The sequence below is a fragment of the Ylistrum balloti genome, unplaced genomic scaffold (assembly GCF_031769215.1).
Source record: "Ylistrum balloti isolate Yb309-2 unplaced genomic scaffold, AGI_CSIRO_Ybal_v1 Utg369916, whole genome shotgun sequence".
NCBI lineage: Eukaryota > Metazoa > Mollusca > Bivalvia > Pectinida > Pectinidae > Ylistrum > Ylistrum balloti.
The window spans coordinates 2,077,501-2,136,787 of record NW_026782036.1 but is presented as its reverse complement, the minus strand read 5'-3'; the positions used below and the strand labels follow the sequence as shown (position 1 = coordinate 2,136,787).

Here is a 59,287-nt window from a genome sequence, read left to right as displayed (position 1 = left end):
TTTAGTGTATCCCAAAACGTCACACAGACAAGAGGAGGAATCAACACTGATTTCGCATGCGCTCACGTCACATGAAACACCTTGCAGTGTGCAACACTCTGGCGCTGATCATCAACACGACAATACGATTCAGTCTGGGACGATCTGCTCTTAAATCTCGAAGTGGGTCACATGTGACAAATGTTGACTTTACGGTAGAAGAATGTGGAAACAGCGGAATTCCGTCAAGCTCTTCTACCTGTGGCGGTACATCGTATCTAAATGTTAGGCTACAATCATATCCGAATCTGTAGTAGCTCTACATATCATATGAAGCACTTGTCCGGTTTATTTATATGCTGACAATATTTCATAATAAATCAACAAGAAGACTCGACATTTGACAGTTATGCAGTATGCACGTAACAAGGCCTGCGGATTATGTAGTCAACTGTCACGTGATCTTATACGTCTGATGACTTGATGAAGTTTGATTAAAACTAGACGTGCATGATACAAAATCGACCTGATAAAGATGCGTTATCAGTGATAAAGAGATAAAATAGGTATAGTAATCTTAATTAAAACATGTCGTAGTTTACAAATAATCTGATGGGTCAACAACCGAATTTTAAACTTTGTTTTGATAGTATTGTATTTAATACTCCGTTAGCAATCAACGATCAATCGATCCCAAAAAAGTAATTATTATATGTTGAAATTTGTTTCCTTTTTTCCAATAAGGAGAATATATACATTAATGGATTTTTAAGGACGTTTATTATCCCCCGCTTTTACCGAAACGGGGTATATTAATTTGGGTTCGTCCGTCTGTCACACTTTCGTTTCCGTGTGCTAACTTCCCCAAATATCCAATTTGGATGAAACTTGGTCAGCAGATGCATCTTGGGGTCATTAAGATTGAGTTTGACTACCAGTGTCTTCTGTTAATATCTTTGCATACTAATTAGGTATCCTTTCATTTCATTGGTCGATCAGTTTTTTTTTTTTTTTTTTTGCTTTTTACTTACAATATGGTTGGAAAGCGGGGGATATAAATTCCATGAATTTGCTTGTTTATTTTTTATTTATTACTTCGTTATTCATCAATTTATTTTGTTTTTGCTTTTGTTCATTTATGATTTCAATCGATGTTTTTGCTTTTTGTTCGTGTGAAAGTGTTATAGCTTTACTGATGAGTCTGGACGTTTTACAAAGATCACTTTCTCCCCGACGTTATTAGAGAACAGTTTATTTACTTATCTACTTTTTATTTGTCTGTTTGTGTGAACGTGTCGTGATTTTACTTTTTAATCTTGACTAGTTTATTTCTAAGACCACTCTCTGTCCTGTATTAAAGACAACAGTGATCTTGAATTTTTAATTTCTAATTAATGTAGAAACATATCGACAGATTTAAGTATACAAGGCACTTCCTACCCCATAAACATTACCAATTACATTAATATGCTAATCAAGGGTAGCCATTTGATGTTGACTTATCGAATTCTATCTACCGATGAATTTACAAGTCGATCATTTCTTACTATTTACTAAAGTATGCATGGTCATGTCAAACAACGTCCTGAATAAGAGAGTAATTTCTGTTCCTCATTTTTTACGATGTGTTATTACTGAGAGGCGACAAAGATTTTCTCGGCCTTTCGTTTTATTTAAGAGGCCATATTGGATTTCAGAACGACTCGGGAAAAATATCAGGAGCTGGTCATAGCCACCACAGAATCATTTCAGGCAAGTTTCAGCTCAATGACACTTGTGGAACATGACGATAAGTTTTTAAAAAAAGGTGTTTTTCTGCAATATAGCTTACTATAACGACAGGTTCATCCGTTCTATAACCAACCACATCCTACCAGACACCTTACTATAACGATAGGTTCATCCGTTCTATAACCAACAACATCCTACCGGTCACCTTACTATAACGACAGGTTCATCCGTTCTATAACCAACCACATCCTACCGGTCACCTTACTATAACGACAGGTTCATCCGTTCTATAACCAACAACATCCTACCGGTCACCTTACATATAACGAAAGGTGCATCCGTTCTATAACCAACCACATCCTACCGGTCACCTTACTATAACGACAGGTTCATCCGTTCTATAACCAACCACATCCTACCGGTCACCTTACTATAACGACAGGTTCATCCGTTCTATAACCAACCACATCCTACCGGTCACCTTACTATAACGACAGGTTCATCCGTTCTATAACCAACCACATCCTACCCGAACACCTTACTATAACGACAGGTTCATCCGTTCTATAACCAACCACATCCTACCGGTCACCTTACTATAACGACAGGTTCATCCGTTCTATAACCAACCACATCCTACCGGACACCTTACTATAAAGACAGGTCCATTCGTTCCATAACCAACCACATCCTACCAGACACCTTACTATAACGACAGGTTCATCCGTTCTATAACCAACCACATCCTACCGGTCACCTTACTATAACGACAGGTTCATCCGTTCTATAACCAACCACATCCAACCCGGACACCTTACTATACCGACAGGTTCATCCGTTCTATAACCAACCACATCCTACCGGTCACCTTACTATAACGACAGGTTCATCCGTTCTATAACCAACCACATCCTACCGGTCACCTTACTATAACGACAGGCTCATCCGTTCTATAACCAACCACATATAACGACAGGTTCATCCGTTCTATAACCAACCACATCCTACCCGAACACCTTACTATAACGACAGGTTCATCCGTTCTATAACCAACAACATCCTACCAGACACCTTACTATAACGACAGATTCATCCGTTCTATAACCAACCACATCCTACCCGAACACCTTACTATAACGACAGGTTCATCCGTTCTATAACCAACCACATCCTACCGGTCACCTTACTATAACGACAGGTTCATCCGTTCTATAACCAACCACATCCTACCGGTCACCTTACTATAACGACAGGTTCATCCGTTCTATAACCAACCACATCCTACCGGTCACCTTACTATAACGACAGGTTCATCCGTTCTATAACCAACCACATCCTACCGGTAACCAACCACATCCTACCGGTCACCTTACTATAACGACAGGTTCATCCGTTTAATAACCAACCACATCCTACCGGTCACCTTACTATAACGACAGGTTCATCCGTTCTATAACCAACCACATCCTACCGGTCACCTTACTATAACGACAGGTTCATCCGTTCTATAACCAACCACATCCTACCGGTCACCTTACTATAACGACAGGTTCATCCGTTCTATAACCAACCACATCCTACCGGTCACCTTACTATAACGACAGGTTTATCCGTTCTTTAACCAACCACATCCTACCAGACACCTTACTATAACGATAGGTTCATCCGTTCTATAACCAACAACCAAACGACAGGTTCATCCGTTCTATAACCAACCACCTACCGGTCACCTTACTATAACGACAGGTTCATTCGTTCTATAACCAACCACATCCTACCGGTCACCTTACTATAACGACAGGTTCATCCGTTCTATAACCAACCACATCCTACCCGAACACTTTACTATAACGACAGGTTCATCCGTTCTATAACCAACCACATCCTACCGGTCACCTTACTATAACGACAGGTTCATCCGTTCTATAACCAACCACATCCTACCCGGACACCTTACTATAACGACAGGTTCATCCGTTCTATAACCAACCACATCCTACCCGACACCTTACTATAACGACAGGTTCATCCGTTCTATAACCAACCACATCCTACCGGTCACCTTACTATAACGACAGGTTCATCCGTTCTATAACCAACCACATCCTACCGGACACCTTACTATAACGACAGGTTCATCCGTTCTATAACCAACCACATCCTACCGGTCACCTTACTATAACGACAGGTTCATCCGTTCTATAACCAACCACATCCTACCGGTCACCTTACTATAACGACAGGTTCATCCGTTCTATAACCAACCACATCCTACCGGTCACCTTACTATAACGACAGGTTCATCTGTTCTATAACCAACCACATCCTACCGGTCACCTTACTATAACGACAGGTTCATCCGTTCTATAACCAACAACATCCCACCCGGACACCTTACTATAACGACATGTTCATCCGTTCTATAACCAACAACATCCTACCAGACACCTTACTATAACGACAGGTTCATCCGTTCTATAACCAACCACATCCTACCCGGACACCTTACTATAACGACAGGTTCATCCGTTCTATAACCAACCACATCCTACCGGTCACCTTACTATAACGACAGGTTCATCCGTTCTATAACCAACCACATCCTACCGGTCACCTTACTATAACGACAGGTTCATCCGTTCTATAACCAACCACATCCTACCGGTCACCTTACTATAACGACAGGTTCATCCGTTCTATAACCAACCACATCCTACCGGTCACCTTACTTCATCCGTATAACCAACCAACATCCTACCGACCTTACACAGGTTCATCCGTTCTATAACCAACCACATAACCAAACCAACCACATCCTCCCGGTCACCTTACTATAACGACAGGTTCATCCGTTCTATAACCAACCACATCCTACCGGTCACCTTACTATAACGACAGGTTCATCCGTTCTATAACCAACCACATCCTACCGGTCACCTTACTATAACGACAGGTTCATCCGTTCTATAACCAACCACATCCTACCGGTCACCTTACTATAACGACATGTTCATCTGTTCTGTAACCAACCACATCCTACCGGTCACCTTACTATAACGACAGGTTCATCCGTTCTATAACCAACCACATCCTACCGGTCACCTTACTATAACGACAGGTTCATCCGTTCTATAACCAACCACATCCTACCGGTCACCTTACTATAACGACAGGTTCATCCGTTCTATAACCAACCACATCCTACCGGTCACCTTACTATAACGACAGGTTCATCCGTTCTATAACCAACCACAACATACCGGTCACCTTACTATAACGACAGGTTCATCCGTTTAATAACCAACCACATCCTACCGGTCACCTTACTATAACGACAGGTTCATCCGTTCTATAACCAACAACATCCTACCGGTCACCTTACTATAACGACAGGTTCATCCGTTCTATAACCAACCACATCCTACCGTTCACCTTACTATAACGACAGGTTCATCCGTTCTATAACCAACCACATCCTACCGGTCACCTTACTATAACGACAGGTTCATCCGTTCTATAACCAACCACATCCTACCGGTCACCTTACTATAACGACAGGTTCATCCGTTCTATAACCAACCACATCCTACCAGTCACCTTGCTATAACGACAAGTTCATCCGTTCTATAACCAACCACATCCTACCCGGACACCTTACTATAACGACAGGTTCATCCGTTCTATAACCAACAACATCCTACCGGTCACCTTACTATAACGACAGGTTCATCCGTTCTATAACCAACCACATCCTACCGGTCACCTTACTATAACGACAGGTTCATCCGTTCTATAACCAACAACATCCTACCGGTCACCTTACTATAACGACAGGTTCATCCGTTCTATAACCAACAACATCCTACCCGGACACCTTACTATAACGACAGGTTCATCCGTTCTATAACCAACAACATCCTCATCCGACAGGTTCATCCGTTCTATAACCAACAACATCCCACCCGGACACCTTACTATAACGACAGGTTCATCCGTTCTATAACCAACAACATCCTACCCGGACACCTTACTATAACGACAGGTTCATCCGTTCTATAACCAACAACATCCTACCGGTCACCTTACTATAACGACAGGTTCATCCGTTCTATAACCAACAACATCCTACCCGGACACCTTACTATAACGACAGGTTCATCCGTTCTATAACCAACAACATCCTACCCGGACACCTTACTATAACGACAGGTTCATCCGTTCTATAACCAACAACATCCTACCCGGACACCTTACTATAACGACAGGTTCATCCGTTCTATAACCAACAACATCCTACCAGACACCTTACTATAACGATAGGTTCATCCGTTCTATAACCAACAACATCCTACCGGTAACCAGGTTCATCCGTATAACGACAGGTTCATCCAGTTCATCCGTTCTATAACCAACCTTAACATCCTACCGGTCATGCGATATCAATCTAAAGGTAAGGAGGGGCATTCACCGGTGTCTTAGACTTTGCTTTTCTCGCTCAGGAGACAAATTTATTGCCTTCCATATTTAGAGGTTTGATTTTTAATTAAAACAAATTTTAGGCCATAACTAACTTGGTATGAATTACGGTAACCAGACAACCAAACACACGTACGCCTTCAACACTCCGCCAAAATGAATATTTTACCATTCGTGTGTTATATTGTAAACAACTCCCATGTTTCATGTTATCTCATCATGGTACCTGAAGAGACATCGATACAGAGGAATTATTCCACAAAATCGATAAAATATTTTTTAAGAGTATTTATATCCTAGAATACCAGGTATGTTATAGTCGAAAAGAAATCCCTATCTGAAATGAATTGAATAAACATTATCTCGCGACATTTTGCAGAAAAGAAATGCTTGATCTGGCAAAACCTAGATATATCACTGATCCCAATATGTGTGATAAATTGAAATAAAAAATATAAAAAAAGATAAAAAAAATATAAAAAAAGACAATATTTTAAACTGCACCAAATTAAAAGTAGCCTGGATATCAATCGATGTTCTTCTCAACGTGTGCAAATAAATGTAGGTTACAAAGGTCTATTTTCTGATATATTTACAATTGGCGCTGCTTGTACTAGATAACCTTTGCGGTGCATCACGGTCATCTTTTAATAAATAAGTCTACCACGTGACACTGTCTCGACATTTCGCGTGATATAAACCATTAAAGTCTATATAAAAAAACAGCCTTCATTTTTAATTGGAGACGGGAAAATTATTTTATTTTCATTAAAATTTCATATTTCAATAGAGTTAATTGCTATGGTGTTTACATATGCGAAAAATTTAATCAATCAATTGAAACTAGCGAACTACTTTTTTCACTCTCTTCGAAAAATGTCAATAGATTATCCATATAAAACTGCATATATAAATTACAACATAAAACATTGTCAGTGAAAGGATTACGGGACTTCAAGTTATGTAATCTACCTTTTCAGGTAAGGCAGACACTGGTATTATACCATGATAAGGATCTTGACCCTTCGTCACCTGGACGACTCGAGTCTCCCAAAGATCAGATCATGGATGAGTAGTTCATTTGATGAAAATAATGTAATTAATGAAAATATTAATAATGGAATAGCGTTCAGTGAAGCATTAATTCTGACCGTAATGAAACAAAAGCAACATATGAGAAAAATACTTACAGTAAATAAACAGGTATATAAGAGCATTGACGCATTTGCTTGTCCACAATTACTATAGCAACTGTGGAAAAGACTACAATTTGCACAAGCATAGTTTAGCTCCACACTTTCAGCGTGTAAAACGCTGAAATGATATTACCGCTTAAATATATATATGTTTACAGTATCGAAAGGGTATGATAAAAAAGTAACAAAAAAAAAGACACTTGTGTTTATTACTATCAAGGGCTTTATTTTGTATCCTCTATATTAAATGGGATTTCAAGTTAAAAAGCAGAAATTGTGTCATTAATTTGTGCAATGGAAATTCACAAATTACACTTTGTTGAATGACGGAACATCTCATAAGTGACACTGACTCTTTCGGTTTCTAAGCCATATATTTACAGGAATAAGCATTGTCTCTTTCATTTAAAAGACAGCTTAGTATTTATAAACCATCCCTTTTCTTTACCTAGTTTATTTGTAGGACACTTTCAAAATTACCCACTGTCCAGTTACACACTCTGTCTAGTTACATAGTCTAGTTCATTGTAGAGATATGACGTTATAAGTAACATATTATCGTTAGCACTTGTCACACAGTATTCTGTAATATGAACGTTGCCCCTAGAAATAAACACATATAAATGTAGGAAGTTTTAAATCAGATGTGAACCATCACAACAAAATAGGCTAGAACATGAAAAATGAGACATTGTAAAAATAAGATATTTTGTCTTAGCAGAGTATAAATATAAAATAAGTCTATTTTACAAAAATTGCGAAACAAGTTCATTTTAATCACTCTTGTTGCCCTGGTATTGACCTGCGAGGAGCCTCATTGTAGAAGGAAACCGGAGTGCTCCTCCAGTCTCCAATTTTTCAGTAAACATAACCTGTCTTTAAACACGCATCGTTTTAACATTGTTTGTCTTCTTCAATGTATCATCTTTAATTTTTCGTCGTAGAATTTTCCCGCTGGGTAATTTTGGAATTTCTGTTACGAATTCGAGGCCACCACGCAGTCTTTTAAATGGCGACACTCGATCTGAAAACCAAAAAGAATTTAAATTCATTTCCTGTGTGCTTTCCGTCACATTTTCCAACAGAAATCGGAAATGCAGCTTGTATAGTACTACAAGTGAATGATATTGGAAACTAATAGGTCATTAGGAGGGATTTCCATGACCATGATTGGATCACGCGATCACCATAAGAGAACCACAGAGACAGCAATGATGAGGATAATGATGCAAGGTTTCCACGGAATCCAAACTTAAATTCAATGAAACAGTAGGGCAAAGTATGAACAAAAGAAAGATTTACACGGACACTCCTGAAATGGTACAATGATAATAACCCCAGGTGTTCCGTAACAGTAAGCGTCTTCTGCTTCATCGAATTAACTACACACCATTGAAAATTACCATCTTGGACATCGCTGATCTTCTATTATAAAAAAAAAAAATCGGATGGAATTTGGTCCAAGAAATAATTTCTTTCATGCCTTACTGATTTGGTTTCGCTGAAACACCTCCAAAACTGAAGTATGTTTTATCATAGGATGTATATCTTTGTACCTGCTTGATTTGAACGAAATATTTACGTGGTTGAAATTCATACCATTTACATATTTGATGAGTTCTTCAGCAGAAATACGTGACCTGGAAACGACGTGCGCCCGAGGCACCTCGCCCATCTCATCACACGGTATTCCAACGATTGCCGCCTCCATAACAGCCGGATGTGACGTAAGAATTGATTCTAGATAGGTCGGCGAGATCTGAACAAACAAAGGCACATGAATTAATATATGGATCACATTTATGAAAAATGCTTTATTATAGTTAAGAGGATAGAAGAATTTTCTCATAAAAGAAACCTGTTGATTTCAATCGCGTCCTAATAACTTCCACTCACTGATATTGGTAACTATCTCAACGATGGGAGATAACTCTGTGTGTAAGAGTTTCCCGTCGATTTTCACAAGCCTACCTGGTAGCCTTTGTATTTGATGATGTCCTTCAATCTGTCAACCACGAAGTAGTGACCATCTTTGTCGAAATATCCAATGTCACCTAATGTCACAAATATGGACAAGGGAATCACAAATAAAGCAATGACGTCATTGAAGAAATGAAACAATAGACACAGAACTTAATATTGACGAGTTTGAATAAGCACCCGATGTTTCCTCTTCAGAAAAATAAACCAAACAGTATGTTATCAAGGAATGAACGTCAATATAGAGGATCTCGATACTGTTTACAGATGTTTGAATAAGCAATGAAGATCTCACAAGGCTGTCAATGCAAAACAGGTTGTATTTTTATAATATATATTGTCAAAGATGTTAAAAATATAAAAACTAACCTGTTTTTATCCAACCGTCAGCTGTTACGGTTTCCATGGTAGCATCTTCGTTGTTAAGATAACCTTTCATCACTTGTGGCCCCTTACACACGATCTCTCCAAATTCGTCAGCTCCCTTAATGTCACCCGTGTCCACACATACTATCTATAGAAATAGGCCCACTCGTATATCATTAATATCTTATTATTTCATGGCAATGCTGCCATATTTCGTCATTTGAGGTCAAAATCAGAATATTTTTTTAAACTACATATTATATTTTCGCCATTTTAGAGCAGGGACTAAAATATCATGAAAGTAGCAAGTCCTCAATTTTAATATTGACCACTTCAAATCTTGTAATTTCACCTCACGACGAAATCTACGGTAAATAGAAACTGCATGACTAGATATACCAGTCATATACATACTATATATTGAAATATATTTCTGACATTGAAATATTAGACAAAATCATCAACATACGTATTGAACTGAAACTTTTCGCATTATCGATCAATTTTCCTTTGTACACATATTTTTTGCGCAGAAGAATGGTAAAAAGAAGTTATTGGATTCTGAAAACTTCATGCGTTTGAAGAATCGCTAGATTTATCGAATTATGATAACCTTACTGTGGAGAATGTCCATACCTTGCATTGTGTGTTAGGGACGGGTTTTCCGATGGAACCATATTTCCAGCCATCCAGTGGATCTGTATGGGTTGCCCCCGTTGTTTCAGACATACCGTAACCTAAAATGTTATTCATAAGTACACTTTGTCTTGAAGAAAGTAAAACCTAATGACAGATGTGAAAATCAATTCATTTACATCAAGGTATGATAGTGATTGTGGTTTGTAGACAAACTACTAACTTTTCTCATATTACCCGCCTGTGAATTCGCCCGCGTACTACTTATGGAATGTGCCACGAGCTTTTTTCATTGGCTGCGCCAGTCAGAGATTGATTGTGAAGCAATAAGATGAACTGTAGTTGGCCCTGGTGGAATACCAGAAACCCAAAAATCCAAAGTATCCGAGAAAAACCCAAATTGTCCGACAGGTGACCCCCTTACTGTTTCAATATATTATTTTTTACATTGGAGCTGCACGTACCGAATGTACAGGGTCCAAGATTCAAATAAAGGCGGGAATACAGGCCATTTTCTTGTGATGGCAGAACATTTGTTACATTGCTGAAAACGGATGTTACCAACCATCCAACTAACCACCAACAAAGTATATTGATTCCACTTACATAGGTGAACAGCCAGTGGATCATCACTGACCAACTTTTATTTTAGGATTCCCCTATACATTCTATAGATGCCATATCTTATGATAACACACACTTTAAAACATTCAGCGACATATAAACGAAGATTGCTAGGTTCCAGATCGGCCACTTATACAGCGAACAACACATTCACCTTGTCTGATGCTCGTGACTTGGAGTCGCTCCGCCATTTGTTCCGTGAGAGCTCGTGACAGTGTGGCCGCTCCTGAATACGGGGTTTGGAGACTCGATAGATCGAACTTATCCACCAACGGATGCTTGGCAAAGAAGTTTACTAAAGGAGGCGCTATTAGAGAAAATGTTCCCTAAAAAGCATGATAATACTTTAAGATTCAGACTCTGTATTAAAATAATACTCACACTTTAGTGTTTCAGATGCATTTCAAAAATAACGGAAGAGAGTCACGTTGTAATGACGAACCGAAAAAAATAGAACGAGAAAAGCATTCCGGGACAGCAATATAACTTACACTGTAAAAACAAGTTATAAAGATTCAATTTTGTTTTAAAATGTGCATTTCCTTTTCGTTCTCCTACCCTGTAAGTCTCTATAGCTGATAAATAAGGCTCGGGTTCGAACCTCGGTAAAGTCACCACGCATGCGCCTTGCGACAGAGGATTCAGTAATCCTATCATCATCCCAGCTATGTGTACCATGGGTAACGGATTTATAGATACGTCACTTCCTGCAGTGAACGGAAGTATGGATTTGTGTCTGAAAAGAAAAGATCCTGATGGTATATTCGTTTGGAATAGTGACTTGAAAATATTTGGGTCTATGCAAAGAATTCTAAGTTTGAATTCTATTAGCTATTGGTGATATATGTTATAAAATAATGAAAAATTAGACTTCCGTAATTTTTATATCATTCTGTCAAACAAACTATACTACTGAATACAAACAATACAGCGACCACATGATGAAAGGACTGATAACTAATTTGCTAGTTTATCATAGCGATCAATAATTGTTGTAAACAATACAAAACAACTAAGGAACATTTCGACCGTTTGTTTCCGAAAAGTAAGGCACCTTAGTTGTGAGAGTTGAGACACCAGGTTATGGTGGGTGAGTTGCACTCCCTTGGGAAGACCTGTAGTCCCGCTAGAGTAAGGCATCAACGCTATATCTTGTTTTACGTTCACAGTCACTCTCTTCACCTGGTCGCCGACTGTCTGAAGTGTACTGAAAGGGCGACAACCCTCGGCGTTACCTATTACTATTATTTCCTGAAATTGAGATCGTATCATATTTAGTTTTAAAGCGCAATAAGAGAATATATCGTGAATCATTCTAATAAGTTGCTGGCAAGATATTTCAACATGATGTCTTATAAGTGAAACAAAGTGTCCGACCGGCCGCCATCTGAAACCAGCCACCCTACGATACAATCACTATATAGTCTTATAGTGTGTGTTGTCCGAGTGTTCATCGTAGACACGATGGAAAGCAACCGCTTCTTGGGTGATAAACAATGCACGCAATTGTTAAAAATGATAATTTTATAATTACTTTCAGATTATTTAGATTGCGTGGTGGAAAAAAATAGATAAAGTGGTAAGGCAATAAGCATGGGTCAACTTAACTAACTTATATATGACGTAACGAATAAAAAGGGAAGAAAAAAAAGAACAGAAAATTACAAATAAACAAATAAATCTATGAAAGACAATGAAAGGATGGAATAAACCGCTACATAAAATCTAAATAAAAAATACTTACATAAATATGTATACACAAAAATATAAATACCAGAGAATAAAATAAGTATATTCACTCGGATGTTAGGACAGAGTGTAGCAGCTCCTCTAGCTCTAGGTGCACAGTCGGGAGTTGTAACAATATAGCTTGTGTCAGTCTCCAACAGCTGGTGTGACAGTTCCACTGCAACATAAAGCTTCTTGTTAGTGAGGTCACATTATCCCGACAACTAATTATAAATTCTAAATAAAAGTTAATGTTTTGTAACGGTTAAAGTAACATTTAAACATTATTTTGCTATGCATCTTTATCCAAAAAAAAGATTTTATATTGTGACGTACCGGAAGTGAGTTGTGAGTTGGCAATGGTCAGGATTCCTCCCGCTGACGTAACACCACATAAGGTATGAATGAACTCTACTGCATTCGTGCCAAACAGACAAACGACCTCTGATTTGGTCAGTCCGATGCTTTGAAACCCTGTAGTAGTTCTAGATATTTGATCTTCAAGTTCACCAAAGGAGGTTTTACTTCCGGTTTTTCCATCGATCTGTATCATTAATTACGAGCAGAAAGGAACTTGATGAGTTTTTTCAGCATTTATGCAATTGAAAAGGTTTCAAAGGGAGGCCTTCTCTACCTACGTATTCGTTCCTTTTTAAAAATCCTTTTAAAACTATGCCATACATGTGTCAGTGCACTGTTAACGTATTCAAGGATTAAATCTTTCCGGTAGCTTTATTTAAGTATAAAATTCAGCATGGTATCGACAAAAAATCAACAGAAATACCGACATCTCAACAGAATCTTGATTCAAATTGGAATGAAAGATTGCTAGAAAGAAAAAAAACCTAAAAACACAAAACTGAACAAAATATTTACACGAACACTTATAAAAGTACAAAGAATGCAAGTTTTCATGTCTCTTTTAAAACTATTTACACTTTTATAACTTTCCTATAGTAGAAAATAATTCGAAGGACAAAACTATTATAGCATTAACCTTTCTGATACACTGTATCCTTAATAGAAAAAGAAAATGAAAAAAAAAACGAATAAATCAATAAAAAAGAAAAGAAAATGTTTCGAGAAATTCGACGAAGAATTGAATATAATATCTACATTACTAAACAATCGAAAACAATTTCTTAAAGAAAACAACTACAAGGTGCAAACTATTAAGGTGTATCAATATCACAGGAGCTACTGAATAGGTAGATTATTATAATATTGATTTAACATTTTTCTCCTTATACTCTAACATTTAATATACATGTAGTATTTGTTTGATAATTTCAATTTTCAAAAATACTTACAAGAGCTGTAAATTTTCCAAAATTGTGAAATCCTTGTATCAGGAATTCCGACACGGAGCAGTCGGGAATATCCACAAAGTATGGAGACTGATGAAAAAGTCTGATGTTATTTTTCAGCACAGAAACCCCAACAATACGAGAATTGCTAATTAATCTTCGCACAAAAGACGTCATATTTAGAGTCTTAATGCCCTGAAAAAATGACTTCAGAACTTAAAACTGGCAGGTGTCATCCATGTTGATTGTAGTCCTCATTTTAAGTTCATGACAAGTTTAACTTCTATAATGATATAATGATAAGACTGTATACGGTGACACATGCGAAGAGACGATTTTGCATTCTTATCGTTACATAATAATCCTTGGAGGACATCGGAGATAGCTTCGAGATTCTTAACTTATACAGAATAATATAATAGTCTTCACACCTGTGGTATAGCACTTAAGTCACACATGAGAGTTCAAGGCATGATTACTGACAGTTAACATTTCAGAGAATGCTTGATTATAGATAACAAGGGCTATAATTCCGACGGTTCAATTTCAGTATGTAACATGTTCCTCCAAATAGTGTATATGACCTTTCGTAATTGGATCTAATCCATCTGTGTATTAAATTGCTTTATAACATAAAGATAATGCAAATCAAATCTACTATTAATGAAGAGTTTAACAGTTAACTGAAATATTAGGTAGTCGGTGGAGAGCGTCAATGAAAGCTAACATTTTGTGGTATTATAGAAAAGCTACATTCAGGTGACGCTTGAACGTAAGAAGTGTTTAAAAAATGAATAATTGTGGTTACCAAGAACGAAGTTTATAACAACATCACCACTGGTCATACAGACAAATATCAAGCACATCTACTTCATATCGTGTAAGGAAAAGGAGTATTTCCAAATGAGATCATTATGGCCACTAAGATCTTGGAATCTCTCCCCGAAACCCGTGACTTCATGACACGGAAACTTAAAGGATCAATTTCTTCAATGTTCTAGGAGATTTTTTTTATTTACTTACTTATTTATTTCATCGGTGGCACTTTTCTTTTTTTAAGAAAATTTTTTACTTTACTGCAGACCTAAAACCTGTACGTGTTCTATTAAAAACAGAATATGTCGACATTAAAATATCATGCTCGTGTGTGTGACGTACTAATGTCACTATCTGAACAATATTTTTGTATGTTTTGAGGGTATGTCCTTATACCCTGGTACAATACAAGCCGCATTATACCACTCGCTTAGAAAAATAAGCTTTTTAGTTTTAATATAACCTTTTAAGATTTTTAGCATTTGCCTTTTATCTTTTAGTTTGTTTGATGTTATGTCCTTTTTGGTGTTTCAACAGTTGATGACCCTTATGACCTTTTTATGTTGATGGGCTGTTTAGATTGTAATAATAGTAATAATTTTACTTCTATAAGTTAAAGTGTACCCTGAGAGTAATTTTATATTTAGATATAATGTTAAGAATGCCGTAAAAATAATAATAACGAAAATCCCGTCAAAATCCGTCGCCCCAGTGTCGAGTTATTAAAGCTCAAAGTTGTCGATTTTCACCTGTCCGCCAAGACCTAATCAGCCGAATCGTCATTTCCGCGGAATCGAGGCTCTTCTACTCGTGACGTCATAAGTTCAACAGAAATGGCAGCCAACATGACCGACAGTGACAACGACACCGCATCTGATAGCGATTTAAACATGAGTTTTGAGGAGTCTGATTATAGTGTGGATGATATTTCTGAAGACGGAATCCAGCCCTACGGATTTGAACTGGAATTACAAGACGATGTATCCAGTGAGGAGGAAAATGACCCTTCGAAAAGTGACGATCGCTTGGGCAACATAGATTGGCACGTACTTCACTGGGTCTTAAAAGTAGTCGTGAAAGTAGTCGAACAGTGAATCGTCGTTTCAAATAAACAAAATAAAATCAGGTTTGGTTTTGGACTAATTTTACTATCTTCAAGTCTCGATCAACAATTTCTGACGTCGGGAAATCGCGTTTGTGCAAGACTATGCATACATTCACGAGGTGTCGGGAATTTTCGTACCGAAGAAGTTTCGTCCGAGGGGAATTTTCTTTCCAGGGAATTTTCGTAGCACTATGGATATATATAGATAGGGTGTCAACAACCAATTATAACACCCTCCGCTGTGTTGACAATAAAAATTTGATGTTTTAGAAGTTTATACAATTAATTGACTGGTTTTTACCCTAGCACTGGTACGCGTCTGTTGTTAGCCGACAGGCGTGTCGCCTCACAGGTGTCACAGTTGTTTTTTCCAGCTACAGAGGTGCTAATTACCTAACCTGGCACAGGTGTGATTATGAGTTTAGATGACATCTCTACACTGTGAACTGTGTTTAAAAATCAAGATTGGTGATCTTATTGTTATTGTTACGATCGCAAAATGGCTAACTAAACAACATCGTCTGCTGGAAGATCTAAAAACCAAGTAAACCTTATACAAACAACATTCACACATAACCTATTCTATAAATTCTAGTAATTCTATTCTATACTATATAGTAGTAGTATGAAAATTCTCGGGATGAAAATTCCCGTGACCCATTCACGACTAGGCCTTCTCCGTGTATTAGGCGTTCACGATTACGAAGGAATAATATTCCAAAGACCGCCCAAGTCATAGGCTAGCCTATCAATTTAAAATGTTTAGTTGTAGAATTAATAACAAAATATCAACCTAACAAATATACTTTTATTTAATCAACAATCAGTTTTATTTATCGACGTCATGCATCGACACCCCATCTGTGTTAGTGTTAGGACAACCATACACACTGCTTCCCTCCTCGATAGGAAGCCATTTTAGCGGATTTAAGCGCTAATTCACCGACCCCTCGTTCACTACCTTAGATATTGCGAAGATGTGAAGTACTTTCACGTAAATAAACAAAGAAATTACCACGGAAAATCCCAAAATAGATCACAATCACATGTAGCACAGTAAAGACAATATGGCTGCATCAACAAAAGCGTTGAACTTATGACGTCACAGGTTTGGGTGCCCGAAAACGAGGTAAACGCCTCTCAGCCAAAGGTGTGTTTTTCAGAAAAGTCGCAATTTCTCAGTAACGGAACATTCCACGGCATTCGCGTTTTCGGCATAGTGTATTTTATGTGCAGAACTATTTTGCAAGGTCAACATAGCTGACCTCTCAGGGTACACTTTAAGACCAGTAAGCCAGATATTCCCGGGTTCGAGTCCTGGCGGAGGTGATGAAATGGATACTTACATCTGTTACATAAAGATGACGTAAACGATGAATAATTTATTGATTAGTAAAGAGCATGTGAATGCATTTTCAATACCTCTAAAACAGATTGTTCTCAAATCACGAAATTTTATCGACGGTCACTTCATTACAACAACTCTACCTTTGATGTTAAACCGATCACACATCTGGTGCACAAACTTCATCTATTTACAGAATGAGAACATATTGATCTAATTATAGCTCTCACGTTGCAGTTTGCTGCTCTGGTAACTCACCCGCGAGGAAGATACGTTATGTTATATAGGGACAGTGATAACAATTTACAATATGTGATTGATGAATTTCAGCAACCCATCCCGTCTGCTTCTTTAATCAAGCTTGTTAACATGATTGCACTTCCGGTTAAGACAAAAAACAACAACAACAACAACAACAACAACAACAACAACAACAACAACAACAACAACAACAACAACAACAACAACAACCAAACAAACAAAAAATAACTCCATCTATAGTATAGGGACCTAGGTACATGTAATTCAGTCTAAATGTCGATGATTGTTGTGGCATGTAACTGCTAAAATGTAAGGCTAGAGGTTAATGAAACAGCTTTGTAAAAAACCAAAACAAGAAGATAAAGATATTGTTTTAAACAGTAAAATATTTGTGCTTAGACGTAAAAGAAGAATAAGACAAAGTGGTAATAAAGAGTAAGCGTCACCTAAACCATCGACGACACCCGCCATGTAAGTTTGGTCAATCCAAATAAGAAATGTCACTTTACCAAACGTTTACGTCATCCTTTATATTTAAATTGTATAAAAGACTCCTAGATACTCTTCACGATCAGTATATATGTCCGGTCTACTTGGTATAGTATATTTAGAAGGCCTTCAGCAATCTTTTACAGCATGCTGTTTTTTAGCGATATTTCCAATGTAGAACCAAAGACATTTTATTTCAAATATACTGGCCATATGTTTGTGCAATTTCCGAGACAATTTCAGCGGAGACACAGAAAGTCCATTCAAGTTGACATGCATTCATATTAGAACATTATATTATTTCTATTAAAAAAAATACAGACTAACAAAACATCCGTGCATCACATATGTTATCCCGTGAACCTGATTTAACAGTACTGCAATGGCAAAAGTATTTACAATGAAAAGTGTAAATAGCGACAAGTGTCCTTAGACTTGACCTACACCAAGGGTAAAGCGAAGACTGGCGATTGAGCAAACTTGGGGTTATCCAAGTACAGTTCCATTTGTCTCTCTTTAAGATCAAACAGGGCGGTAGCTACAGTCTTCCCAATGTCCGTGGCACTAGGTGTGCGGTAAATGGGATATTCGGCATTCTGTGTGTCTCCTAAGATTGTTTTCACTTCCTGTGCTGTAGAGGGCGCTTTAAACTCTAAGATACGTTTCATACGGGCTATGGTGGATGAAAGGTTATCCATTTCTTCGACATGCAGGTGTTTGTAGTTGTTGGTATGTACATAACTAGGCGAATCACATTCATTGGTTTGTTCATGGAAAGTATGCAGATGGACCATGCTTTCATTTTTGCCGGGCCCTATTTCCAGCCCCCACATATCTTGAGGGTTTTTCCAGTTCCCGATATTCAGGTTGAACCCAACAGCACATCCGCCACCCACGTTCTTGCCAATTTCCAGTGCATGGTCAGCAGTCGTGGCAGCCATCATACATCTGTTCAAGAAATATCTGGGAGTCGCTCCTAATAGAGCAGTTTTAGGATAAAGTCCGTTACAGGCAAAAATCATACCATGCTTATTAAAAGCGAAAGTATTGCCTGGCAAACTGCCAGGATACGAGAATGCTGTAAACTTTTCTTCAGTAGAGTCTTCTATGATATGAGCACTGACCATGAAGCCGAAGTTTTTTGACTCTGGGTCGCAATCTTCATTATGCGCTATCAGTTTTACTGCCGGAGTGTTGACCATAATGTCAGAACATCCCAGGTTATCAGATTCAGGGGGCCAACTTTTCATTTCATTAAAGTGACAATTATAAACTTCTTTTGCAATATTAAGTATGAAAATATCTTCAAATGACATTCCCACTCCATCGGCCAGTCCTTGTATCTCACGGATCAGCTTGGGAAAGTTGTCACGTGCCCCTCGTAGGTAAACTTCTGCTATTTCTCGTCCTCGCCTCTGCGAGTAAAACGGAAGTAATTTTTCCTGTACAAGCAGCGACCTTTGATAAAATGACTTTATCCTGTTTTGAAACGTTGAACCAGTATGGTATCCGACATCGTAGTAATTCCCTCGAACGTGTAGAATCGGCAAGGAAACAGCAGATGAGCTCGCCATGTTATCAGATCTTCTGGTAAAGAAATATATATATGTATATGATTTCAAAATTTCTCTGTAAAACATCACTCGATCTATTATGTATATTTGCTAGTTTTATCTTCAAAGATTAATTTTAACAATGTGTTTCATATTATTGAAAGTAACACAAATTGTGCTCTGGATAAACTCCAAAAGTATAAACCATTTTCATGTTATGCATCAACAATATACAAAATTATGAAATATTTTAATAATTTAGTCACAGGCTGCAATATTTTTGATTAATATATTTAATATCACAATTGCAATATTTTTGATATCTATAATTAGCTCTTATTCTTCAAATAAGTTCATACAATGCCGCATTGGCCAATCAAATGTAATGTTAAAAAAATGACTTCGATTTTTTGTTTATGTTATGGGGAGATAACATGAAAAAGGCCAATGGAAATTTTCGTGGAGGATTAAATCATGAAATTTATTAACACGTGCCTACATTTCAATTAACAGTGACTGATCTTATATTCGAAATGCATGAAGTAGAAGTCCATATTTGAAATAATACATTAATCTTTAATGTTCTCTTCACAACATTTGTGCAGTTGGCTTTTTTTTATACAGTATGATTTAAAACCGTTGATTGGAAATTTATCCTATCATCTCATTTTCTTTTATAAAATAGAAAATTCATGATCGCCTTTCCATACGTTCTGATTTTGCATCGTTTGTTCTACAATATTATTGAAATGGAATTAATGCGACATCAGTAGCAAAATGTAGATAAATGTTTCTATTGCACATTCATGTTGAATATGTCCCTATTTGATTTTAAAATGGTGTTATTCATATCCTAAATGGATAAAAATTGCGACCGCCATCGCGAAATATGTCTTACAGAAAATAAATACGTCCTAAAACAGTATATAGAATATACATGTCAATAGAAGATTAATTCAAACTCAAAATTGGTGATACCAGATAAATATAAGCACCAGGATAAGATCATTCTGAAGGGAATGTACCTTTTGCCTGACCGAAAACACCCATAATATAAATCATTGGTCGACTATGTACATGTGTAAAGTTTCGCCTAGGTATGAAACTTTATGTACTTTAAAGGAATGCGTTCACCGAGAAATATCTAGTGTGTCTTGTAACACATTTATAGCTAACACCTTTTACACATCATATAGCAAGATATGTACGTACCTTATCAAATAATAGGTAAGTAGTAAGTACACACGAGATAAATACCATTATCTCTGTTCTAGCACACAACACAATATATCCGATACAGGTATAAATAAGAGAGACATCTCGAACTCATTCAAACAAATACCACAAGAAATCAAAAATGAGAGACAAAACAAACATTTAAGTGTACCTAACTGGATTGTCTATAAAGGATATCGATTTTTAAGGACAGCCTGTGTCGGAAAGTGCAATTAAGAGATCAATGTCTCCTGAAGATAATGACTTTAATGGGCCAACATAGTAATAGTACATAGACTGAAAAATAATGAAATATATCAATAAAATAAAAACCTCTTGTGGTGAAATATTTCTAATAATAAATGTTCTTACCTGAAGAAATGAGCAGACACTAGTTAGCTGTTAGTAACACACCTTACATTTGTGTAAGTGTGAACAACTTTATGGATAATCACGTAGGAATGCATGCTGCAGGACGGATTAACTGATGATAATTTACAACAAGTGCGACGTTGTATGAATGTTATACTTACTATGTCTCGATTATTTCCGATGTAAACATATAAACAACTTCTTCTTACTGCTGTTCTATGTTGCAGGTTATCTAGATGGCGTTCAATCAGTAGAAATAGACATACGTATCACTGTGCTGTCTTAAAACTCTATTTTTTCCTGTTTATTATCAGGGGTTTGTAGACTGAGGAAAGATTCTGAGTTAATGTCGTCTTACAGCTGGTGTAGTTTATCTGATTGACCTAGTTCGGTAAATGTTATGTAATACATATGTGTACGTCTTCGGTCAGTTAATGAACCTACTATTCTACCGTCGGTATACCTCCAGCAGAATGTTGACAGAGCTTTATCTATTAACGATTTTTTAGGATTCATTGAAAGACTTTGTTTAAGATTTGTGAAAAGAATTATCTTTTATTTTCTACGTCAAAGTGTATTAACTTGCATATTGCTTCGAAGCACGTGTGGAAAATGAATAAAATATATTTCTATGTGATAAACACAGATTTCCATAATATTGTAATGATCAAGTTACATCTTTAGGACAGTTGTTAGTTCAAATGATCCATGAGATCAACTGAGATAGTACTTTATCGAAAAATACGAAAATTGAGCCCAACAAAAATGCAAGTTTTTTTAAAAGAAGAATCTGAAATATATTATTTTTTAGAACCTGATTATAGCTCTAAAAAGGCAAACTCCGTGATATATTTTGAAAATCAATTGAGGTGTTTAAATTAAAAACGCATTACAAACCTTCGTAAATGATAACTAATACCGACATAATTTTCTTAATATTCTTAGTAAATAATATTTCGTGCTCTGTATTATTTTTGATCGATAATCTACCTATACAAACTGATAAACATAATTACACACGTGGTACGGTTCTGTGACTCCTCATCCCTTAGGTCCTCAGGCTTGGCTTTGTAGGTACGGCACCATTTCTCAGAGGGTCCCTTTTTATATTAAACGAATATTTCTTTCATATTCCTTCCATTTCAATTATTTTAAGAATATACGTTCTCAGGTAGTGTCTGATGGAAAGGTTCAGGAATTGTCATGTATTTATAATACTCTCATATTCCGATAGCAATCTTTATGGTCCTGAGATTTACAATTAATTTTTCCTCTAGTGATGTGATCGATAATTGCATATCTAGGCATACCATATATAGCTTTTGATGACGCCAGATGTCTCTTAATATTGACCCGATGGCCGATAGTCATGTGAGATATATCGTGTTTGGCACAAACATATGTTGAGCTAATTACAACAATTGTAGTAAAAATGCAATGTGCAAACTTAAAATATTTCACAGTTAACTCTAGGTAAAAAAGTTACCCCGATCAACCCAAGATATTAGGGCTGGCGCAGCTTAGTTTCAACTGATAAAAAGCATAAGTGATAAAATGAAAAATAATTTAAAACCAAGGTTGTTGTTTTCCGCTTGTATTTTTTAAACAATTATGAGTAATATGTAATACTGAAGATACTTGGACACAACGATCATTTAATAGTTTCCCCCTAAAATTTTTGGACATATTTCATACCAATTTAAAGCTCTTCACCTTGATATTTCAAAATAATATATTTCGATGTTTCAAAATATCCTAATATTAAAAAGAATATAGCTTGAACAAAAGAACGAAATGTTATTCCATGAAAGGGTAATCGCAAAAAGAATATCTACAGGAGATGAATCACACAGTACACTTGACAGACGGTATGTAGATCGATCAGTACCGGAAACTGCTTTGAGAATAAAAAGAAACTGCCAAATTGTCAACAGCATCTTCATTCACATTCTAATTAGATGAAAATAAGATAGGTTACAAATATTTGTTTTACAGAAAACCCGGGAAGGTAAGGCCGCTCCTGCCTTCTTATGCGTTCTATCGAACATCAAGAACGCCAAACTTCATATCGTAGAAGGAAGTGGATATTTGATAGAATCGTTAGCTCATCAGAGGAAATCCATTAATCCAATAGAAAAATGCATCTATAAAGTCCTCTTGATAATGGTATTCTAATTTTGTTAAGGACATTTTACGTGAAATATATCATATTGGTGTTGAGAACAATTATTTATCTCTGGATCTGTTGGGAAAATTATTAACGGAAAATTACTCGATGTCTGTCTGGCTAAGGTGATTCGATTCGAGAAAAAGTTAGATAACATCTTTTGTGATGTGATATTATCAATTAAATTTTGTATGGGTGTTACATATCGTCTTTATTTCGTTCCGGATCGATATCTGCGCCATTGTGCAGGCTGATAAGTTGATAGACTATAAGGATGCTGATGGATGTAAATAACATCTCTAACTATTTATTTTAAAGATGATAAAATTATATATAATATCTAAAAAGATAATAAATATTTATAAACAAACAAACTACAAAAAGAAAACTACATGAGGAAATGTGAGCATTTAATTCAAATCAATTATAGAAATATTTAATTTTTACCCTTGCCAAAATTTCTGTATAAATAGTCTCATAAAGGTATTTCTCCTCATTCATTGAAACAGGACCACAAGACAGAACCATGGTAAGTTCACAATAACACCATACACATTCGGACACATAAAAAGTTGACTCGATTGTACTTTCGAATAATTATATTAATTATCATAATATGGAACTGTACGAGGGCTTTAAGTCATCTATGTTCTGATAATATCAATACAATTTGAAGAACGCTAAGTTGATCATGTCATTAACTTCGATACATTTTAATGGATCAATGATGGAACATTGCAAAGTACGTGAGATAGATAATCAAGGAGTGTAAGAACTTGGCTGGTCAAGCTTGCGGAGTACTGAGATAGATAATCAAGGAGTGTAAGAACTTGGCTGGTCAAGCTTGCGGAGCACGTGTGATAGATAATCAAGGAGTGTAAGAACTTGGCTGGTCAAGCTTGCGGAGTACTGACCAGCCAAACTCTTAATCGAGGGTTGAGATATCCTTGTCAATGGACCAGACCAATGCAAGATTCTATTCATCTGTAACCCTCTTAAATTGTTCGTATGGTTAAACATATTAGCTAATCCCGATTCTAACCTTTCACAACCAACGTAATGGACATTCTGATTCATCACGGTTTAGCGACATAATTCGCATTTTCGAATCAATAAATCATAAAACAGACGTAAGAAATTTCTCTCGTCCAGCACAAATCTTGGTCAACAATTTATAATTCTATTGACACTTAAATATTCTTAGAGCAACCATCTTAACTCTCCATATGCAAATTTATTCTAAAAAAGTCACATTTATACATTAATATCAATATTGAAAAAGAAATTTTATATTTCAATGCACTGCCTTCAGACTTGAGTAGAAAAAAGTATAAATATGTATGTAGATATGTATATATAGATATATAACTTTGGTTTTTTGTTTTACAGCAGAAAATATTAACAGGAAAGGGATTTAGAGTTATGTTGTCATTTATGGCTTTAGGAACTCTATGGGCAGCACCAACTCTTTTGAAAAGAGACACTACGATTCCATTGAATGACAACAAAATCTCCAATCACAGCTTAAAACATTTCAATCAAATCAGTACAACAGCAGCTTCACCAATTATTGACAGATACACCAATCCGAAGAGAGGATCCGCTTCCATTATCTTGAGTAGCGTTACTATACCTACATCAACAGCGACAACAATAGTCAAGACTTCATACAAGGAGGATGCTAAGAAGATCAGAATTGTGTCCTGTAATCCTCGGGATGTCGCAGAAAGATCTGTTTGTCCATGGCGTCTTCACTTCACTGAAATACCAGAACGTTCACCTTCTGTTTTGTATGAAGCACGTTGTCTCAGTAGTACACCAAAGAATATGTCTGGTAATAATATCCGGTGTGTTCCAGTTATAGTCTCCTTGAATGTGTCCTATACAAACAGCAGCAAGGTAGTAACTAAACAAGAACCTCATGCTGTTGGTTGTACGCCAGTCTTTCCATGTTGATGTAACTGACCTGGAAATATTTCCCCATGTGATATACTTCATCGATTGCAATGTTTGAAAATGATACTCACAATGTACCAATAATCAAACAATTATAGTATGACTTTAACTGTGGTGTGTACCATAATACGGCAGGGCTTACTGGTTCAAAAATGGATCACTTTGTATATTCATTCATTTAACAATGATATATGTTAATGACATCTAATGAATAAATGCACATAAACACCAAATGGGTTGATGTTTTCTTTTGTATTTTTTTTGTATTTTGTACTACAATGTCATATAACTGACAAAATTAGTGAAAAAATAACCTATCGAATCACAATACACAAGAATGAAAACTAAAACTCAGTGACAAAATACAAATTGAGCTAAAGTCCAAAAGTTAAGGGGAGCTATCGCGAACACTGACACTGAGAATAACTGAGTGTTATTGAGACAATATATATATATATATATACTGGCAAGTGTCATTGAATCGATTGATATAAGGCAAAGTCCCACTGAGCTGCTACAAGACCATGTTTCATTGAATCAATTGATATAAGACCAATAATCTCTAACTAACGTTACGTCGAGAATGAGTCAGTGAGATAAATTTCAATTTCTACTCATGTTATACTCATTGGAAATACCACTTTGATACTATGTCATTTTTCCATGTATTTGGCCTGATTAACATTGATCTGAATGTATGAGTACACCTTTTACATGTTCTATAAAGGGAGATAACCCTTACACTTTTATCAGATGCTAAACTTTAAATTAAAAGGTAATCAAATTTTGCCCCAGATTTGCAGAATATATATTGATATAGATACATGATATGTACAATAATCATCGAATAAATAATAATGTGACATTGTTAATTTACAAGACATACTTGTTTTCCGTATATTGATGTCTGCATGAGACATTACAAATGTCGTCGTCTGCTACAAAAGGGCAAACAATTATTTTTAATCTTCCACTGCCTGGAAATGACAATCTACTGAGCGATTCTGATACAGAACAACGTCTTATTTATGTTCTTGATGCCATGGACACCTACAGAGAAAGATGGTTTCGACCGCAAAAATCATAATGTTATAGAGTCATACGATTTTAATTCATCGCGATAAAAAGATACGACATGCTGACATTCAATGGCAGTTTTGATCTGACAAAATAGTCAATTATTGAAGACGTCAATGTTCATATTAATCTCCATCACGATTCATGCGTGAAAAGCAGAATTGTCCTGATACTACCAATCTATTGCACTGCAAAGGCATTTAAACATCTTCTGTCATCGTCTTTCAACAACCTCCTAAATTATGTTGAAGGTAAAGGATTCGTGTTAAAATGAACATGAACCTAAAGGAAAGTTTCAGTTGCCTTGCTTGTTTATTTTCGTGTCTTGCTCAAACGCGGTATCACATGGACTTGTCGACTGATTATTTGTAGTAAAAAAGTCCTGCACATGCCTACATCAACAGCGTGGTATGTACAGGACCTCTGTCGCTTCTATTCGTGTTAGTGTTCATCCAAGAAAACTAGCCGTGAGATCACAAGGTAGGGGTATTGTTATATTGATTAAAGATTATATTACAAAATATAGTTGACTTGGTGATGTAATGATGGTGGGTGATTTTAACAGTCGAACTGGTAATCAATCCGATAATCAAATGATGTAGTTCATTGTAGTATCCATAAGCATTTGTTAGATATTTTTAATTATGAATCCAATGAAGTATTTAATGCAAGAAATAACCCGGATGTTGGCATTAAAACCTTTGATAATCATCTAATCGAATTATATAAATCATTTTATATCCGTAGATGTAACGGACGAGACACACATGGGTTTTCAAATGATTTAACTTATTTTGGTCATAATGGTATGAGTACTATTGACTAGTGTATATTGAATAATGCACTGCTTAATGTCATGGCAAAAATTATGACTTCAGCTTCAACGTCTTTGATCATGCCCCGTTGCACATTCAACTGAAGTCCAGATTGACTCGTCAAAATGTTTTGCTTAATGATAACCTTACTGTGAGTAGCCAGCGAAAGCTTGTCTATAAGTGGAAAGATGAATTTAATGAAACCTTTTTGAATATATTGTCTGTACATGGAAATGATTATCAGAATGCTATTATGGTACCAGAATCTTCTGTTACTCAAGGCGATATTAATATTAGTGTATGTAACTTAACTGATGCATTACTACGTAAGAATACAACTACAGTTGTCAGTCATTCTATTTTGATTGATAAGAAAAGGAGGTATAAATTAACTGAATCTGCCAAAAATCGAAAATGTACAAGAAATGAAGGTCACATGATTAAATATGAGAATAAATATTCCTAAGCAATTCTATAAAATGTTTTCCGCTCCAAAATCGACAAAACTTTAATGGATATAAACACATTATTTGAACACTTGAAAAATTTATCAAAGAACGATAAGTCTGATGAAGAGTCCGAGATGATACGTACACATGTCGATGATCTATTTACAGTGCATGGTAAAGTAAGTAATGCTATAAATGATTTAAAAAGAGGCAAGTATCATGGCCTAGATGGTATCCTTAATGAATGTTTTTAGTGGGTACGGGATATTTTATTGCCTATTTTTGTGCATTCTTTTTAATAACATTTTAAAGAAAATAGGGCAAAATTGTTCAATAGATGGAAAAGATGGATCAAGCTACTAGAAATAACACCCATCCCCTGACAGTGCGTGTTGATTTTTTTATTGAAGATTTAGTTTTAGTGGCTTTCAACACACTGCATTTTCAAATAGTTTTATTACATCACGTGGCACAAGTCTCTCTCTTCTCTCCTCTCTCTTTCTCCCTCTCTCCTTTTCTCTGCGTGCGTGTGTGTTAAACTGTATGTTTTTCCTGTGTGAGAGCGTATAGCACTTTTATTTTGATGGATGCTGATGAATGTGCATTTTGTATGTATGTATGTATGTATGTATGTATGTATGTATGTATTGTATGTATGTATGTATGTATGTATGTATGTATGTATGTATGTATGTATGTATGTATGTATATATGTATGTATGTATGTATGTGTGGTAATGATGATGATGATGTGGATAACAATGATGATGATGATAATGATGATGATGACGATGATGATGATGATGGTGGTGGTGGTTATAAATGGTGATGGTTGTATATAGATGCTGCTGCTGCTGATGATGATGAATTCATTATTCCGCATGTGAATGTATGTGTGTGTGCATGTGATGGAGCATGTTTATGGTTGTGTTTTGTCATATGTGATGTACATATAATGAAAATTCTATAAAAATTAAAAAGTTACAAAAAAAACCAACATTTTAGAGTCTGGATTTTTTTTCCTGCTGAGTGGTTAATTGCTGTAATTTCTCCCATACATGAAAAATGGAGTTTTGTCTGATCCAAATAATTTCAGAGGAATAAGTATTTTAGCTGTTTGGAAAAAAAGTGTTTATATCTATATTGAATATCAGATTATCAAAATAGTCTCAAAGATATGATATAATATATGATATTCAAATTGGGTTAAGACTTGGTCTTAGTGCTGTCGATGCTTTTTTCTTTATTCTATAATATCAAAACTTTTGAATAACAAAAAGAGATATCATACTGCTGCTTTGTCGATTTTCGCGAAAATTTTGATAAAGTTAATAAAGTAAAATTTTTGGATAAACTCTCACAACTTGGAATAAGAGGAAAACTTCTTAAAACGTCAAAGTCTTTGTATCTACTTGTAAAATCATGTGTAAAATTAAACGGTAACCTGTCTGATTTCTTCGTTAGTAATGTCGGTCTCTTGCAGGGTGAAATAATATCGCCGACATTTTTTGTTCTCTTTGCAATAATGATTTTGAATCAGTTTTGTATTCAAACATGTAATTCTGGTCACGACTTGGAAGGATTAAGCTTATATCAACCCTGTTTCATTTTCTGAATATGTGGAAGGTCTTCAAGACTTGCCTAATAATCTAAATGTCTATTGTAATAAATGGAATCTTACTGTAAACCTAAATAAAACTAAAATTAGTTTTCCGTAAAGGGAAGATTACATGGTAACGAGAAAAGGTATTATAAGGGTTGTATAGTTTCTTGTGTTGATCAGTTTTCATATTTAGTACTTTTTATTAAATACAATAACAAATTCAGTTGTTTCCAGAATCAACTGCCCAAGGACGTAAAGCTTTTTCTGCTTTACGTTCCAAGTGCTCTTGTTTAAACCTTAATAGAAAAAAACATCTATTTTATACTTATGTGGGTAGTATTCTTTATTGTGCAAGTGAAAATGGGATTCTTGTATAGGCTTAATGTAGAACATGTGGATTGGGATTTTTTGTTTAAAGTAAAGAAGTTAGCCTGTAGCAGTATGGTTTATTTTGAATTGGGATGGGTTTCTTCGGAATTTTTAAGAGAATATAGAAAGTTAAATTACTGGTTTAATATTAGACTTTTTTAAAACTGTATTGTATCCACATCATGTAATGTTCTGTTAAACATGGGTCACTTCTGTTAAGGATTAATGAGATCACTTACGTTTTATTGATATATGGATAAATCCTAATAGTGTCACTCGACCAAATTACTTTTTTTGGAGATGAAGCAAAGAACATTTGATCTGGCAGAGCAATTAATTATTACTTCATTGTAAAATGCACCTAAATCCTTTATGTAAAAATGTCTCGTAGATCAAATTTTTCTTTGCAGTTTGACGTTAGTAAATATATACCAATTTAATACCGTATAAGTTTGACTAGAATACGTACGTCATGTCATTCTCTTGTCTTAGAGACAAGAAGATATTGAAATATTCCAAGGGCACAAAGATATTGTAAACAGTGTAACTCTGTTAATGAAGTTGAGGATGAATTCCATTTATTACTAAAATGTAGACAATTCCAAGCCTTTCGAGCTCATTTTATTAGGAGATATTATTGGAGAAAACCTTCAATATTCATGTTAGTTGAATTATTGAGTATCCACAAAACATACGAACTTGATATGTTGGGTAAATTTATTCATAAAGCTAGTAAATTGCGAAATCCCTAATCATATATAGAACGTGTAATAATAATTAATATATCCGCGCTGTGTTTTATGTGACTACACATGTGTCCCGTCGTGTTATGGTTGTGTGGCGCCTTTTCCCTTGGGTCCCCAGACTGGTATTTTTATGCAGGGCGCCTATTGTAAGAGGGTCCATATTGACAGGAATTTGTTTCATGTTCCTTTTCATTTCAATTATTTATACAATAGACGCTCTCAGATTATGTCTGCTTAAGGAAAATCACACGAATTGCCATGTATTCATAATACTTTTTAGCTCCGGCAGTCGCCTTTTTGGTTATTCTTATTTTGTTAAGTTTTGTTTTTTCAGGTTCTGTTGGGGTATTTACCAATGGAAAATGACTTAACATCTGACTGGTTAATGTGATTGGTGATGACTGTATTTTTTATCTCCGGATCTGTTAGGGTATTTATTAATGGAAAATGACTTGATATATGACTGGATTAGGTGAATCGATTGTCGATAAAAGTTGTAAAACATTATTTTTGTGGTATTATTATCAATTTAATTTTTGGTGTGGGTGTGACGTATCGTCCTTACTCCGATGTGGACCGACAGCTACGCTGTTGGAGAGGTTGATAAGTAAATAGATGGCAAGGATCTTCAAGGATGTAAATAGCTTCTCCAGACATTTATCTTTTAGATGACAAAATTCTATCTGATATCAAGAAAGATGATAAATAGGTATAAACAAAAATATCACAAACAGAAAACCACATGAGGAAATGTATTCAATTTAAAACAATTATAAAGATATTGCCAAAATTTTTATATAAATACTCTCATGAAGGTTCGTCTCATCATTCATTAAGGCAGATCCAAAAAGAAACATGGTAAGTACACAATAAACCAAATAATATATATAGAAAAAGCTCAATTTTGCTTAATTCTCATTACACAGAAATGCACGGTAATTTAAATGACATATTGTTTTGATATATCAATAAAATTTAATGAGCGTTCACCATTTTCAATTTTTTCTCAAATATTTGATGCGATCGGATATAGATTTTTTTCATAGAATATTTGATCATATGGTTTGATTATATGTTTGTAATCTCTTCGGGTATGATGTAAAGCGACGATGCATTTTTATGAACCATTAATGGAACATTGTAAGGTGCGTGTGAGATAAATAACAAGGATTGTAAGAGCTTAGCTGGTCAAGCTTGCGGAGTACTGACCAGCTAAACTAATAATCGAGGGTTGAGATATCCTTGTTAATGGACCTGACCAATGTAAGATTCTACTAATATATAACCCTATGAAATTGTTCGGATAATTAAACGTAGCAGCTACTCTCGGATCTAACCTTTTACAACCAAAGAAATGGGTATTCTGACTAATTCGTATTATTGAAAATCATATCGTCAACAAAAATAACAAATTATTTTTTCTCGTCCATCACAAATAAAAGTCAATAATTTATAATTCTATTGACACTTAAATATTCTAAAAGTAAACACGTTCCATATGCAAATTTATTCTAAATAGTCACATTTATACATTAATATCAATAATGAAATGTAAATTTTATATTTCCATGCACTGATTTAAAAATAAAAAGATAAGAGAAATACATTTATAGATATATAATTTTGTTATTTTGCTTTGCAGCAGAAAATATTAACAGGAAATGGATTAAGAGTTATGTTGTCATTTATGGCATTAGGAACTTTATGGGCAGCACCAGCTTTATTGAAAAGTGACACTACGATTCCATTGAATGACAACAAAATCTCCAATCACAGCTTAAAACATTTCAATCAAATCAGTACAACAGCAGCTATACCAATTATTGACAGAGACACTAATCCGAAGAGAGGATCCGCTTCCATTATCTTGAGTAGCGTTACTGTACCTACATCAACAGCGACAACAATAGCCAATACTTCATACAAGGAGAGTGCTAAGAAGATCAGAATTGTGTCCTGTAATCCTCGGGATGTCGCAGAAAGATCTGTTTGTCCATGGCGTCTTCACTTCACTGAAATACCAGAACGTTCACCTTCTGTTTTGTATGAAGCACGTTGTCTCAGTAGTACACCAAAGGATTTGCCTGGTATCAATATCCGGTGTGTCCCAGTTATAGTCTACTTGAATGTGTCCTATGCAAACAGCAGCAAGGTAGTAACTAATGTGCAAGAAGCTCATGCTGTTGGTTGTACTCCTGTCTTCCCATGCTGATGAAGATAAGATGGAAAAGTTACACTGGACAAAGATTTATTTGCATTACTATTTTTGAACATGATATTCATGATAAAGAAACAATAATAGTTTTACTTTAACTATGGTGTTTACCATAAACCGTTAGGGCGTAATGCATCAGAGATGCATCAATTTGTATATTTATTTATTTAACAATGTTATATATCAACTGATATTAGTGAATAAATACATCACAGCATAAACACCAAATTTGTTGATTTTCTATTGCATTTCTTTGTTTCTGTACAACCATGAAATTTAATGTATACAATTAGTAAAAAACAATAATTAATAGTAGCACAATACACGAGAAAACGTATTAAAAGTCAGTGACAAAATACAAATTCAGCAAAGGTCCAAAAGAAAAGGTGAGTTATTGGGAACATTGCCGATTCTAATTCTTATGACCAATATAGCGTTGTAAATATATCAGTTGGTTGGATAAAGGGCGGTAACTCCGATAGTGAGGTTATATCACCAGTTAATCAAAACATGACTGTTATGTAACCCATAGTTTTACAAATTAAGTATGTGATATAAAGAACTGAAGGGATCCACTACCGGGGAAATTCCAATACCTTACTTATAGTAGTTCAATAAGTTACTGAACATGTCCAGTTAATGACCTTAGCAATAGCTGTTAACAGTATCCGAATAATGAGTTGTTGTTCAATAAGTTACCTGTAGCAGTACATTAAGTTACATATTACTGTCCAATCCGTTACTTATAGCTGTAAAATTAGTTACCTGTAGCAGTTTAATAAGTAAACCATAAGCATGCAATATGTTATCTGTAGTAGTCCAGTATAGATAATCACATTGAAATGCTGGACTGCGAAGGAAACACAATGAAAACATCTTGATGATTTTTTCTTCAATCAAAATACGTAATTCATCAAATTTCCTCAAAAGAGATGTATAAACTGTTGGATATAACTATAAGACCACATTACCAGTCATTAGACTGATGAAGGTGACACAACACAAGCACAACAACAGAAATTCACGTATATTTTCCAGAACAATATCGCTCTAATGTGACATTTTGTAAAAGACTGGTTTATGATACAACAATGCTACAGTTTATCAAACTAGAGTTTTCAAAATCTGGTAGCCTCCGTGGCTTGTAATGTAATGGTTTATGTAGACTTCCTTATATACTTCTTATTTACTTCATGCTGTAAAGTATGTACATCCATAGAAATGTTCCAGAACCATTAACTACTTGGGATCCTGGGTAAGAAGGGTCTACTCTACAGTTCTGTGGTCTGTAATATAGAAATACTAAAGCTACATTATTGTCAAAATAAACACAAATAATGAAAACATGTAGGCAATTATTCAATAATATGTACCTAAACTTGATGCTCAATAATATGTACCTAAACTTGATGTTCAATAATATGTACCCAAACTTGATGTTCAATAATATGTACCTAAACTTGATGTTCAATAATATGTACCCAAACTTGATGTTCAATAATATGTACCTAAACTTGATGTTCAATAATATGTACCTAAACTTGATGTAATTATAACTATATAGATTAATGTGTCTCGTGTTCGATCTCTAGATTTATTGTGTCTTCATGAAATTGTGGAATCAGCTGATTCAGATCTCGATTTTTTAAAACTTCTTTCTAATACGAAAAGTAAAATTCAAACCCAGGATGTAAATAAGAATGTCCAATATTTCCTGTTCTGTTCCATTTCTCAAGATGATTTTTCGACAGAATGCATGGTCGTGTTCTATACTTAAAGCCTCTATCTGCCTATAAATGATTTATACAACGGATGAGGAGAGGCGGACACAGGTTTTTGATTACGGCTAATACAATGTGAAAACGTCATCAGATACATGACCTCCTGCCGACTTTATTCATGACCTACTATTCTCGTGCTCCGTCTTCTTTTCGGGCTTGTTCACAGCAACCCGCCATATCGAATCCAACAATATACATAGCTTGCATTAAAAGGTTGGTAAGTCAAATCTATCAGCAATTTTTATGCTTAGCTAGTTGATAGTACTTCTGAAATAAATTAGTTTCATAATAATTGTGCCCTTGTGACAATGTGTACTGTTGTGGTACGTGTACAATAGACGTCAGTATTCTTTTATTGATACGTATTTATACATTATTCATTAATCGCCATTAAACATTGTGATAATGTTTGAAACTCGAGTGGCCTCCCTTAGAGTATTTACGCGTAAATCATTGTCTGTCTTTTAAAGGTCAGTAATTTTAACATTACATGTATATTGACAATATCAAAATATTCTGGTTCAAGCATAAATATTCACAGGTGAATAACATATTTCCATTTAACGTTTGAAGTAGATGCAGCGGCGCCTGATAATGAATCAAATTTAGCGAACAGCTGTTCTTCTTGGACTCAGTGATATTGAGTATCTTTATTGTTGTTGTTAAAACCCAGAAATTGACCCAGGCAAATCTGTTTCAGTCGATAAGGAAATAAAAAATCATGAACAGTTCTATTCTCATCATTCAATAGACTGAGTAAATTTGCATATTGAAACATTTCAAAAGTACGAGATTCATTCTTAACCGCGCCAGTACTGGAATTAATTAAAATATCGAATGTATTTACAATACGCCTTAGGGACTTAAAGTCCACCAGCAGTTTTTAACATCTGCAAGGATTGAGGATATTGTACAAAAGGAACAAAAGTGAAAAGCGCTTTCAAACACAAATCAGATTAGATGAGATACAGCAGAGCCTCATTAAAATGGTTCTTCCTTCTAGAACTCGTAAGTGATGCTGAGGGTCTAAATCGTTGAAATCGATCAGACAAATGAGGAACATTGCAACAATATCGACAAGAAGAACAGGTTACACAGTTGCACTGAGGATGGGTAAGGGATGCTTGGTTATAGAGACAGGTTTGATATGCACACCTTTATTAGAGTATTAGCATTTAGTGCATCATGAAATTCTCGCTTAGATCCCAATAATGTATACGTTGTAAAAGACGCATGCAACATGCCAACACAGATATGGGATTTTCGCTCCTATGGATGTTGGATCACAATACAACCGAATGCTCTTGATATATGTTCTATATGATTTACCCGTGCAGAAACAGGACTCCAAGAAATTGCTCAAGCTTTTAATCATTTGTTGTGAAAAAAGCCAAAAGCGTTTCGTTGTAAGAGTTAAGTATGGACCGTCTTCAAAAAGAATGAATTACCACTTTTCGAATAAACCATTACGAAGTTATATGGCATACAGTAATTCTAATCTAGAATGTCAAACAATGTACTATCCTGGTTGGATAGATGTTCTACAGTATCATGTGATTTATTATGTCTGGTAGTTTCGATTTCTGTTAACTTTACTTTTGTATGTTAACCTCCAAGAATAAGCTTTTTCTGCAAAATGGAAAATTGACATCATGGCGTTCTTACTTATTTAGTGTCTTCAGCATAATTATTTTATTCATCAACCTCCATTAAATATCGGAGCGAAAAAAAATCATTAAAATGCATTTATGAAAATGAGATACAAAAAAAAAAAAATGTTTGAACATTTCCAGAATTGAGCTATGGTATGTAATGAAAAGTTCAATGATAAAAGAATAAAAAAAAAAAAAAACAACGAAAAAAATGATCATCACCATTTCGTTAATTCATCGTCGCAAAGTCAAAATGTTCTAAAAAACACCACTAACCAAAACGCACACGGCATAAATAAAATTAAATTGATGTGATGTGTTTCTCAACAGTGCTATAACGATATCCTACTAATCACATTTAGTAGCAACGAATAATAAGTCTTCCATTAATAACATATTAAACGAAAGTAAATAGAAAATAGGATTATCACACTTACTCTAGTTTAACAATTGAACTTTATTTTGAAAGGATTTCGGGCTTAACTTTTTACGTTTGTTTTTACGTGTTTGTGTTTAGCATATTGACAAGAGTAGAGCCCATTAATCAGCGACATAACTCAGAGACTAAGAAACAGTATTAGAGCCACTCTGTAGTCCGTCTATAAACATCGTACATGCAACGTATCTATCTGGGTCTGAAATCGCGAATATCTTTTTCGGGCCTTTGCACAGTGTATTATACGATTTCCAAGTTATCTATCAAGGCCAAAAAAGTGCGTGCGTGTCGTATGCGTTTGGTGTTCGTGTGGTGCTATTAGAAACTGTTTAATTACATTTAACGCGCATTGTCCCAAAATATTCGTGTCCGAATTGTAAACTTAAGACTAGAAAACATACATGCTATTTTGGCAGATTAAAAAAAAAAAAAAAACAACATTATTAAAAAACTATAATTTGTCTAGAGTAAAACTTGGCTAAGATAGGTCTAATTTCATATTTTCTGGTAATATATTTTTCATAGTGGTTTTTTAAAAAGTAGATTTCCTCACATGTATTCCATCTTGAGATCATTGATCTTATTTACTTTTTAGGTGTCTTTTTAATTCCTACAACGACTGGGAGTTTGGACTTTGATCTTGCATGTTGACAGCGTGATATTGTTTTAAAATTTCACGGTCAAGTACAAAATAAAGAAAACACATAGAAATGCAGTCAACAAGAATACACAAGCATTTGTTGATAATGCTAAATCAACAGATATATGTACCCCCTGCGGTGCTTCAAGTGTCAAGTATGCAATCTATCCTAATTATCCTTCTTTTCTTATCAGCAACATATCAATATATATCATATACTTCTTATCAACTCGCAGCAGGTAAAATCATCTGAATTGTGCCCTTGATAACCGCTAGCAAATATTAACGATATATGTAAATCTACAGGGTACATGTCCGTGTAATCTTATGTAAATACCTTAATATGATAATGTCATTGGTTATCTCAAGAAACCACAAATGTAGATCACGGCATTAACAACTGAGGTATCTATTAAGACATGCGAGTGTCGTGTCGGTGTCTCAGCCGTCACTTGTGACAATAAAAACTATATAGGCTAATTTACACTAGTTGGTTCCGTGTAACTGGTGACTACGAGTAGCAATACATAAAAAGGATATTCCACTCCTTCAAAACTAGAATGTTGATATTTTTCTCATATTAAACTATTAGTATATATATATATATATATATATCACTATCATATAAATGACGTATATTGAATCCTTTTTAAAATTTTAAATGATAGTGAATAGCTTCTTATATTAACGTTTGGATTCAGCAGAGCTAAGTAAGTAACCTGCATCCTTCAATTGTTTCATCATTCCCTCAGCGATGTGAAATGTATGAATTTTGAAACCTATGAGAGGAGTTAGTAAAATAAAATATTATGTGATGGAAAAAATTTCAAAATCATCATCATCATCATCATCATCATCATCATCATCATCATCATCATCATCATCATCTTAAATTTAGTTATTACGTATGTGAAATTTTACAGCAAAGTACACATACGCCTCCTTAAGTCCACTATTTCCAAATTTATGAACAGTAACAAGGACGTTTCTTTAAACTTTAAAAATTTAGAAAAAGTCATCAACTCGAATCACGCAATTGAACAACAGAAAGATTCAAAAGCTTGTGTCACAAATATACACATATGAAAAACCATATCAGTTTGAAGGGTGTGCACGTCACACGAATTATGTTACAGAGGTACAACACGTACTCCAAATATGCTTATTCTCCTAACAGATCAATTAATGAACAAATTTATTATACTCCTTTATTTTATGAATAGTATTAACGGAGGTTATTCACAAAATAGCTAATGATTATGAATCACATTTTGCAATGAGTACAGTCTCTGATAATATTTTCTATGTGTGCAAGCTATGCATTTTAAAGTTAACCCATATGATAATATATTGAGGGCAATATGCCTTCTTGTTGGTGCACATCCAAAGATCTTTACATTTTGACGTCATAGACAAAGGTCAAGTTCAACAGTGCAACAGCCATCGTCAGTCATGAACTAGGTCCTCAAGAGGTCGAATGATTGGTGACGCTTAGCAAATGTAGTGTCTGTAATCAAACCACTGCATCCGTCTTTGTACTATTTTTTTATCAGCATGTACCATCTTAAGTAGTTTATCAATTGGGGACAAAGGTTTAAGATTTTATTATGTAATAACAGACGTAAACAACTACATTGATAAACAATATTTTTCTTTTAGCAAAAGAAAATCACACTTCTCCTTATTTGTGTGATATGAAGTTAGAACTGTACTCGATTATTTGAAGTTGAAGTTTGAATTGATCCCTTGTTTTGAATGTTGTTCTCAGTTGACAAAAGTGACATTACTTACTTGGATATACTTAAATTTGACTGATGTCGCTGATAAAGCAGGAGATTCTTACTATTCCGTAACACATGATAATACAATCAATTGTGCTATTTTCAGGGGTGTCAGTGTTATTGCTACATGTTTATTCATTTTATTATTAAACAAGGGATAGCTTTTCATAATTCCACCGATTTCATTATAACAATGCTGAATCATTTTTAAACCCTACAGTTCATTTACTTGTATATATCATTTAATTACTGGTATTTGGCTTTAGTTCCCCACTCACCCCTTCCAATTGCCTTTCTGACTTGTTGAAATGATAATCACCTTCACGTCATCAGGACTGAAAACAAAATTTAGTTTATGTACATTTTGGATTTATCAGATACACAAAATTAGCATTTTTGCATGTAACAGTGGCTCCAGCGAGGGATGTTTTTAAAAATGTAAGCTACAGTGAGAGGAACGAAGCCAATACTGCTTCATTCATAAATTTCAGAAGGATTGCATTCATAATATTTGTGCAGTATATATTGAATCATATCTGATAACCTTACTAAACCACATACTATTCGTTGTCAAGACAGATAATGGTGAAAAGATATTTCAGTCTTTTGTACAATCTTTTAAATTACAGTGGTAGACATTAATGATGGTCCTCATGATTCGCCGTAACCTTCATCCCACGTTTTATTTCATTCGAATAGTGGCACGGTTCACAAAATATGCATGAACTTGGCATTATTCTAAAATTGTCAAATTATGGGGCTAGTGCACCTTCCATTTCAGATTTTGACTATTCGTTCGATCATTTGGTTTTATTTAGTCGACTTTCAGGCTTCTGAAGCCCCTAGCATCACTGACGAGCCCTAGAAGGACGAAACAGCTGTATAACAGTTTAATTCATTGTTTTCCCTTATGTATCTTATTCTATTTTTTAATGAAAAATGCTATTCACTCGTGTGTCTTATGCACAATCTTTACGATCTTCAAATTCTTATAATGATTTGAGCTATAAAGATCGATAGGTAAATGAAATAATGATCACTAATAGAGGACATCTTTATCATATGCAACTTAGATGTCAATTCTGCGTTTACTTATTCGATAAATACAACCAAGACACCGACTTTCCAACTGCATCTTATTTCATATTCAGTTTTGATGATAACAGGGCAAAATGCACATTGTAGCATGTTTCATTTTTTCCTTAACAAAAATTGAATAATGCAGATTATTTTAGTTCAAAATACAATATAATTTGATATTCATATATTTTATCTTGGATAATCAGGCCAAGATATGAAAAGTATTATTTTGTTCGTATAATAGTATTGTAAATCTTAAACGTCATCCTTACTTGAATGGATAGTGAAAAATACATATTAGTATCAATCTTCCTTTTTGTCTTGACAGATAATTTCATTTCAAAGTATATTGAGTGGGTGTCCATATCATGACTATATAAACATACTACTCGCCCATGTTGACTAGCGACTTATCCAGTTTTATGGTTGTGTGTCTTGAAAAACCAATCAGAAGACGACTAGTGAACTGACCCGACAGTGACCTCGTACGCCAGACAGATATTAGTATCAAGACAGAATTTTACTTTCTATTTCTTTATCAAATTTTCCCTTTGTGTCAGTACTAATGACCGGTCTTGTAAATAAGTAGTGTGTGTATTTAGAAATTTTGATAAGCTGATTCTAAAACAAACAGTATTTACCTGGATTTAGGAGTCAAAACGTACGGGTGGGGCATCCTTTGTTTATTTTATAATTACGGGATCTTGTTTCTGACCTATCTGAACCAAAAATCGGTCAAATACATGTTTTCCTGTATAGCCACATACACATGTGAACTGGATATCGGATACGGAGACAGATAACACAATAATTTGGCATTAGAATTACATGTCTGTCGTTGTTAATGAAGCAGTAGATGCTCTTCCGAAACATGTTTTTGTTCTTTTTGTACATTACTTTTTATTTCATTTCCGATTTTGTTGTTCCTATTTTCTTGATTCTTGTTGTTAATTTAGTTGCGTAATCATAGTTATTTCAGTGATGATTTTATTTAGCGTTTTTCGCGCAGCAAATATATAAGCGCTAATTGTCGTTTACATATAGCAATAATTACTGATAGCGTGAGTTCATCATTGTGCTAATTACACACAAAAAAAAAAAAATAAAATAAATAAATAAAATTCGCAAAGATTTTGTTAATTATTTAATAATTATTGAGTTAATCAGAAATGAAAGCATGCCCTAATAGTTTATTAATATTCTATGAATCAATCTGTTATCCTTATCTAATCTGTTACTATAACTCATTTATTTACTATTATGACGTAACAATTATTCCACGCATGTTAATGTATATCTACCTAGACAATTTCAAACAATTAGAAATAATTCAAATTCCATATCAAATATCATAAATATCCTTGTTATCTAACTTGTCTGTGCGTATGTAGTGTATCACCCTACCTGTCCGTATCACTACGTTGTTTATTCAGTATCAGCAATTTGGAGAAGTCAATATTTACTGAGCGTCGGATTTCTTCATCAGCCTTGACTTATCTGATTATGAAGACAATTATTATGAATTCAGAGCTATTGTCATGTCTATTCCCTTAATCTGCTACTGTTTCGTAAGAAGATGATTCATTGGATTGAAATAAAAGCCCATTTTATTGACTTTTGCATTAAACTGTGGTCATAAATGTAAAGGTTTGTACAAAAGACAACAGAGTAACCCTTATTGATATAAAGTATGTGTTCTATTCTAGAGCAAAAACCAACTTAAACCAAATCATGCAGTTGTTTCGATCTTCATGGACAGTGATGCTAAAAGTCTAAATTTTCAAACCTTGGAGGCGACGGAGAGGAATCAGAATGCATTGGAATAATAATCAAAATGTTATTGGGATATGTACAAGTCCCGACATTTTTGAAGGACTATTTTTCGGGTATTAACAAATGCTTGGACAAAAAAACTTTCAATAATGTATTTCTTTCTCGCTATCTATTATAGTGATTATATTTCATCCTTTAAAAATAAAAATCCTCTTCAAAATAGCAAACGGTGTAGTATTTTGTTTCAAAATGAATATACTACTGGAAGTAAACATGCAATAGCACAGATTTTTATTGTTGGTTAATGTCTCGATGTGAAGCATATATTGGAAAAGAATAAAACATAAATCACGACCTAGATTCTTATATCAAAATACGCCGATATTCTACTAAGAAAATACAACATAGAAACGGTGATTAATGACGTTTAATAAATGTACATACGGATTAATAAGATCATCTTAAAAACAAAAATGAATAGTTTGAAAATCCCTGGTAGAAATAGAGCATTCTTAGAAATAATTCAATCTTTTGCAGACTGAATTTCATTAACATTGATACAGTAGATGAAATATCAAACAAAATAACCACATATCAACATAAGCTGAATTTAAACTTAAATTCCATCAATCTACGTCAAAATATGAACAAAAGAAACTAACGAAAAAGTACAATTCATTGCTTGAAGCAATGTCACGTTCCCAAATGAGAGAAAAGTAAAATCAATGGAACCACCAGTCATACTAACAAACACCAAGCATTTACGGTTGTCATAATAAGAAGTGTCCAACTTCCTATTGCACAAGGAAATGAACATGTCTTGATGAAATCATAATGTCAAGCAATAAATATCCACCTTATTCGATAATTGTAAAAACAGATCATTTACTCTGAAACTTCTTAACATGATGTTCATTTCCATTACTGAAATATTGGTGAATTAAAAAATTGTAGTTTTCTAGATATATCGAAATGCGCTAGATTTATTTCTTTGCTATCGACATCACCAAACTTATTTCCAACTGAAAATATTTTGGAAGTTCTTGGTCAACTCATGAGTGAACCTCTAAAACGGTCGTCAAACTTGCTGGTCCTGAACCATCATTTGACCGACTTCTGTCCTCGAAATATCCGTCAGTTTCCGAATTCAATATGACGAAGCTGCCAAACCGTTTATCTCGCATACGGTAGTTAAACTCGTTGCTTTTGGTGCTACACTTAAGATTAACCTCCATTGTCCTTTTTCGTCAAATCAAACCAGGCAAATAAGCAAAACAGCAGTTTTATCTGATCTAGTGGATTACTTCATTCATAGAGGTTTACGAAGGGAACAGTTAATTAATTACAACAAAGTAGTGTTGCCTTTTTTGTCATACAACTTCTCTGTTTGCAGTGTAATTACACCCATTTCCTATATTTCTGCTTATACACACATGTGTTATTACCAAAAGCCGCTATAATAGACGTTACCGAAGAAATTAAAATTATGCAAATTTGTTTTTGTTGTTTATGTTTTTGTTCGTTTGTTTGTTTTGTTTTTTTTTTGTGTGTGTTTTTTGTTTTGTTTTGTTTTTTGTTTTTTTGTTTTTTGTTTTGCATTTGTGTCCTTTTCATATGGTATTTATGAAATTCGTCACAAACTAGAATATATATATTAGCCATTAAAGTGCCAGTATATCACTCGTAAATACAACTTCGCAGAATGACTGTAAACAATATTGAGAACACAAAACTATATTATCTCCCAGCGGTATCTTCATATTTCCTTACCTTTGGCTGAAGAGATAACAGCAATATTGATATGGAAGGACAGATACGGGGATTCACCTGGATAACCAATAAACACAGCATTACAAGACATTATTATATAATTTTTAAAACATTAAAATTATCTTCAAAAAAAATCGTTAGAACTTTTCTTTCGTACTTTTTATATTTAATTCTATAATTATCAGACATGAATTGTTTCTAAATTTGTCAATGTGTTGTCTAAGTTTGGCGAAAATGTCCCGATGACTTGAGATAAAGATAAACAGATCGGCCCCGACTAGCGATAACAGCGTCGGGCCAGATCTACTACTTCAGTCACGTGCTTACCGCGAATCATTATTATTAAGATTATCCGACTGAGAAGACAAGCTGAACAATGAGCCGATATGCAGGTAAGATATACATGTTTCATACTAGTACTTTCATTAGAGCTTAAGGAGGTGATTAATAAATGATGGAATCAAGGCGTTACAGAAACTGTATATAGCTTCTAAAAATAAATTATTGTCTCTTTTGACAGGAGTTACATCATGAAGAATTGACTTTTCAAATGAATTTTGCTTTATCAATTCATTGAAAGCGCTATTTCAATATTATTTAAGATTATCTACTTAGTTAGTGGTCAATATCGTATTTCATATTAATTAGGTTAAAATATGCACAGTTTTTGATGAAAGCGTAACATGCTATTTTTTATCCTTAACAACAACGCCGATACTGGTAGTATGAAGACCAGAAATGTTCCATCGATTGTTTTCCTTAATTCTTCATAATATCAAGAGTAAAAACTTCTTTTGCATCTCAAAATGGCAAAGAGGCAATCATTTTGTATCGACTTTTGAAACAACAGTGAAAATACCAACACACCAACAGAAACATAATTGAAGCTCAGACTTAAACAAAAATCAGCAACATAGGAAACAAGGGTTTTCTGATAAAGCACAAGGGGCAAACGACCAGGATTTCTCTCCAAGTAATACTACAAAGATTAAGTATGTCTACATCGTAATAGCCTCAATCATAATAACTATAGTAGCTCTATCAGGTGAGATCAACTGTTAGATATGTTCCCACTGTAGTTGTCACCGATTGATAAAAATGATAGACCATTCCCAAAGTCATTATTATCTCATTGCGAAAAATCGTATTGTCTTGTGTGTATTGGTCTCCGATTGATGAAGGTTACAGAAAAATATATTTTCGTACTTACTTTATTAGATTTATTCGATACTTCTACTTCTAAATATGAGAGGGTTTTATGGCACTTCTTGATTTTAGAACTGCACATTGATTTATTTTGATTTGCAAGGTTTTGATGAAGGTGAAAAATATTGTTTTCCTTTCCCAAGGTCTTATTCACGTTTCAGTTTCCTAATGTATTTTTGTTTTGTGCCCACCTTTGTCAAATTTTCAAGTAGCGGCTTTGTAGACATGATCTTCTTAGATTGATGTTTCCTTAAATGAAATGAAAGTAGAAGCACAAAAGATGTGACTAAAGAACCATTAGAAATAACTGACTGTAAGTAGAACTTGGATGGTACGTATTATTTTGAGAAAAAATACCTTTGATATGTAGGTCAGTGTGCTAATGAATTGAGCTGCGAGAGGACAATCATGTAGCGCATCTTCAATGTACAGTAAATGACCAAAAGAAAAAAGTCTATCATGAAAATAAGCCTGTAATTTCTTAAATAAATAATCCTGCATTTCTACACTATTTAAAAACTGTTTCTTACTTTCGAGTAATTAGAGTATCTTAAGATAAGACATCAAAATAATTAGCCACTTTTCACTCTGACTTGACACTATTTTTTCAGGATCAGCAGAATAACACATATACCGGAAATATACGATATATTGATTAATCAGGATGTCACGAGATATTGTTTAAGGTTCTTTAACAAGGGATTGAAAGAACTGGGAAAACTTCTTCCAAGACAAGTTTAGTATATAACATAATCCGATTATGTTAATGATGACGGTGATGTCAACTTACATCTATTTATCTATTCATTTATCGATTCATTAACTTATATTGGAGGGCGGGGATGAGAGGTGTGTGATTAAGAAAAAACAACTCCCTATCAAAAAGTCTAGAACGTAATAATAATATTTGAAAAACAAATGTTGCATTCTCAATAACGTTTTAGATAGGATATGATACTTAGCAGGATTTAAACAGGCATTAAGTAAATCGATAACAAAAGTGAAATAAAATTGATCAAATGGGGAACAGATAGGTCAATTTAATCACTTGTTATAAGGACAGGCAAACGTTTTCAGATAAATATGAAAAAGTAGATTTATATAGCATCATTATTTTTTTTACATAATGCGCTCATAAGAATCCTTCGATAAGCATATCCATATTTTTGTAAGCAATGTATTGTTCCGGTACGTTCATATTCAGTGTGAATGTACTTTTTACCTGTATTACAAAGGTCTTTATGTTGAAAGAGAAAAGACAACACATGCATACCTGATAAGGACACAGCAGTTTGTGTTATGCTCATTTTAAAGCAAAAAGTCAATAGCCGTGCTTGTACTGACTATTATAATAATAAAATACAAGAGGGCTTCAATTTTACCTTTCATATTAAGAACTTTAACGTTTAAAGTACATGTGAACAATCGTTTTTTTTTAATGAAGAACATACACCGGATGTAATTTATCGGGGCGTGATGGAAAATCCCCAAACCCACGTGCTACCATTTCCAACAACATTATCAAAACTTATTTAAAATGATAAAAGATAACAGAAGAACTATGAGGTTTACTGTATGCTTCGCAAAACTCAAAACGTTATCTGAGAACCACTCGAAACAAACATGTATACTGCACTGACCTTTACTGGAAAATGATAAATGTGTTACCGCGCTAAAGGGTATTCTATTTGTGAGCATGGATGTCATTTTATATAGTTAAAGTTACTTGTACTTGAACAACTAAAAAACAGCATAACGCCTTAATATATATATATATATATATATATATATATATATGTGTGTGTGTGTGTGTGTGTGTGTGTGTGTGTGTGTGTGTGTATTGAGATGTGGTTATTACTTAATCCAGTATCACGTCTTGTCTCCACTGGACATATAACGTTAAATGATTGTACCACAAATCAAAATCAATCATGAGATTTTTTGTCTTTTTCCCAAAAATTAAATCGTCATAACGTATATTTAAACATTTCTATTGTATGAATTGTCAAATTGTAATTGATTTTAATATGGAGCTTTATAAATAGATCGAACGAGTGCAACAATATTTTTCTCATTGTTTAGAAAATTAGCATTTGAATATAACGTTTATTGACTGGTATGGGAGCATAACCACGGGCATCAAGTCAAAGTCTCTGTATAAGTTTGTAGTTTTATTCATAAAACGCGGCTCTTATCTGGCTATCTTCTTGTTTGCGTACGACAAACACGTGAAGTTCCCTCGCATGTCGCCAAAACAATTCATTGTAATAGACATGACCACGTGTGTATATTTCAGTATCCTGACTGTTTAATGAGGAGATAGATATTAACATCTTTATGACCATCTCATTAGAAATTATTATTTTAATAGCACAATATGCGATTAATATGCTTAGTGGCTCAATTTTTGTCTACCGTGTTCTCACTTTGGGAACTTCATATTACATATCTGGATTGACCAAGAACTACATTGCGGGTCGTTGAGCAAGCAATAGACGTTTATTCTTTTGCAACACTTGACGTTATTCTCTTTTAACTTTTTTAGAAGTTCCCATGTAAATATTTCTCTTTATCGTGTTTTGCGCTAGTTTTATCAAATTTAGGTTTGAATTTGGATTTAGATTCTGTTTAAATGTCGGTATTTTCTTTGTGTGTGTCTTCTTGTTTAAATTTGTTGAATGAATTACAAACCAGACTTAAAAATAAAGAAAGAAAAACTGACTTTGATATTACTAAAACTCTTGCTTGAATACTGTTTGTTACAGCGAGAAAGCGTTTCAACAACAGCGGGCACGGGAAACATACATCCGGTCAGACGGACCTCTATGACGTATCAGTATGGGTGACGACACAGTCACGTGGTGTATACCGCGAGGAAACTAAACAACCAAAGAAAAAGAGTAACCGATCAAAAGAGGTCGGCATCCTCTTTGGCGGCTCGCTCATCATGCAAACAGTTATTGGTGAGTGAAGGACACAAACAATACAACTGGAGGATTTTCTTCAATATCGCTTTACACCTTGTAGTGGTTATATTTATCATTTTAAATACAGAGATTCCCAGGTTCTCATAATTGCTATGAAGCATGGAATAAAATCGTGAACAAATCATAAAAGGAATTAAAGATTTCTTGTCCGTCTTGCTTCAAAATGTTGGAAGAAACTCTAAATATTCGAACCACCAAAAGCTATTATATATAGTTGTTTAATTTTGCGGGACTGATATTTCGTGATTTCGTCTCGAATTTGGCAATTTCACTTGATTAAAGTTCTCGCATTGAGCTTGGTATAGAGGCATTGAACATAGATTTTCTCAAGATTTGAACCACGGTTAAAATGTTTGCGAAGTATTTAATTTCGTGCTGTCTGTAATGATTGCGAAAGGAGCGAAATCAAATTTCCCGCGAATATTACTAATTATACATTATAACATATATATTCAACAATTTATATATATAATACATATATATATCATTTTATTATTTTTTTCTGGTTTAGAATGTTAACATGTTGATATATATGTCCTAATCAATCGGTTACCTATTACACATTTGTCAATAGTCAGTATATATTTCAATATAGTGCACTTATCTATCAGATATGTTTTACGTGGGAAAATATTAACACTTGATCACATGGTTTCCTTTGTTTTTGTTGTCATATGACCTGTGATCTTTGTCCAGAATAAAGACAATAGGATAATGTCATATCTTTCTAGTATTTTGATGATAAGCTTTTAAGATACTACAAGTGTCACGACCCACAAAGAGATAGTAGGTGCAAACTGTCCCACCGTTATAAAAATGTTCACAGGTCGCTTTTTTCAATTTTTTCATCATTATGTTGTACAACTGTTATTCAATGTAGTAAGGCAACTTATCTATTCTCTCTTTGCGAGGTAATGTAGCATTCTTTAGTTCATTAAATTTGTTTCTACATGAAGGGAACGTTGCGGAAATATTGTCAATCCTATGTTTTCTCAAAATAGCGGAGATATATAACACAGCCAAAGCAAGGCACACTATCAAAATGTCAATATTGACATCATATGATATTCGATAAAGCAAATTCCATAAAAATTGTCATTGTTTAAATAGAGAAATGGAGATATCGTGAGGCCTACAGGAACAACTGTTTAGTGACGGCAACGACATTACACAATACTTACCTTACTTCATTCAACAGCACATACACACGTGAATAAAGCATAATCGAGTTATATCATTTGAGTTTGATACTGATGATGTCTTTAAATCAAAAAGCAATTTTATAAAAGAATAGAATGAATTTAAGTAAACATGGAATTCCCAGCTTTATCTTCCAATGAAGTTTTTTGTTGTCCATACATAAGGATTTAAAAATGCAAAAGGTCCATAAGGCCTGTATTACAGCCCATTTAATGTCATAACCATAGGAGTATGACAGGGTTCTGTTTTTCATTGAAAAAGTATTAAAACCACAGTGTACATTACGTATACTGTTTGATTAGCAAGGATCAGTTTGACACTATTGTTACGACGCTATATAGGTCGTAGCACATGCCCTATGGACATTTTGAATTCTTCAATCCTATTTCCTGGGTAGTCACCCACTTTTATCTAATTTGGTGGCTTTGCAAAATTCTATTTTACCTGAAAGAGGTCCTTTTAGGAGAATGTCAAGTTCATTTTTATAATTAATGGCATATCATTTTCTTTTAAATTAACTTTTTTGATAATATTTCCTTACCAGGATAATGAAATCATGTCCGGACATGAACATCATTATCACATGTCAACTTCGGTTTATGACGTCAGTACAAAAATTGCATTGATACTAGCACATATTTACGTATTTCTTTATCAACAAATATTAGGAATAAATGACTCAGTATCACTTGTTTGTTTTAAATTTTTGTTTGTTGTCTTTGACAGTTATTACGTGAATTTATCATTGTGCAATGAGTGCAAATTGATATGAATTTTGTTATATTAAGTTTGATTTTCATAATGATAATTTGAATGGAAAATCCTATAACTGTATAGCCCCAGATGTTGTATAGTCTAAATGAAGACGATTTTATATCATCTTCATTGTTTTGTTATGTCATTGTTTTGATCCATTTGTTTTCTTCTCTAATCATCGTTAAGTAATTTAGTTTACATGTCGAATGCTGTGGTAATTTAATTTTTGTTGAAATTTGAATTGTATGTTTTGTTTCTATAAATATACTTATATCTTTCTGTAGGTCCCGGGATTTTTACCTCACCTAAGGGCGTGACAGAGGCGGCGGGGTCTGTAGGACTTAACTTGGTGATATGGGCATTGTGTGGAATATTCACTACCATGGGTACGTCACTAAATTGATTCAGAGACAATTACGATGTTCTGTTGGTATAACGATTTACTGTTTAACAAAATGTGGAAAACTTTCCATGAGGATTGGTTATTAAAAAGTTATTTTTTTTATCGTAGATAAATTACTTATAACAGTCTTCTTTATCACTTTACACAAAAACATATCACTAGATATCAGATTCACAGGATCTTATTTGAAAGTACGTCAATTTTGTACAGAATATTCTACGTATATATGACGTTGCTTCTAAATAAACAAACTATCGATATAGAAGGCATGAAAAGGTGAGGGGTCGTCTGCCCGACCACTGAGTTTTTTTCAGGATACTCATGTTTCCTATTTCACAGTAAAACCCGTCGCGCTCATCCACCCGGACCATCAAGGGTAATTAGTATTAGTTGGACAACTTTCGAATTTTTGTTAAATGATATAGTTTAACCAAAACTGCCTTCTTCTGTAGCATTAAAAACAACAATATTCTTATAATGATGGAATGTCGCATATAAACCAAAATTGGATCACTTCACCAATGATTTCACGATGTAGTCATTTGACCAAAAGTCTAGAAGATATGGCTTTTAAAATCATACCTGAAATTACCAAATACAGTTGATAAATAAATTGTTTAAAATTGGTTCAAATTCTATTTGATTTTCAAATGGAAGATAGGTATGTATTTTCCATAATAATTGCAGCCAGAGTATATTTTAATCAGAAAGTTATTTGCATATGTAATAAAGATTACTTCGAACGACTCTCAATATCTGATAAATTCTTAATATATCTATTTCAAAATTTGTGTTTTGTTTTCCATTCTTTTCGGCTTTCTTCTGACTTTTTATCTCCTATGTACCTTAAATGCTGTCATGACTGCTGGAATAAAACCTCTACCATGTAAGCGATAAGACTGCAAAATTAAACTCAATACCACGTACAAGAAATTAAGACTACAAGAAAGAAACATTCTCCCAAGTGTTAAATCTTCTTTACACTATATAGCATTTTCCGGTTCGTTTTATCTAGTTCAATGTAAATTTAGTTTTTTTCTTATCATGTCGTCATCGGTTTCTACTTTATTTTTAATGGATCTCAAAATACAGTAAGTCCTTAAAACCGAGCAGTTGTCAGTTTTAAAACCAAATATGTTTCTATAAAGATAACACAACACCTTAAACAAACACGTTAATTTGACATTGCGACACACAGTGTTCTAAAACCAAACGTGTCGTGAACAATTCCTATGTCGACCAGGAGCTTTAGTGAAAAGGTAAAATTAGGGGATTATACCAAACCATGTCAAGTTTCTGCTTTTTTTTCATCTGTAGATAATCCATTTTGGTCTTGGTAACGCAGAAATTTCAAGGTGAAACACAAGATCGATTCCATACTTAAGGCTTGATAAATGCATTGGCAACTAAAACAAACACTGTTTTAGTTTATGTTCTTTCAATCACACAATACTTGTACAATCGCACATTTCGATTTTTAATCATGTATTGAACAACCTGTAACAGACTTTTCATGATCATTTTTATATAATGAATTGAAAATGTGTCGTGATATATGAGGAGTATGACTTTCTAAAAAGATTTAAAGTATAAAACTAATTGTTCCCTGTTCTCATTGGAATCATTGCAGCCAAAGATAGCATTCTACTATAATTTAGGATATAATTGTTTTATTAGTGACGACACATTTTTCAAGACACACATGTTTTGCGTATCTTATAAAAGTGTAATGAATAAAGATGTTGTAATTACTTCTAGTCCAAAACAACACTTTTTTCGTTTTTGTTCGAGCTGTCAAAAGCCCTTTGATATGTAGCTTATATCAAATGCTATGTTGATGTGTCTTTTGAAAAATTACCTGCATTATTTGTGTTTAGTTAGTGTTTCTTAGATCGCACAAGAGTGCCTCGTTTCGTATTTGCTGATGGTTTACTGTATAATTTGGGCAAAGTAATCCTCCAGCGAAATTTGATATGGTATTGGTCCATGACATCAAATTGTTTGATAATTTACATGGACACGACTGTAAGATTCTATTTATTGTACAATTCATAATTCCGAAAATCTAGAAAAAAAACATTGAGATTAATTTTCCTATAACAAATTCATTTGATTTCATAAAAAATGCTATTTGTTTATGACGTCACCATTGTTCTATTTCACATTTATCTTACAAGATTTTTCTGACATCGCCACATAGGATGACACAACAGGACAATTATGAAGCAAACATGGAGACGACAATTAAATCTATAAAGTTTAGACACGCAATAATGTTTCCATTTAATTGTCTTTTATTTGGATAACATATACTGTAAACTCGTATGATTTCATCGGCCTCAAATTTCATGGTTTTCTCAATACATAGCTTTTCGTTTGCACTAGATTTCGTGGATAAACTTTGTTCACGAAATTCACTAGCGCTTTAATCCATGTCAACTTTTATCTGTTTAGCATTTCGTGAACACATAAATTCACGGATTTAGAGCATCCATGAATTAAAAAAAGATCTCCAACGAAAACTAATAATTCTACAGTAACTGTTTGTCAGTGTGTATTAATTCCTGATTTTTGTCGAAATATACAATAAAGATTACCAAGTTTACTTGCTGTGCTTGTACAGATATCATGTCATTGACTTCTTTAGGTTTTCTTTTACTCAAAAATTATAAATATTTTCGTCTCTACTATCTTTAATAGTTTCATCTTTGTTAAACTTGGCAACTTTAACTGCTTAAAAAGACGGAAATATATACCTGACAAACAATTTAACGACAATTAAGATGAAGCAAAATAATTCTGCATTGCTTATGATTTCCTCATTCCTCGCCTTAACACCGCGATAATAAAACCTTAAGAACTTTGATGTCCTTTAAAATGAGTGATGACTTTGACAAAATCAAATATGCTTCTATATAAGATAGGACAACACCTTAAACAAACACATTAATTTGACATTGCGACACACGGTATTCTAAATCCAAACGTGTCGTGAGTAATTCCTCCGTCAACGAGGACTGTTGGTTAAAAGGTAAAACAGATTACGTCGAATCGGGTCACGATGTTCCGTTTTTTCCTTTTTTTCCCTTCGATAAACAATTCTTTATGATCTAGGTAACAGTGAAATTTGAAGGTTAATTTAATAAAAAATTTCTTGTTATATTGATCCAGTATTTGTTTTTAAGTATGGTGATGAATGCGTTTGGAGGTATTTATTCTGATAACTAAAACACGCTACTGTATAATTTTGTCAGTTTTATTTTTGAAAACGTTTTGGTCGTTCCAAACTGTGATTATGCTGACATAACATATTTACGCTGGATACACTATTTTGTCATTTATACATAATAAAGATAATTGTGTTTTGTTATGAAAAGCAATTTTAAGCGGAAATAGATTAACACCCCCACAAAAAAAAAAAATCAAACAAACTGAAAAAACACACACACACGCACAGTTAAAAGTAACAATTTGCACATAATAAGTAAAGGAATAAGTTTTGAAAAATGTCAGAGAAAGAAAAGAGATATTTTATGGAAACACTAATCTTATTGTTAAATGATCTTTTCGCTATATTGACAGCTGCCTTGTGCTTTGCTGAGATGCAAATCTTTGTGAAGCGGGACGGATGTGAGTACGGATACATTCACAAAGCGTTTGGGCCAATGCCATCCTTCGTCTACACATGGATGAGGATTGCTGTAGCCGAGCCCATCACTACCGCCGTGTTCGCCCTAGCATTTTCTCACTACATAGCAGACGCCATCGTTGACAACTGTGGCCCGCCGAAATTGCTGGAACAAATGTTGACGGTAACCATTATATGTAAGTAATTCATATGTGTGTCCTGTTGTAGGTATTACATACCGTTAAATACAGTAATAATATTTCTTTTTAACGTTGAAAGCTCACTAAATGATTTGGCATATGTGTTTCAGTGAGTTTAGCCATCCTAAACACCTACAGCCTCCGTTTGGCCCGGCAAATCCAGTCACTAGCAAATCTCGGCAAGGTCGTCACCATAGGCATTATCATCGTTACTGGCATATACAATTTGGGAGAAGGTATGCTATTGTAATTGACTTAAAACTATGGTGAATAATTCTCCAAGAAGATCTGAAATGAGATGTCAAGAACGGCTACGCCATTTTAATTTCTTTGTTCTTTTTGAGATCTTTATTTTTCATATTTATGGTATCCGCCAATTTTCTTAACTTACTTTGCTTAAATTTTCAAAATGGCAGTTTATTTCTGAATGTAACGAGAACAACGGAACTAATAAGATATTAACAACAAGTGTTTGATGGGTTACCCAAAGAAAGTTTAACTGTTAATTCTGTATCCGTTTTTTTAAATTATTCTACTTCAATTTATCAATTATATGCGTTATTCGAGGAATCGGTTGTTTTCTTTGAAATCGATTACATTGTTTGGGTGCGTGTATGGAAATGATATACAGCTACGTAACTATCTCCGCATTTTCTACAGGGGAAACAGCTGGTTTACAGGAAGGATTCGAAAACACGGAAACCGACCATAGCAAGATCATCATTGGGATCTACAATTGTCTGTGGGCATACGGCGGCTGGTAGGTCTGAGTTTTACTTCACCCCTCTTCCCCCTCTGTCTGTTTGCCTAGTAACGGCGAATCATATGACAGGAGCCTTAGATAAGTCAATCTTTGTGTGTTTTCAGGGCCTATGTACCCAACGTCACAGCTGCTGTCAGAAAACCCCCGAAGTGAGTATCACGGAATCCCTCACATTCATTTTCAAGCCCACAGCTTTCGAGAATGCGGCGTGACGTGTCCACATTTTTATATTGGACTTGTATTGTATTATTATACGTGTTTTAAAAGACATACGGCCGTTTTGGAATCGGGTTTTCGTGAAAGGTAGGGCCCTCCACATCTGTCATATAGCAGGATCAAAAACAGTGTAGATCGACTATTTCCTACCTTTGTCGGTAAACACTTGTTTCCAGCTATATGGTTAATGAAATACAGCAGGTCCTCTTAATCCAGTCACTGTTTATTAAAATCCATATGAAAACCTTCAAATTGAAAGAATACATGATAACATGTAAAATCCAACATTTGTAAATAGCAACCTACTAGGGATTAATGTGACTGGCTTATGGAGGATTTGCTGTGGTCAAGAAACCATGAATATCCGTGCAATTCTAATTGTATTTGTTTCTCACAGAAACCTTCCAAGACTGGTGAAAATCGTCATACCCACCGTTATGCTCATTTACCTACTCTCTGTGATGTCATACTTCACTGTGCTTACGGAGGAGGAAATGTCGGGAGCTCATTCTTTTGGTGTTGTAAGTACATGTAATATTCCCTTAGTACAATTATTCAACATAGTACAAATCAAAAAGAAATTATTCGATTTTACAAAGTACGTATTTTTATAATATTGATAGTGGTTTGAAATTATGTATCATTTCTCAATATTAGTATGAAATAATTTGAATAATTAACGTTGCCAATGATCTCTGTTTTCTTTTCAGTTATGGGGCCGAAAAGCTCTTGGAAAAGCAGCGTTCATTATTCCTATTGGTGTTGCAATGGTGGCTCTTGGAAACGCCAATAACACATTTTTGTCTTCAGGCAGGTGAGGTATCTTAGTGCAGCTTGGAATGAAAAATGGGTATTTTCTATCAGTACTTCATAAAGATAAAAAATTTTCTTTATCTTAGATTTGGCAAACGTTTACAAAATAAATGTCATTTTTATCGCGAAGAAGTCATTTACACAAGGACACTAAGGAAGGGAGATAATCATGTTAGGTGGCAAATTAAGGACGACGAAACCACTGGATTCATTGACCAAATAAATTTTGTTATGTTATTGTAGTTTAATAGTATGTTTGGTGATATTTACAGACTATCACAGTTCTCCGTTCATGATGGCTATATACCAGATGTTTTGTCATACGTTCACATAAAAACAAAGGCGCCACTTCCTGCCATCATCATTCGTGTAAGTATTAATTCAATGTAGCGGAATTAATGCCAGGGTTGAGACACTAGGTTCAGTATCCTCACAAAGTATGTCTTCTTGCAAGAGGGCTCTCATTCGTTCACACTCACAACGAAAACTAATTCACACATTTCTACGAGCAAAACAGACCCACATGTATCATATCTAAATGATAAACTTAATTGCTAATTTGATAAACACACCAGGATATGATTTTATAAAAATAGTCAGTTTTAAAACTCTCATTTATAAGTATAATGCAAAATGATGCATCAGAAATATACTGAGATACTTTAACAGGGTCATCTAAGACAATTATAAGTCTGCCATCGTTTTGCCATGTTATATTTCCTGGGTTGCACGAAAATAATATGAAGATTTAACAAGATTTGCAAATACGGTTTTCGCAAAATAGATATTTGTCAATGTGGTCATATTTTATAAATTATAAGCAACGAAATATCAATCAAAATTAGTTTTTATGCATTGAATAAAATATGTCCCCTGTCATAATTGAAGACTCTTGGATAATAAAGCAACTCTAAAGCATTTTAATATTTTATCATTTTCCATTATTTGACCTATTTTTTATCAAAATAATTTGATATTTTATTAAATTTGTATCAATTTGTATGTGTTATTAAAGTTATTACTGAACAAGTTTTTCTTCAATTAAAAAACTACCTTGTCAGAAAAGGTCATGCACATATTTCAAATTTGGCAGCAAATATAAAATTCATAGCTTTCGGTGGAAATATGAATAATATTTAAGTTTGTCTGTACAGGCGGTGAGCGGTATTGTGATTGCCCTAGCGGTGGAAGTGTCCCTGATGGTGCGATTCTGGGTGTTTACTGTTTGGTTATTCCATGGTCTAGCCGTGGGTGGTCTGCTCATAATGAGGATTCGAAAACCTCATTTGGATAGACCATACAAGGTAAGAATTTATTCCGCCTATAAGCATTAAAGCTACGGATTTTTGCATACATAGTTTATATAACAGTATTTTTGGAGCGCTGCCCGGGGTCAAAGATTGTACGAAAGACACACGTCTGAAAAGAAACCTTAAATGCAACTTCAGAATTAGACAAACAATGAAATAAATTGCATCCTACATCTGTTTCGTCTTTCTAGGACACTTCAGTACTGATAAGGGCTTAAATTTTGAAACCAAGGAGACGACTGAAGAAAATCTAAAATTGGTCGAATTGAGTCTTTTATGGAAAATGCTCTGTCCCTGAACTTTGATGATCGAAATTCTGGAGTTTTAGATATACCAGGTTTTTAAGCTTTAGGAATTTTGTCATTAATACAATCGCCTCATTAGACTGTAAATCCTTTTGATATATATATTCCAGGTCAATATCATCATCCCCTTCATAGTGACATTAGGATCGATCTACCTGACTTTGGCACCTTTCATCGTAAACAAACCACGGCCGGAGTTCATCTTCTCATTGTGTCTTGCCGCTCTGTCGATGATATGCTACTTCCCATTTGTACGCTGGAACTGCAGCGAGAATATTAGTGGTGGTAAATTCACAGGTAAGTGTCTTCTTCTTGAAGGCAATCAATATTGCGTGTCTTAATATCAAAGGTTTCTTCATTTGGTTTAAATCAAAAGTTGAAACAATAGGATAAAATGTGATCAGTATGACATTGTAAGGTATGTTCCTTAGAGAAAATGTGATCAATGTGACATTGTGTGGTATGTTCCTTAGGGAAAATGTCATCTATGTGACATACATTGTGTGGTTTTGCTCTTAGGAAAAGATAATTTTGTGTGAGTCTTTACAAGTTAAACAATGGTGGTTTTGTTAAAAATCTAAGTACTATTTCGCTCCTCAACTCGGAAAACAATTGTGTGGTGTCATTTTGTCAAGTAAACAAGTGCATTGCTATTGGTTGTTTATCGTTTCAATACTATCAGAATACGCTGATGTGACAAATGGGTATCCGAAAACTCTCTTTTCGGAATAATTGGGAACACTATTGCTAGAACCCGCTACTTGGCGACTGTAAAAAAATAGCCATCAGAAAGCGGCTTACCTTTCTTTGTGCTACCAGGGAATGGGACTATCTACTTCTGGCATGTTAAACATATCATTTCATTTTTTTCCACTTTCAGACAAGCTCACTGTTTTCCTTCAGTTGTTCTTGAACGTCTCGCCATTCATGTAAGTTAATAAAATTATTACAAGGTACAAAGTAACATTAACATAAGTCAACGCTAAATGATCTTTCCAATGTGTTGATCATTTGACCAATTATATATATATATATATTTTTTTTACCAAATCATTAATTTGGGGTTTTCAAAACATAAAAATGTGTTTCTAGTTGTCATAGAAACGAAATATCAACTTCTTTGCGCAGCATACATGACGTCATAACATTACAGGGTTGTTTATTTATACTAATTGATATGATATATCAAGACAACTGGATATATCGATAAACTATTCCCGATTTTATAATCTCTGTAAGTTTTAACGAGAATTATCAAACTTGTTTTGCTATTTTTATACCCGTGTTTCGAAAATGAAGTAATATCGAAAACAAAAATATAAAATTCGTTAACAGACACAATTTTGATTGATATGAACGTAAGAATATGGCCGATATATGGTAACATATTAGTGTTATCAGAAAGATTTACGCAGTTGTCATATTTCTTTCCTTTCATAATTTTAACAGTAAACGGTACAAACGGAGGTTACGTACTAAACGCCGGAACGGACCAGCAACTGTGAGCCCTGTTGTTCCGGATAGTCCGGTTGTCCAGGAACCTAGTTCTCCATCTTCGGACATGCCTTTCTCAGACACCATGTCCATTTTCACTATCGACACTATTGACGATCTGGACGAAACGATGACCGTTGATGACCGTGAGTCGGTCGCCTCCTTTAATACAAACTATTCTTACCGTACTAACTTGTCGTTCCGGACACAGTCTTCAAGTTCCGGATCGAGACCTCCACCATATGAGGAGGCAATTGAAATCACAAAACTCTGATGCAACATTGACTTCAAGGAAATCAACTTCACAGGACTTGTTTCTTCTTTTGATTGAACCTGATATGATACTCAAATGAATTTCAGTTCCCTTGAACAAATAACAAGAACGTTTCGATGTTGAGATAAGTTGGCGATCCAAAATCCAACATCTTGGGACTTTTTGTTTCCTCTTAATTACTTTTTGATTGGAGACAAAAACGGAGGCTTTTATAATCAATATGGTATCAAAATCTACCTAAAC

The 59,287-nt window shown here is 34.5% G+C and overlaps 3 protein-coding genes across 4 annotated transcripts; 1 reads left to right on the top strand and 2 right to left on the bottom strand.

Annotated features, from left to right (window-relative positions):
• Positions 1–8,260: 8,260 nt before the first annotated feature.
• LOC132546825 (probable 4-coumarate--CoA ligase 2) lies at positions 8,261–14,481 on the bottom strand. The gene is made up of 12 exons (XM_060210540.1): positions 14,455–14,481; positions 14,027–14,218; positions 13,053–13,260; positions 12,788–12,894; positions 12,043–12,239; positions 11,547–11,724; positions 11,143–11,314; positions 10,365–10,465; positions 9,732–9,876; positions 9,354–9,436; positions 8,982–9,141; positions 8,261–8,406 (listed from the first exon to the last, which is right to left on the bottom strand). Exons 1-12 carry the CDS (start codon positions 14,479–14,481, stop codon positions 8,261–8,263), a joined length of 1,716 nt encoding a protein of 571 aa, XP_060066523.1.
• Positions 14,482–17,910: 3,429 nt separating this feature from the next.
• Positions 17,911–21,495, bottom strand: LOC132546843 (beta-alanyl-dopamine/carcinine hydrolase-like). 2 transcript variants are annotated; one of them, XM_060210566.1, is made up of 2 exons: positions 21,341–21,495; positions 17,911–19,626 (listed from the first exon to the last, which is right to left on the bottom strand). In XM_060210566.1, exon 2 carries the CDS (start codon positions 19,611–19,613, stop codon positions 18,480–18,482), a length of 1,134 nt encoding a protein of 377 aa, XP_060066549.1. In that variant the 5' UTR covers positions 19,614–19,626; positions 21,341–21,495; the 3' UTR covers positions 17,911–18,479. The 2 variants fall into 2 exon arrangements, with proteins under 2 accessions (XP_060066549.1, XP_060066550.1); XM_060210567.1 differs by having other exon boundaries at positions 17,911–19,623.
• A 22,370-nt stretch (positions 21,496–43,865) lies between these two features.
• On the top strand, positions 43,866–59,044 carry LOC132546824 (b(0,+)-type amino acid transporter 1-like). The gene is made up of 14 exons (XM_060210539.1): positions 43,866–43,881; positions 47,461–47,658; positions 49,923–50,024; positions 53,624–53,866; positions 53,980–54,105; positions 54,530–54,629; positions 54,737–54,781; positions 55,246–55,369; positions 55,559–55,662; positions 55,934–56,030; positions 56,816–56,965; positions 57,387–57,573; positions 58,157–58,205; positions 58,726–59,044. The coding sequence occupies exons 1-14, from the start codon at positions 43,866–43,868 to the stop codon at positions 59,042–59,044; spliced, it is 1,860 nt and encodes a 619-aa protein (XP_060066522.1).
• Positions 59,045–59,287: the final 243 nt, after the last annotated feature.

Excerpts from the sequence above, each read along its gene's own strand:
- LOC132546825 (XM_060210540.1), bottom strand. The coding sequence starts at position 14,481 with ATGTGTGACTTAAGTGCTATACCACAG. Across the intron at positions 12,240-12,787 it reads CACTCTGTCCTAACATCCGA|GAAATAATAGTAATAGGTAA; the intron begins GTGAATATACTT and ends TCTCAATTTCAG. Across the intron at positions 9,877-10,364 it reads TCCCTAACACACAATGCAAG|ATAGTATGTGTGGACACGGG; the intron begins GTATGGACATTC and ends CTATTTCTATAG.
- LOC132546843 (XM_060210566.1), bottom strand. The coding sequence starts at position 19,613 with ATGGCGAGCTCATCTGCTGTTTCCTTGCCGATTCTACACGTTCGAGGG.
- LOC132546824 (XM_060210539.1), top strand. Across the intron at positions 54,782-55,245 it reads GCTGTCAGAAAACCCCCGAA|AAACCTTCCAAGACTGGTGA; the intron begins GTGAGTATCACG and ends TGTTTCTCACAG. Across the intron at positions 55,370-55,558 it reads GAGCTCATTCTTTTGGTGTT|TTATGGGGCCGAAAAGCTCT; the intron begins GTAAGTACATGT and ends TTTTCTTTTCAG.